Source organism: Lactuca sativa, chromosome 4 (genome assembly GCF_002870075.4).
Source record: "Lactuca sativa cultivar Salinas chromosome 4, Lsat_Salinas_v11, whole genome shotgun sequence".
In the NCBI taxonomy this organism is placed as follows: Eukaryota; Viridiplantae; Streptophyta; class Magnoliopsida; order Asterales; family Asteraceae; genus Lactuca; species Lactuca sativa.
Window position 1 is genome coordinate 57,448,138 of NC_056626.2, and position 72,089 is coordinate 57,520,226.

At 38.1% G+C, this 72,089-nt stretch overlaps 3 protein-coding genes and 2 non-coding genes across 6 annotated transcripts; 3 read left to right on the plus strand and 2 right to left on the minus strand.

Moving 5' to 3' along the window:
• Positions 1-9,592: 9,592 nt before the first annotated feature.
• LOC111878558 (uncharacterized) lies at positions 9,593-11,008 on the plus strand. The gene is made up of 3 exons (XM_023875076.2): positions 9,593-9,817; positions 10,323-10,377; positions 10,480-11,008. The coding sequence occupies exons 1-3, from the start codon at positions 9,680-9,682 to the stop codon at positions 10,857-10,859; spliced, it is 573 nt and encodes a 190-aa protein (XP_023730844.1). The 5' UTR covers positions 9,593-9,679; the 3' UTR covers positions 10,860-11,008.
• Positions 11,009-11,613: 605 nt separating this feature from the next.
• TRNAC-GCA (transfer RNA cysteine (anticodon GCA)) lies at positions 11,614-11,685 on the plus strand. The gene has a single exon. It is a non-coding gene; the product is annotated as a tRNA-Cys (tRNA).
• Positions 11,686-11,754: 69 nt separating this feature from the next.
• Positions 11,755-11,826, plus strand: TRNAC-GCA (transfer RNA cysteine (anticodon GCA)). Its single transcript has one exon. It is a non-coding gene; the product is annotated as a tRNA-Cys (tRNA).
• A 2,081-nt stretch (positions 11,827-13,907) lies between these two features.
• Positions 13,908-18,200, minus strand: LOC111878527 (serine/threonine-protein kinase BSK7). Its single transcript, XM_023875042.3, has 11 exons — positions 17,685-18,200; positions 16,994-17,093; positions 16,684-16,898; positions 16,466-16,601; positions 16,089-16,222; positions 15,916-16,021; positions 15,663-15,748; positions 15,305-15,493; positions 15,057-15,209; positions 14,681-14,794; positions 13,908-14,390 (listed from the first exon to the last, which is right to left on the minus strand). The coding sequence occupies exons 2-11, from the start codon at positions 17,070-17,072 to the stop codon at positions 14,121-14,123; spliced, it is 1,482 nt and encodes a 493-aa protein (XP_023730810.1). The 5' UTR covers positions 17,073-17,093; positions 17,685-18,200; the 3' UTR covers positions 13,908-14,120.
• A 2,627-nt stretch (positions 18,201-20,827) lies between these two features.
• On the minus strand, positions 20,828-25,085 carry LOC111878538 (protein pleiotropic regulatory locus 1). 2 transcript variants are annotated; one of them, XM_052770266.1, is made up of 17 exons: positions 24,816-25,085; positions 24,707-24,731; positions 24,211-24,316; positions 23,705-23,774; positions 23,556-23,618; positions 23,316-23,403; positions 23,139-23,231; positions 22,993-23,056; positions 22,795-22,880; positions 22,595-22,696; positions 22,241-22,324; positions 22,108-22,168; positions 21,944-22,010; positions 21,781-21,858; positions 21,627-21,691; positions 21,443-21,520; positions 20,828-21,333 (listed from the first exon to the last, which is right to left on the minus strand). In XM_052770266.1, exons 1-17 carry the CDS (start codon positions 24,950-24,952, stop codon positions 21,161-21,163), a joined length of 1,440 nt encoding a protein of 479 aa, XP_052626226.1. In that variant the 5' UTR covers positions 24,953-25,085; the 3' UTR covers positions 20,828-21,160. The 2 variants fall into 2 exon arrangements, with proteins under 2 accessions (XP_052626226.1, XP_052626227.1); XM_052770267.1 differs by having other exon boundaries at positions 23,316-23,400; positions 24,816-25,080.
• Between the last annotated feature and the right edge of the window lie 47,004 nt (positions 25,086-72,089).

Below are 72,089 nucleotides of genomic sequence, written 5' to 3' on the forward strand. Positions count from 1 at the left end.
AGATTAGAAAAACTTAATGCAAGAAGGATGTTCAAAGGAATGTACTTTGAATTTGAGACTTTGTTTCCATGGAATTTCTCTCCATTAGAATACTTTGTAATGTCTATTGCCGAGTCTTTGTGACTTTTGTGCATAGTAATTATAAGAGGATCAATGCATACAAGTTTAGAATCTAACAAATTTTGGTAAATGGCAAAGAATATTGTATTCTTACATTTACGATAAGGATTTGGATTGTGAAATGAGCATCATTGGAATCATGTTCAATTGGTCTATTTCACAAAGTAAGGATCATAGAAAAACATAGTGTGTATACTTGGAATATGGCATAACTATGGTTTGGACAAACATCGTGTGTATGCTTAGAGCATGGAATGACTATTGTTTTGATTCAAGTATAAACTTGATTATTCAAAACATTATACAATGAATAATGAGTGATCAATATGGTGTTAAAATAAAAGGTGTTTTATTTACTCTCAATGGTGCTTGGGGCCATATAGGATTAGTATTATTCTTGTGTTTCACTTTGCATGTGTTGACGTCCCGAATAACTAGGTTATTCAAATTCTCCACAGTTAGTCATATGTTGGAAGTGGATATGAATCAAGACTGTCATTAAGTTGGTTTGTAGATGTCTAAGGTGATGAACATAGCAAGAGTTGCTACAACATTCATGAGTGCTCCTGGAATGAGATTCGAGTATTGGATTAAACCCACGCTCATTTGAATCACTTCATGGATTTTATCACGAGTGGTCATGAGACGATAATATCTTATATTCTTCAAACCAAGATATATGAGTTGTTGCCTATGAGTTGGTTGTGCATTGATTGTGCGAAAACGCATCAATAACTCGATGTTATAAAACGTACCTTTATGTATGATTCAACAAGTAGTAGGGCAAGCATATGAGTCGAAGTTTATCCATTCCTTTTACCCTTGGAGGGATAAAACGATATCTTTGGGCCCTCGGTGATTTAGTGATGACAAACGTAAGTGCTTGGCCGGGCCTGGACTGATTTGATTTGTTCAATTAGTCGGTCGTCAAAAATCGGAAATCGGGAAACAACAAATGGACAGAGAGAATGATTATAATCCATGTCTCAGTCCATATGATATCTAGAATGGAGGAATATATGATCCCTTACCTAATGGACGCGTCATTGATTTGTTCAGAGTTCGACAACGAATTTTAAAAGCTACGATTGCTAGTCGAGATCTTGGAGTCATACACAATAATAGTTTTAGACTTATCCAAGTGGGAGACTGTTGGATTAGTGTCTAAGTCAATAACTATAATTGGTATGTACTTGACCTGATTGGCATGGTCCATTTGGGTTGCATGGCATCGGAACAATTTGGATAGACTTTTGTGAGAAAATGATATTTATGATTTGTTAGTATATTATAAGTTCTAATATATTAGTATGAAATCATATTATTTAATTACTATTGATCAAGAATTAATTTGGAATTAATTTTGTGATCAAAAGACACTAATTAAATATATGGGGATTGATTGTGTAAATCATTCATTCTTATGTATGTGGGCTTATGATCCATAGTTCCTCATGTTAGGCTAAACCCATGGATACTCTATGGAGGTTTTAACCCATGGAGCATGAAGTATATGGAAAGACATGAGTTACATGGAGTAACCCTAATAGCCACAATATATAAAGACCCCATACCTCAAGAAATCGGTCTGAAGGATTCATATGAAAGGGCTAGCAGATTTTGAGCATAAGAACTTTTCTCTCAAGTTATTCCAAGTTATTGGTGTTGTTGTGTAAACCATTTGAGGTGTTACACTTGGGGCACTAGGCTCTTAAGCTCCATGGAATCAATCTACAACAAAGAGGTATGTTATCCTAACTAGTATCTTGTATTGTTTATGTCAATTGCATGCTAGTTATAGGTTTAATGCCTTGGAAACCATTTGCATGTACAATTAGTGAAAACATAGATCCAAGGTATTCAGGGTTGTATGTGCACCATAGGATGTGGTAGTATACTAAAACCCATCAGATGGATGCTTTTTCACCTACTCTTTCCCAGCTGACCAGAAGGTCAGATGCACTATGAACCTCTTGAGGTCTGGAGCGAAGGATCAGTGGAGACTTGTTACGGGATTGTATTTTGCTGAGCAGAGGGCTACAGTATCTTGGGATCAGTTCATGGAGATGTTCCGTACTCGATATGTGTCGTGGGTAGATCGCGAGAGGTTGGTCCAAGAGTTTTTGGATCTGAGGTAAGGTACTGAGTCGGTGACGAAGATCACCAGGATGTTTACCGAGAGGGTCGTGTTTTTCCCTGAGTTTGCTTTGGAGTAGGCTCAGATGACCCGTTACTTGATCATGCTCAAGACGGATATCAGGCAGTTTGTTTCCACCCAGCGGTATGATTCTTTGGTGAAATTGCAGGAGGTCGCCAGGCGGCATGAGCTTGAGATAGATCTTCAGTTGAGGTAGTAGAGATCGGCCCCGACACTATCGCAGCCGGCACCGAAGCGGTTCAAGACCGTTGAGTCTATATCTGGGGGACAGCGAGGCCACACTTGTGGGAAGTGCGGTAGGGTTCATGAGGGGCGTGTCGATCTGGTAGTTTGTGCCACAAATGTGGAAAGGAGGGGCACTATGCGAAGGATTGCCACCAGTTAGCCCTTATTCAGAGTACTAAGATATGTTATCACTGTGATCAGGTTGACCATGTGAAGTTCAACTGTTTGGTGCTCGCCGCCAAGCTAGCGTAGGCTCCCGCGCCAGCTACTTTGAGGATCACAGATGGAGGCCAGGGGAAGGCGGAGCTCCCGAGGGCTCGGCGTCACGCTTTTCAGATCACTGCCGATGAGACTAGAGCAGCTCCAAATATTGTAATTGGTATGTTTCTATCTGTTATCTTGTTGATTATGTTTTTTGTTATGCTTATATATGTTTATACCTCTGTTAGGTACGTTTCTAGTGACTCTCTGCCTGATTTAGTGTTGTTTGACTCGGGTGCGATTCGTTATTTTGTTTATCGGTTGTTCATGTAAGGGGTTTGGGCCTAATTTGGAAAATTGGGTGATATTTGGGCCTTGGTTGATTGTTTAGTTTTTGGGCCATTCAGATTGTGAGTTTGGGTCTTAGTTTTGGACCAAGCTAGGTTAAGGGTATAATGTTCTTTTTAACCCGAATGGATTTATGGTTATGGATTGGAACTCAATTGTTACTGAGTGTTGTTTTGATATTGACAGTTTGGGGATCTTTCAGCCAGCAGCCAGAGATCGTCTGTGTAATTCGGTAGTACGAGGTGAGTCTCCTCACTATGTTTAGCGGGTCGAAGGCACCAATTTCGGCCCATGGTTTATTATGCTTAATATGCTTGTTGTTTGTGTGACTCTTACATGTGTTATGTGTTTTACATTTACCGAGCGGGGATCGATTCTGGGCGGGGCCTGATGAGTATATTTTATTCTAGTTATTGGTATATGCTTTATGATTACCGGGTACGACCCGATGTCGGGCGGGGCCCGAAAGCTAGTATGTATGTTATTTATCTTTGTGATTATGGTATGTGTTGTGTGTTTATGTGTTTTTATGTTATTATGTTTATATTTTTACATGTTTACATTCTTATACCTTGCTGGGCCTGATGTTAGGCGGGGACTGGTGATTGACATATCTGTCTACCGAGCAGGGCTCAATGCTAGGCGGGGCCCAATTTCGGACGAGGTATGTTGTAGGGAGGGGCCCATTATGTGATTTTATGTATGTGTGGTATGTGGTATCTTAGGGAACTCACTAATATTTGTGCTTACAGTTTTCAGTTTATGTTTCCGGTACTTGGTTTTCAAGTGGAAGAGCTTGAGATGATTGCAGATCACACCCTACATGTTTCTGCATTCCATGATTTACTCTGATTTGATGATGTTTTGCTAAATCCAAATTACCTTGGTTTTATGAAAATAATATGTACTAATGATTTTTTAATCTATAAACGAAAATTTTATGTCATTGTTTTTGGGACGTTACAAGTTGGTATCAGAGCCTTGGTTTAAGGGATTCAGACATACCCTCGTGTGTGTCTAAACTCAAGCTAAGGATTTGGTGATGTTTACAAAATAAAAGAAACGTGATTTATAAAGGGAAAAATGAGTTTTCTAATACAAGAAAGGGTGTGGTGCATGCAATCGACCGAGCTCAATTAAGTTTCTCCCAAAATACCCATACATGTTATCTAATATGCTTTGATTTATGCATCTGTGAATCGCATGCTAGTTAGAGCTAAGGAGCTACTCAATTTTTGCAGGATAGAATGCTAGGAGAAATGCCTTTGTATGCCTATTGTATGAGCTTGTAGACTTGCATGTTAGTTTTGATTATCCAGTGATAGGTTGGCCGTATATGTTATGCCTGGTAGTCTAGGAAGCATGGGATGTTGGATTGGGTATGATTTGTATGCGTTAGGCAATCGGTAGCAGGAGTAGGAGCTCCTAGTATGGGTTGTAGTATGTGGGATTGGATGCTTGTGATTATTCTATGGTTTGGAGTGTTACTGCACAAATGTTGATTTCTTTGTGCTTTGTAGGACTCATAAGTGATGTGAGTTAGCTATTGAGTGAATATGTCTAGTAACATGTAGCAAGGTTGGATAATCGCAGAGTGATGGATTTGACCTTATTGCACAGCTCCCGTTTCAGTCTAACCGTTGTAAGGATGAGTCTGTTACTCAAAGGATTATCTAAGCTTTGTTGCATGTGATTGTGTTCATGAGATATCTAACTAACATTATGATGAGTTCTTCAACAACTGATGGCAGGGTGAGGTCGGGAACCTAGGAAAGCATATGGATTGCTTTGATGGATTTTGTTGTGTTGGGTAGCGAGTGTTTAATGTATGGATTTGAGAAGGTGACTTAGAGGATTCAGGAGGATTATTGATGAAAGTATGGATAGGTGTGTAAGGTAGTATAGGGATCGTACTACTGAAAGCACAAGATCCATACTTGAATCGGGGAGTGTCTTGGAGAATCTAAGAAGTCTGTGGGTTGAGGATTCTTGGGTATATTCGGATTTTTTTGCAAGATGTTTCGGTATGGTGTTGAGCACTCAGGAATGGGATGTGGAGACTGGTTCTGGCTTAGGAGCAGGTACTGAGTCAATCGATGCGCGGTCACAGGAGTTCTTCTTATCGGATATTACTAACGATGTTTTGGAATGGACCTCGATGGTCTTTGGTTCGGTCAAGGAAGGGATTTGGAGCCCTTGGATGGTCATCTTGGGGCCTTTCGGTCCGAGGTTGTAGCAGGACAGTTGGTGGCTTATCTAGAGCCCAAAGCTTGTAAATCCTTAGAATCCTTCAGGAAAAAGGATCCTATTGTTAGTTATTGTCATTTGGGATTGGAGGTGAGTTTTGCACCATGACCTCAGGATGGTCGAGGTAACTCAGGATTCCTTCAAATGCTTTTGCGGGTATACCATCTTCTATTTTCTTCGGGTTGATATCAGGAACTTTTATTGCGTTGGATTTCTGCTTGGGTTGAGTAAGTTATATCCCGGGTTTGTCCTCTGCTATTGTTTGGGTTATCATAGATTGTTATATGCCATTCTGTATGTCGTGAGTCTTCCATGAATCTTTAGTAGGTCATATCTTGTTGAGCGGGAGTCAACGTGTTCAGCTATTGTTCTGGTTCTTTGTCGGGATCAATTCAGGTGTATTGTTTGGAGGATCTTTGGTTAGGGTTAGCGGGTTAGTTCTCCAATGAAGTCAGGGTTCAGTGGTTTTATCATTTGTTCTTGTATGATCGGCGGTTGCCTAGAGAAGAACTTTGGGTTCAAATGAAGGGATTTGAGCATTCTAACACTCCTATGGTGTACATGAAACCCTAGAAACCTTGGATCTATGTTTTACTAAGATACATGCAAATTTGCTTTTCCAAGTTTCTTAACCTAACTAGAATAGCATGGGGAACTTTGAAACTTAATAAGCTAGTAGAGTTACATACCTTTTAGTAGTGGTTGATTGCTTGGAGTTTTAGAGCCCAACACCAATAATGTGGATGTCTCAAATGGAAGTCACAAATAACCACAAACCTTAGAAACCTTTAGAGAGAGAATGAACACTTGTAGAAATCGGCCACCTTTACTCACACACAACTAGTCCATTTCAAGTGCCAAGGACTCACTTATATAGTGTGGTGGATTAGGGTTACATCCATGTAAACCCTAATACCCATGACCTTTCATTTCCATGAGATCCATGGGTTAAAGCTCCATGGACTTACCATGCAAGCCTAGCCCATTCTAAATAAGCATTAGCCTACACTATATAAATACAAGATTCCATATTTAATTAGTCACACCTTTGATCACTAAATTAATTCTAACTTAATTTTAGATCAAGACCAATTAAATAATATGATTTCATATTAATATATTAGAACTTATAATATATTAATAAATCATAACTTATACTATTCTCAAAAGATTATCCATATAAATTGTTCGGGTGAAGTGCAACCCAAATGGACCATGTCGGGTCGGGTCAAGTACATCTCAAATATATTTATGGACTTAGACAACTTATCCAACAGTCTCCCACTTGGATAAGTCTAATAACTATAGTTGCAAGCATGACTTCAGGAACCGACCGACAATCGTAGCTCTTAAAACCATGATGAACTTGTTAGATTAATGTCTAAGTCCATAACTATATTTGGTATGTACTTGACCCGACCCGGCATGGTCCATTTGGGTTGCACTTCACCGACACAATTTATATGGATAATCTTTTGAGAATAGTATGTTTATGATTAATATTAATATATTATAAGTTCTAATATATTAATATGGAATCATATTATTTAATTAGTATTGATCAAGAATTAATTTATAATTAATTAAGTGATCAAAAGGAACTAATTAAATATGGACTCTTATATATATGGAATGGGCCAAGTTCATTTAGGTTAGGCTAAGCTTTCATGGATAGTCCATGGAATGTTTAACCCATGGATCCTAGGAAATGAAAGGTCATGGGTATTAGGGTTTAACCCTAATCCTCCATACTATATAAAGATGTCTTTGGTTGGTGAAATTGGCACTAGTGTGGATACACTAAAGAAGGGCTAGCCAATTTCACTAGAGAGAACCAAGTAATCATATTCTCTAAAGTATTCCAAGGTGTCTTGGTGATTTGTGATTCCACTTGAGGCTTCCACACTATTGGGGCTAAGCTCTTAAAGCTTGAAGACATCAAGCTACATCAAGAGGTATGTATTCTATCTTGTTACATTCATAGTTTTTGTATGCTAGATTAGGATAATACCTTGGATGTTCTTATTTGCATGTATAATAGAGAAAACATAGATCCAAGGTATTTAGGGTTGCATGTACACTTAGGAAGTGTTAGAATGCTCAAAACCCAACAGTGGTATCAGAGCCACGGGTTGTTTTCTGTTATATTGATGCAAATATTTTATTTTCAAAGTTGAAAAGAAAAAAAAAACATGAATTTTGTCAAATTTTAAGATAATTACTTGTTCTTGTGGAAAACTAATTATTTGTAAAATTTGAATAATTTGCTTTATGAGTTGAATTAGGTCAAATTTAATAAAAGATAAAATAATATGATTATTTTATTAGTTTTAAAAGTTTGATCTAAAGAGTTTTAATTTTTGAAACCTCCATAAGTTATGGATATGAAAAGGTTTTAAACGACTACTAAAGTTTAGTATTTCATAGATAAAAAACTTTTGAAAGAAAAATACATATTAAGTTTTTTTATTAGGTGAAACTTTTTTAATCTATTTGAAAATAAATAATTATTAATATATATTTAAAAAAAATGGTTATTCAGTTTTTTTGAAGTATTTGTTTTTTAATAAATCAAAACCAATCTGAAATTCAAAGTAATAATTCGGTTTTGTTGAAACCAATCCAAAAATTCGAATATTTGAACAAAATAATCTAATTGGACAATTCGGATTTATTCAAATAATAAACCATACTGGTTAGATGAAAAAATGGATAATCTTATAAAAACCCAACATATTTTCTTCAAAGTCTTAAAAAAACCACTATATTAATTTTTTTGTACGTTAAAACTCTTATATTTTTCAAAATGTATCTTTTAAGACATTGAGTTCGGTAAATCCTAGATAGCCAAAACTGTTAGGTACTCGATTCTTGACGTTTCTATTGTTACAATTCATTAGATTAAAAATATTTTAAAAAATACGAGGGTTTAAATACACTAAAAAAAATATATAATGGTTTTTTTAATCCTTTCATGAAAATAGAGTAGGTTTTTCTAAGTTTAGAAAACCTTAAATAAGAATTTTAGAAAATATAAGGGTTTTAGTATACTAAAAAATAATATAGTAGTTTTTTTAAGCATTTGGTGAAAATATGTTGGGTTTTTCTAAGGTTTTCCCATGAAAAAAAAAAATAAAAACAAAAACAAAACAAGTGTTAGATACGAGAAAAAAAAAGGGAAAATGACTTGATATGGTAAGATATTTTTTGAAATGTACACATTTAGTCCTTATTTTTTTTCTTGTAAAATAAACTCTTATACTTTATTTTTTATAACAATGCAATCCTTGTGATCGGCTATACCCGGTATACCAGTCATATACGAATTTTCTTTTAGTGAAAATGACTTGATAGGGTAAGATACTTTTTGAATTGTACACATTTAATCCTTATTCTTTTTATTGTAAAATAAACCCTTATACTTTATTAATATGTACACATTAGGTCCTTTTCACCGGATTCTACAGGTTTTGCTGATGTGGAAGCACAAGTGACACTAAATAGCAATTAATTAGCTTATTCACCGGAGGTGGGTGATCCTCCAGCAACAAGAAAAGGGCGGTGACCCTTCTCTTTCTCGTCTCTCTTCCTTCCGGTCGAACAACAACAGCCAAACACCCTTTACCTGTTGTGTTTCTCCGATCTGTCTGTCTTTGCCTCCATCTTTGAGATATGTTGCTAGAAAAAGAAGAAAGAATCGACGAGGGAGCTACCAGAGCAGCTCCTCGCCGCCAACTACCGTCTCTACTTCCTCCTGCCTCCCCCTTCGACCTTGATGTTTTTGTCATCATTCATCCTTGCTACCAGTGATATGTAAGAACACACAAAGGATTCGCCGGAGATCGGGCTTCTCCCTCTATTTTATGATGAATAAAAGTTGGAAAATTTTCGTTGTGGATACGTGGATGTCACCTTGGTATTTCATGTCAACAAAATAAAAGAAAGGGAAAATGACTTGATGGGGTAAGATATTTTTTGAAATATACACATTTAGTCCTTATTCTTTTTTTTTTGTAAAATAAACTCTCAACGTCAGCAAAATCTGTAAAATCCGGTGAAAATGACATAATGTGTACATATTATTAAAGTATAAGGGTTTATTTTACAAAAAAAAAAAAATAAGGACTAAATAAAATATCTTAGTAAATATATATACATTTCAAAAAGTATTTTACCTATCAAATCATTAAAAAATAAATAAATAAATAAAAATACATAACTCTCTGAACAAAAAAAAAATTATCGACATACCCGTATATATATAGATACATTCCATTGCCTCAAATATCTCTGATTTGATTTTTACAAAAATCTAGGAAGTTGAAATCAAACTGACCAAAGTCGACAACTTTTCTTTACTTCAATCTTGCAATATACAAAATGGAAATCCCGAATCGTCCCCAAAATCTCCAAGCAAATCCCAAAAAACGTCCTTCTGATTGCAATGTCAACATCCAAGACTCAAATTACTTCAAGATTCGAGCCGTTCTTAAGGATCTTCGTCCTCATTTCCTTGAGGTAATCAAGTCTTAACAACAAATCCCAAATGATGCTCTGTTTGTACGCACTTTTCGTCTTGTTTTATAAACCCTAATTTCATCTCTTTCCAGTTAGTATACTTGTTTTCGATCTGTTCAAATAGTTGCTCCGTCATACAATTTGAATTTTTATGTTAATTCTTGTTTTGTAATCTTATTGTTTTTGCCCTGCCTATTATGATTAATTTAGGTTTAACTTCTCGAATAGATCCTAAAGTTTTAATTTCTGGATTTCTTTAGACACTAAACTTTCATAGTAAGTTACAGCTGGGAGATTTTTCAATTACTCATGATTTGGTTATGGGCTTGTGCAATGATCGTTAGTCAAATTAGGGTTTATGATTTTCAACTGGATTTCTATAAACATTCATACTAAGTCGCATAGAATTCGTTTTTACTTCAAATCTTATAAGAACAGTTATGAATTCATATTCTTTTACAATTTATTTGCATCAAATTCCTGATTAATCCCTCTCATCTTAAAGGTACTCCGAACTCCAGACTTCCAGACTTCCAAAGCTGCTCATGAAATCAGCCAACGTAAGTTTTTTTTTTTTTTTTTCTTTTTTTAAATATAACAATGGACAATCATAGTTTTATAAACTTCATTTTCATTTCCATTTTTATTTCTATATTCCACAGAAATGAAGGTCTTAATGAAGCTATACAAAGACATGACAACAGACACAATCACCATGGAAAAGTGTAAAAACGGAATCGATGGTGTTCATGATCAGAAAAAGCCACCACCACCAGAGGTCAAACCGGCTGAGCCACCACAGCCGCCGCCAGCAGAGAAGGAAAAGGTGGTCACCAGAAAAGCTTCTGAAGATCTGCCTACCGCCAATAAGCACCACCCTGAAGAAGTAACTCCAGGCAGTTACGTTGTCGGAGGGTCAGCTTTCGGTTGGAATTTTGTGACTTTTCCGGGCGGCAAACTGGCGGCTTATTATGGTAGAACCAAAGAGGATTTTCGGGCAGCTAATCCGATACCGGATCATCCCGACATTGCAGAATCTTGATTAGGATGATACTGGTTTTGTTTGAAAGATGGATAGTACATTGGTATTTTAGAATGTGTAACGGATGGATGTAACACCGATGATGAATGCCTGAATGGTATTTTTGTTTGTACTTTTGTTTTTATTCAAATCTACTACTTTGTGTTGCATTTTTTTTTTGAACTGCCTTCCACTTTGACAATTTAGCCCGAATGCTATAACAACATCCACAAATTAAAAAAATAAAAGGGAACTGTCCGTAAACCAAAAATTCACCGACTATGATAATCGGACAATGATCCGAACGAAGTCTGGGAAGAGTTGTGACAGAAGCCGAAGTTCATCCTGCCATAAAGCCGAAGTTCACTGCAATGTTAATTCTTTTTTAAGTGTTTATTTCTTTTTCTTAATTTTTGTAGGATTGACATTGCGGTTTTTCAGTTAATAGGGATTGACATTGCGGTTTTTCAGCTAAAGGGCTGCATACCCTAGTTGTTTTTTTTTTTTTTTTTGATCCGCAACTCAGTGAGTTATTTGAATTGAATATGGGTAGAAGAAGAAGATTGTGTTGCATATGTGGCTTGCCTTGTGGGTTGTACTTTCTGCATGCTTAGACGTATGTTTATTAAGGTGGTATGACGATTACTTTATGACGTGAAATGGGTTATTGTTGTTCGACAGTTCGACTGCTCTATACCTATGTTTGGATCGTTGTACCATTTAGCTGAAAATAATTATTGTATTTAAATATAATGATCCTATGAATAACAACAAAGGGTCCATAGCTCAGTGGTAGAGCAATTGACTGCAGATCAATAGGTCACCGGTTCGAACCCGGTTGGGCCCTATCTTCTTTTTTTTTTTAAACTTGCGTTTTTGACAATATTTTCATTTTCATTTACAGATTAACATCAACGGGTCCATAGCTCAGTGGTAGAGCAATTGACTGCAGATCAATAGGTCACCGGTTCGAACCCGGTTGGGCCCTAATCTACTGTATGTATTTTTAATTTTTTGATCTAAGAAGTTTAAGTTTATTTTGTATTGAACGAGGGACACTTTATGTATTTACCTAATTATCGTCAACCTCTTTTATTGAAATTTCATATCTAGCTAGCATTTACATTTTATTTTGGGACGTAGTACCAATTAGTAACAAAGAAGAGGACTTGTTTATTTTCTTTCACATCTATCTACATAGCCCTTTATATTTATTAAAAGTTACAACTCATCGAAATGTTCACATTCTTGAAATGTTCACCATATCTGATTTTCTTAAAAATATTCACAAAAAATATAAAATTATTACTAAAAATTATGATTTTTTTTCTTTATAAATAGACTACAATATCCACATATTTCCATATCCAAGTTTGGTTTTCTATTTCTAATCTCTTTCAACTTCGTATTTGAATATTTGATGTCATGGATCCTTCGTTTCGAGATGGTTTTGATTTGAATTTTGGTGGTTCTCAAGATTTTCAAAATACTCAAAACTATGAAAATACATTTTTTATCAATTCCAAATCAAGCTTTTGTCACTACAAATCTTCATACCTTGCAAAACACTAAAACACAACCACGAGGCAATAAATGGAATGTTGCAGAAGATATCATTTTAATGTCTTCATGGTGTATTGCTAGTCAAAATAGATTTCGTGGCAAAAACTAGAAAAAGGAATCATTATGGGCAAGTAAAGGCATTGTATGGTTAAGCCCATGTAGAAAACCGAGGAAAGATCGGTAACAAGAAAACCGAGGAAAGATGGGTAACAAAAAACATGGATCAAATGAGAGGTTGTTATAATCGACTTAGTGAAAATGCTCAAAAGAGAGTTGATGCCTGCCAGAAAGCATATCGTCGAAAAAAGAGTGGAATAAGCCAAAAAGATAATGAGAACCAAGCTCATAAAATTTACGAGGCAAATGGGACAAGAAGTTTAGCAACTTGGTTGTTTTTAATGAAGTTATGTGTAAAATGTTGAGCGTGCATTCTGGAAGACGTTGCATCGTATGACTTATGGATATGACGCACATTCATTGGAACACCGGGTTTATGCAATGATATTAATGTACTCCATCGATCACCTATTTTTAATGATGTCTTGGCAGACCGAGCACCAAATGTGAGTTACGTCGTGAATGGCTCAGGAAAGTAATATGTCATATTATCTCACTGATGGAATATATCTTGCATGGGTTGCCTTTGTCCAGTCAATAACTGCTCCACAAACCCGAAAACACAAGTTGTTCGATGAACGTCACGAAGCCGCTAGAAAAGATGTTGAAGGAGCATTTGTAGTTTTACAAGCTTGTTTTGCATTTTTTTCGACGTTTATGTCTAGTTTGGACAAAGATATGATGAGAAAAATTATGATGGTGTGTATAATCATTCATAATATGATCGTTAAGGATGGACGAGACACACATTCCTACAAACCAGTAATTAAACAACTCTACTCAAGATGATGAACAACATTTTAAATACTTTACTGATAGTTATATGACCAATAGGAAACAACTTCGTAATATAGATGCTCATATAGCTCTAAAAAATAATTTAATTGAGTATATATGACAAAAAATTTGACATTCATGAATAATATATACTTTGCACCTTCTATATCTGGAATTTTATATATAATGTTACATTTGTAACTTGATTTATTTAGTTTATTAATTATGTTTTATGATTCTAAAATATCTTTTATATATACATAAATATACTTTTATATTTTTTTATTTTAAATAAATAATTAAGTTGTTTTGGAATTTTTAAATAAATTTAATAATTTTTATTATAAAAGAAAAGAATAATAAATTATGATTGTTTAATAAAAAAAATTAAAAATTGATTTAGGTTGAGTTGTTAATGGGAGTGAAAATTTATGTTTAGTTGGGTTAAATAGGTGGAAAAGAAAGAAATTAGTTATTTAATAGATATTTAGGTGGGGTTCGGTTCTAAATGGGAATAGTCTAATAAATAGAGTTTACAAACCAAAAAAAATAAACAATAAATATTTTTGTACACAAACTAGTCAACTGAGTTGCTTGCTTTACATCCAAATCTCCAACAAAAGAATGCAATTTTCCTATTTCAATCTTCCCATTAACACAAGGTCCCAAATAACATATAAAAAAAATCAAAAACCCAAAATCAACATGAAAAAGCCATTGCATTTGACCATTGAGTGAAAAAGTCAAACATCTCATTCTAAGTCGACAAGAAATTTCAGAGATTTACATCAAAAGATTGACTGATATGAACAAGTGTCGAGTGGATCATTGAGCAGATCCATTGGTGGAAGGTGAGGTTCTCTTGGCTTCAAGGGTTGCAGCCTCCTTAAGGGCAGCATGGGCTTCATTTTCCATTTTAAGGGCAAAAAGTGAGGCAGCTTGTAGATATGAAGCAATGTGCCATACGGGTGACACCACTTGAGCTTGCATTGCATCACTTAATGCCTCCTGAGGCTGTGACATGTCATTCATCAGATACGATAAACTACGCCTCGCGTACACTGTTGGTGATACCATTGGTCCATGTTCAATGAACTGCATATCAATCAACTAAATAAGTAAATAACTATGTGAGGGCATTTTAGACTTTTGACTAACTGTTAACTGTTAAGTCAAGTAAGTGTTTTTTTTTTGTGGGAAAGAAGTAGTCAAGTAGGTGCGACATAACTTGTACAGAAAACGTAGGTCATGCACATTCTTTGCCAAAAGTTTCTTTGGTGGTTCCAAAGGGTATTTTAGACATTTTACTAACATTCAGCGTTGCAATTTTGACAAAAAAAAATAAAATAAATAATCATCGATCGGAAATGTGCAAAAGAAAGAACCTGTGAATAACACTCTATTGCATCCTTGAAATCCTTGTGTCGGAATGCCATATCCCCTTTTTTCTTTGAATTCAATGATTCTTGCATTTGATCGGTCCACATTTGAAACGAGAGCTGTAACAACAAATTACAAGGATCAATTTCCAAAATTCAAAAAAATCACGCTTTATTAGTTTTACCCATGTTCAATTTGATAATAGTAATAAATTACAAAAGGAATCCAGTTTGCGGGTCCTACTACTTTCCTCCTTTCATGGGTCCGACCCAGTTTATGTGAAATCAAGAAATCAAATGGGACACATGAATGAAAGAAGAAGCCTTTTTCTTAATAAAAATAATATTGCGATTTGTGAATAAATAAGTAAGAAGTAAGAACCTCGTTTGTTTGTCCTTCATCGTCTTTATATGAAATTGTTTCTAAAATCTCATGAATTGCAGTCAAATCCATTCTCAAGCAAGCTTCACCAAGTGGTGATCGAGGTGAGAATGAAGTTGTGGCCGGGATACCCATCAACAAATAAGATGGAACCTGTAAAAATAAGAAAAATTAATAATCTCACCATGTTATGTTTTTCAAAATACTTAAATGCAAGAATTTATAATTTAAAGATATAATGAACTAACATCGGTTTCCTTTTGAAGAACAATCAAGGAAGCTACTAGTGACTTTGGATTTGGGCGTTCTCGGGGTTCATATTGTAAACAACGAGAAGCCAAACGAACCAATTCGGTTCCATCATCATTTGAAAATTGCCCTTCCAAACATGAATCCGTAAGCATTTGAAGGTTCCTATCCCTTATCAAGTCAAGAGCCTGAAATTATAAACCAAATAAGAAGGGCATTCATGTCTTTTTCACACACAAGACCCATTGACATTACTCTCAGCTAAACACAGTAGTACAATTTGTTCTACATAACAAATGGGCCCACATACATACATATATCTATACATAAATGGAAAGTGTGGACATGTATTCTTACATGGCTTGGAGGAATATGTTTTCCACTAAGAAGGTCAAGCAAAAGAGTTCCGAAGCTATATATCACACTTTCGGGTGTCACTCTTCCTATAAAACGAAAACACATTTTCAAAAAAAAAAACATTAAAGCAACAAGATTTAAGAAGTCATTTCAAAATCAAAGTTAAAAAGATCGGACCCTTTGACCTCAAAAGTCAAAAAACATTTTCTTTTTTCAGAACGTAATTAAAAACTACATTGAAAAAAGAATGTACCTGTTCTTAAATACTCAGGAGGAGTAAATGCAAGATTGGTGCTATAACTTTTCCCATCACGACTGTTCTTCATTAGGCCAAAACAAGAAAGTCTTGGATTACCTTCCTGCAAGAATGTAATGCATGAATATTGGGTCTTAAAAAAAATTGAAAATTGAAATTTAAATTTCCACCTCATCAAACAAAATTCTGTATGCATTGAGATCATGATAAAGAGCACGGCCTTTACTAGTACAATATTCAAGAGCTTCTGCCAAATGGAGAACCACACGTAACCTCATTGCCCATTTCATCGGCTGTGATTCCCCTAGATCAACAAAATTTACATAAACCCCCTCGTAATATTGAATATTTTCGTTGCTAACCCCGATTCTTGTGAAAACGTCTTAAAAGACACTAGTATACTTTGCAAGAATGAACCATTTTGAACGATTATGAAAAATCAAATGCAAAAAACATCATCGGACTTAGCCTTCTTATCCAAAATCACTAATTCTTGAAGAGTATAATGTTTCGAATTTTAAAAAGTCGATCATGAACGATTCCTTACAGTGAAAAAGATGTTTGGCGAGTGTATTATTAGGCAAATATTCGGCTACAAGAAGTCGTTCATCATGTTCACAACAACAACCAAGAAGATTTGCTAGCCTCACGTTACGCAATTGACCAACCAATTTTGCTTCTTCCTGATGTTCATAAAATCAAATTCTCACATAAATTTGTTATAAAATTTCATAAAATAGGACAAAAAATTGAGTTTTTTGGTACCAAAAATTGTCGGGAATCAGGCCAAGCGGATCTGTTAAACCTTTTAACAGCTATCCTCACTTGATTTTCAAGCTTCCCTTTGTAGACGACATTTGGAGCCTTTTCACCATGTTCAGATACAATGTTTTCAGTTGCAAAACCTGATGTTGCGTTTTTAAGTTGCTCAAAACTGAATTCTTTAAATGCAGGCAAGTTTCCAGCTTCCTCTTCATTCCCTATTGATAAAAAAAAGAGAGTTTTTGTTTCAAATTATTATAATAAACTGCTAAAAATGACAGAAGGGTATATTATGGAAATATGGAATGCATACCACCATTTGGGTCCTCGAGAATTGAAGCTTTGTGTGGTGAAACCAGACATGGAATCAGCTTGGTGCAAAATGAACCCATGTTGATGAATGTAAACAAGACCTATTTGACAAATAATTGAAAGTGTTTGTGAAATTTCAAGATTTAAAGTATGAAATTAAACAATGAATAAGACTAATCAGTCCTATTAGATCAATTTTCTAACATTCATGCTTGTTGCAAATTAATCATTATGGTTGCTAAAATGCAAAAAGAAGCAAGAAAGCAACACTAAAATACCATGAAATGAGCGATTTTAGACAATTCCCAATGGATCTTTTTGCATATGGATTATGGAAGATATTAGTTTTTTCTTTTTAATTTTGGGAAACGAAAAAACTACAAGTACATTCTTTTAGATTCCAATTATGAGTTCAAATTCTCAACTGGATTCATGTTTGATCAACATTAACTCGACATCAAATGGATTGCACATACAGAAAACAAAGATTTTCACTACAGATTTTAAACGTATAAAAAGGATCTTGAATTTGTAAGTAAGAGTGTAAGACCAACGGATAACTTTAGGGTTTTTAGCTGATTACAGTATAGAACAGATATGAAGATGCAATTTAACAAACACAGATTCAATCTTTGAAGCAGAAAGAGAAAAACCCACAAAGGAGAAACCAAAATTAGCATATCATGTCCTACCTTTTCTTGAAGAAAATTTCTTGTTTGTTCTTCTGGTCAAGAAATGAAAAGAAAAAGTCAACTTTCTCGTCTTTATGATTGTGTTCACAAGAACCCTAATTGGTGGCTTTAAATCCTCTCGGAAAGTCAAAATTCAAACCCCTTTTCTAGATCAAACCCAATCAAAGAAACTAATCTAAACCCCAATTTTTGGTTCCCACAAGATCCACATTTTCGCACCAAGTACCAAGATTGCCCCCACACACAAAATGAAGACTACCCACTTAGAATTCTGAGACTACCCCTTTACAAAATCTCAGAAATTTGTGCTTTTAGGAAACAACAAATATGAAAACTGATGAAAAGGGTTTTGGGTTGCATAAATTCTTTGATTTAAGAAAATAAAAACCGAATTACAAGATCCTAGATTGATACGTATAATAGAAGTAGAACACACATTCCTGCTAAAGAGCACTCGAAATGAGAGAGATCCTTATATCTTGGGTGAGATCTTTATAATCTTCTTGGAAGTGAGTAAGAATGATGTTAAGCCCTTTTATAGTTTGTAACATGCCATATATATTTTAATAAAATAATTTATTAATTACCCATCTTAATTATTACATTTAGATGCCCCTTTCAATCTTCCATCATAAACAAATACGAACTTTTAATAAAAAAATAATTCAACTATACATTAAATGTCAACAATTATTTTTGATAAAATTTAAATAAAAACTATATATCGTAATCAATTTCATTAAATGACAGTTACAGTTTTAGGATGAGAGAGTGAATCAGATTCCTATTATTAATTTGTAGTGAGATTTCATAGATCTAAAGTACCCACCAATTTATTTTTTATGTCTTAATTCATCAATAATATTTTTTTTATTTGCTGATTAATTTAACCGACTCGATTTTGACATTAATTCGTCAAGTTAAACAAAGATCATAGAAAACAAATTTTGATTTATGTAGTTGTTAGATTATAGCCATTTGTTAAAAATATTTATTTATTTATATACTACTATAATTTACCTATTTTTATGGCTATTTGGATGGCGTTTTAAGTTGGTCAATATGTATCCCATTTTTTTATGTATCCAGTAACAAACATCTGATATTTTAAAATATTAGATGTCAAAAATATTTAAGCAATTATCCTTAACTTGTTTATAGTTTCCCTTTTCATATGAATTTAACATAACAAACTTGTTTATCGTTGAGTTATAAATCATAAATCAAATTAAACATAATATAAAATTGGATTTCAGTTTTATTTTCTGCTAACCAAAATGTTTCGGATTTTAATTTCAATTTCTTCATAAACATTCGACGAATCAAATGTCACTTAAGAAAAATCATAAATATATATATATATATATATATATATATATATATATATATATATATATATATATATATATATATATATATATATATAAAGCATAAAAAATAGACATCATTGAAAAAGATCAGCAATTGATATCTATACATTGCAAATTTATGAATCCTCTATGTTTTTAATTAAAATAACTTATCACAATAATATTTTAACATTGGAGCAACCATAAAATAAGATCAATTAATAAATGTTACTTTTTTTTAATTAAAAACCCTTGTAACTTTTGATAGATGTCCATGTCGCCAGACTTGCAAATTTTGAATATTTATAAGCATTATACTTATTTTTAAGTTGTAAAATAATCATTATATTTAAAAATTCCAGACAGTAAGGTCCAAGATTTCTTAAATACAGTATCATTTAAGATATTATAACAACTACTATTTAAAAAAATTAAAATCAATTATAATTATTACAAGAGATCAATCACTTATTAAAAAAATACTGGAAGAAGGGAAGGTCAAATTGCATTGTGTGATAAGAGAGTCTATGATTCCAAAAGTCCCCACATCCAACACACAACTTCTGTCTTAATCATTACATCTTTTTTTTATACTTATTCATATTTAAAAAAATAAATCATACCATTGCTCCCTAAAAAATGTACAAAACTAAATCGAATATTATTTAATAATATTATTAATTATTAACCATATTTTAGATATACTGTAAACAAGTATACAGTGGATAATGATTATTTATAATAAATTATAAAAAGTAAATCATGAACATCATAATTTTCAGGATGATTCTGAAAAACATAAAATAAATTTATAAATAAAAGAGCAATAATAATTTACATGTCGACGAGACCCACATGCAACGTTGGCGAGACCCTATAAGACTTAAAAAGATCATATTTTTGGATTACTTAATTTACACTATTTTTTGGACAACAATTGCTTAAATTATACCTAAAAACTCATTTTAGTTTTTAAAGAAATTATAACATTTGATTTGTTATGTATACTATTTAGAACATGTCACAATAAATACCACAAAACATATGTAGTGTATTTTCGTATTTCATATTAATATATTCAAAGTAGTTGGAGATTTATGATGGTTGTAGTTAATACTTTCATACGAAAATAGTCAAATACAAAAATTGGTTAGTCCATTATCAATAAATGTGTTTGTGTATTTAATTTCATATTTTTGAGTTTTGATGAAACATTTTCAATGGAGAATAATATAGGTGTTAATTTTTTATTTTTATTTTTATTGTATAGTGATGTGTTTACTATTTACTATTGAGTATTGAATGTATACATTTATTTTTATTATTAAGGAATATAATTAGTTTCTATCTAATATTTCATTGTCATGTAAATAAAAATACAACAGATAAAAAAAGAAAGAAAAAAAAAAAAGCATAAACTAGTCCCAACTCCGAAGTAATGCTACACAGAGAATACTTATATTGATTATTTAAGGCACTTTAATATTGAGTTCATAATGAACTAATAATTTAATTTTCTCAATATTTTTTAATAATATAATTCTTTAATTTTAATAATTATGGACACATACAAATTAACTCTTTTATCCATGTTTTTTTTTAGTCATTTTACATATATAAGCATAACTTGTCAAAATCTAATAACATACCAACTCATTGTATTTTGTTACAACATAAACTAATCCCAAACTCTCGTTTTAAAAAAAAAACATTAGCCAAACTCCCTCTTGGTAGCCTATTTAGTAACCAAAAAAAAAGTCGATTGCCAAAAATAACAAAAAAATAAAACAATGATTAGTTTAAATGGATTGTGATCTTTTAGGTGGACACTCTGGTCCCTCAAAAAGTTAAGGTTTGACCAAGTCAAACAACATGAGTAAATAAATAAAGAAAATTGCATGCTACTTAAGCTTTGAGGAAGCATATTTTCATGACAAACCTGCAAAGGCCCTTCTTTCCTAGACATGCTAAATAAACACTGGTCCCATTTTTGTCACCACACTCATTATATCACACAACTATTTAATTTTCTCTTTTTTTTTATCAAATATCCCAAAACTAAACTTTTTTAACATTACAACACAATTAACAATAAAAACAAAAACTTCCAAAAATGCCCCTCCATGTTTAAAACCTACGGATATCTTTCGGGGGTTTGAAGTTGACCGGGTGAGTTTCTGGAGTGGCATTTTCGTCTTCTTTCCACATTTTAATTGTTTTGTCAGCTTCACATGTAACCAGCCTTGATCCGGTCATATCATAAGATAATGCATAAATTCCAGCCTCACTATCCAATGACCCTAATAAAATTTTATAAAAAAAATAAATAAATATTTATAGTGTAAATTAATAAAAATTATAAAGTTAGAAGTAGATTGCTATTTGAAGCATTAAAAGACAGACACGTACCTGGTTGAACAATTGTTTGAGATTGTTGAAAACTATGACCACTTTTCCAATCCCAAAACCATAAACTCCCATTGTCACCTTTCATCAAAAAGATTATTATAGTCAGTCAATATTAAGTGAAAAAAAAATACTTTTTATATTTTAAGAATTATTTTTATAAAAATGATTATGAAGAAACTCTTACCTCCTGTAGCTAAGACACCCTCTTCATTGACTGTCATTGCATTAATTATTGTCTTCTGTTGGGAACTACAGATAAAAAAAAACAGGTGAAATTAGATACTTTTTTAATTTAATTTTTATAAATCAAATTAAATGGTATTAAAAAATAGACTCACAGCATGTTGTGCAAAAATTCTCCTCTTGGAAGGCTAAATTTTTTTATGTTGTCAGCTGATGCAGAAGCAAAACTATCCCTGTAAATAAAAAAAATGAATTAGTCAATTAAAATATGAAATAAACCGATAAAAATTAAAAAGTTAAAAAGCTGAAAATACATACTCAATAGGATGTTGAGCCAATGCACGCACAGATTTCTTGTGATGAGTAAGAGTTGCCATTGTTTTACCTAAAAAATAAACAACTCCAGATAAATACTAACTTCCAATAAAAAAAAAAGCCTACAATATATTTACTTTTATTTTTTGAATAAAAAAGTATATTACCATATCTAAGATCCCAAAACTTTATAGTCGAATCATGTGAGCCAGTAACAACTTGAGGATCCTGGAATAAGATGTAAAAATTTAATCTTTTGAATTACTAAAAATAATATTTATTAAAAGTAAATTTACTTACTGTAGGTCGAGTAAAAACTGAACAAACAGTATTATCATGGCCAGAAAGAGCATGGATTTGCATCTTGCTACGAATATCCCACACCTGAAATTATTCATATGTTGAACTTTAAACTATAATACAAAATTACAAATAGTCAAAAACGGTCCCTGTCTTTGAAATATTTTTCGCTTTTGTTACTTTTTTCATGGTTTAGTATCGATTTTGGTCCCTGTGACTTTCTGTCTTTGGTCCTTATTTCAAGGTTGCAGGGACCAAAATTGAAAACAAAAACAAATTTGGACTAAACACGGTGAAAATCAGAAAATAGAGGGACCATTTTTGTAATTTACTATAAACTAAAAAATTTCATACCCGGCAAACAGAATCACGGCCTCCAGTAAGTAGAACATCAATAGTGGGATGAAGGGCAAGGCAATATACACCACTTAAATGCCCATGATATGAACGAATAACCTTTCAAAAATAAAATATTTAAGAAAATTATATAAAATAGAAAAAAGAAAAAAAAAAAAAAAAAAAGATTTTATGTTTCTTGTTTAAGTGATATGAACCTTGTTCTGTTCTAGGTCCCAGCATTTAACTTGTTTGTCATCACCAGCTGAAAACATGTAAGTGTGCCTACTGCTAACAGCAAGCCCTGCAATAATTAATAAACATTAAAATTTGTAATATATATATATATATATATATATATATATATATATATATATATATTGTTAGTCAAGTTTAAAAAAAAATAAAAACCAAACCTCGAACTTGTTCTATGTGTCCTGTTAGTGTGAGCCTTAACCTTCCAGATCCCACATCCCATATCTGTACACAACATTTTATCATGTTTAAAAACAATAATTATATAAAAATATGGATTTGATAATTAAAACATTATAATTATTACCTTAATTGTTCGATCTGCGGATCCAGTACAGAACCACTGATTACTTGGATCAAATGCAATAGATCTCACCCATCCCAAATGGCCACTAATCACCTGTAAATATATTACCACATTTAATTAAACATATAAAATATTTTTTTAAAAAAAAACATTTGTCATAAAAATAAGTGTGCTTACTCTGTAGTTCTTCCATGGAGCATGCCATACAGGACGTGGCCACCTGCTAGGGATTCTTTCCATAAGGGCTGCAGTTGAAAGATTCCTACTGGAAATAACTCAAAACTATTAATAAACTATCAAATAGGAAAGATTTGTTAAATAAAACAACACAAGTTTTTATATATATATATATATATATATATATATATATATATATATATATATATGTGTGAAATATATAATAAAAAAATTTCAAACCTTTCTGAAGTCCCATGAGCAGGAATGATGGAAGTACTTCTCCCACTCATATTGCCATCACCTCTGTCAAACAAATACATACATAATCAATTAATTCAGTTTATCAATTAAAAAGTATATCTTTTAAAAAATATTAAAATCATGCTTACGGGTTCTTTGATTGAACAGGAGTAATGGCTAAATCACTCTGAGCACCACTCTTCTTAGAACTTTCAGTGCCTACAAAAAATTTTATATAAGTCAAAAGATGATACTTACTATTCTATCCATGATGTTATTTGGTCTGAGTAATTTAACTTTCATTTCATAAAAAAAGCTAAAAGGGTAAACTGTTGTTGTTGCATAGATTGTATAATATCAAAGTTGATGACATCAGTTAAATAAACATTTTTGATTCTAGTGTAAAATGTGAAGTCATTGTGAGTGGTATAATTGCATTGTACTTTTAGGCTTTCATGATTCCAAGTAACAACAACTTGAAGGTGAAAGCAGCATAATTCAGTGTGACAATAGCTCAACAATCTTACTTTCAAACTATCATGTGTCATTGCAATTGCTATTTAAGGGAGTCTAAATTACAGTAAATAAGAATCAACATGCAAACAAGATTAAGATTAATGCTGATAAGAATGATGGAAATCATCAGTGTGTGTACCTGGTAGAACAAGAGCATTTGAGTTTGAAGGTGTAGCTTGATTTTGTGAGGAACTCTTGATAGGCTGATTAGGCACACTTTTTATCCCCCCATACTCAACGTGTAGCTGCATTAAAAAGTAATGCACACATATAAACCACATAATATACATTCAAAAGTAATGATCACAAACGCAAGAAACAATAGTGTAAGTTCTTTCCATTCAAGAAAAAGATAAGAGGATCCAGAGACTTCTAAATATCAAACATAGTAGTATTACACAATTCCAAATTCAAAATCAAACATTGAATGAAACGTGGTTCTATTTGTATCATTGTGATACAGTTTAACGTGATTCTCAAACTTTTTCTCTAAATTAGAACAATTCATATCATGTCTTGATCAAAAAACTAGTTTGTTTGGTCTAAGAAAAACGATGAAACTAACATACTTAGGGAAGAAAATAAAAACAGTACATGAAGCCATATACTGAGTGAAAATACAGCGACGTACTAACCTTATGGCTCATCCGTATCTTCTTGCTGCACAGAATTACATAAAGAACAATCAGATCAAACATTGCAATACTTACATTGATAAATCGAATTTAGGGTTTAAAAAGAAACCTTTCGGGGTCAGGAGGAGGAAACTGATTGTGGAGAGGAGAAAAAAGATCGAGAGCCCGTTTTAGGGTTTTAAAGCTAAGCTTCTTCAATGATTGTGGTTCCACTGGTAGTTCTGCCTCCATTGTTGGCCCTGGCATCTCTGCTTGTGGTGTTTGGAGAGAAACTTGGAGAAGCTCGAAGACGTCGAAAGGGGAGGCGCTTGATGGTGATTTTGGTTTCGATTTTTCTCAATCTACGGAAACGGGGACTGATTTTTCCACGGCATATTTTTATGCCCTTATTGTATTTTAGATATTGAAAGAGAGATAATGATAGTTTGGTTGCGGAAAAATACGTATTTTTTGGAAAAAAAATCTAAGAAAAATAAAAAATTTGAAAGCGCGAGTAAATCTTCTATTTTTCTAATTTTTTTCGTTTTTTAAAATGACAAAATTGCAAAAATGGTCTAAGTATTTTTTTGAGATTTTTTTGGATTGATGTCTTTTTGAACTAGTTTCATTGCGTTTTTTGTCCCTCTGAATAGTAAAGTGACTGTAATACTCTTGGTTTATTTATTTTTCATTTCTTTCATTTTTTAAATCTAAATACTTATTTATTTATTTATTTAACTAATTAAAAAAATAAAAGTCTCTCTCTCTCTTTCTCTCTCCACCGTATACCCCACCTCCTCTTTTTTCGTTTTACCCAAGATGAACACTTCATCTTCTTCGTCTCTTCCTTCCTAATCAAAATTCCACATCTACCCACCAAATTATCATCTACAACAACCGTTATAGCCCAAAAATCATTTACATTTGATGCTAGTAATACCAACAAACCTGGATTTCATGAACTCAATATGGGTTCCCCTATTTCCCCCTTACGACCTGGACCAGTGGTAATCGACCCAACATCTTCTCCATACAACCATTGTCACCATCTTCATAGCAGCGAGAAACCAACCCCCACTCTCGTTTTCTTTCACATACAGATCTACAAATCTCGATTTCATTTTCAATGGACCTTGGTCATGGATTTTAAAGATTGTTCTCTGGAGGTGACAATAAAGATGAATTAAGATCGATAAAGTAAGGCACCGGTGTTGAGTGATATGTTAGATGAACCCTTCAACTGGGTTTTTGACATCGTAGCTTTCCGGTTGATTCGATATAAGGGGTTGTAGGTTTCCAGCAAGAGATTGAATAGGAGTTGTAGGTTTTGATAATTTTTTTTTTGTTTTCAGTAAGAGATTACCGGTAATTTAAACGATCATCTTTCTTCGTGAGATATTGAATAAATAAATTCATATCGGATAGAGGGAACTGGATTTTGATTTGTGTATGTTTATCATTTATGGAATTTGATTTGTGTGTGAGTATTTATCCCCAAAAAATTGATTTGTTTGTGGTAATCAGATCAGATTCCAAATTCAGATGAAGGAATTATCAAAGCACCTCTAGTGTTCACTGGTTTGTAAAGGGAATAGGGACGAAAGCAGCAAGGTGTTGGTGGAAATCTCGATGGCAACAGGTGGTGGTGGCTGGTTATTACGTTGGCAGGGGTGGCGAGGCTGCTTCCAGCCGCTTTGTTGCCTCTGTTACTTTTCTGTTCGGCGACAAATGATGAGGGAAGAGGGAGGGAATCAATTAGCAGTGATCGGAGAAGGTGTGGGTGGGGCTAATTGCAGAACACAGTAGGGAAGATTGGGTAATGGCAGCGGTGGTTTATGGTGGTTAAATCCCATCGTGTGTGGATTTTTCTTCAAGAGAGAGAGAGAGGTTGGCCTTTTTATTTTTTTATTTTTTAAATAAATTAATAATTATTAGATTTAAGAAAAATGAAAGTAAAATAGAAAATAAATACCCATAGGGTATTAAAGTCATTTCAGTTTACTGAGTGATCAAATCCGCAACTAAATTAGCTTAAAAGGACCACTAATCCAAAAAAGTCAAGGTTTGGATTAAAACCCCAAAAAAATACATACCACAGGGACAATTTTTGCAGTTTTGTCTTCTAAAATTACAAAGACGTTAGACATTTTTGGAAAACCAATAATCATTGTTTTTCATATTTTTCTAATTCCAATTTTTTCCGAACATTTAAGGCTAACTCTTATGGTCTTCAAAAAATTATCAAAATGCAGTTATATAAGTCTAAAATATAAATACACATCCACCCTCACCTCTACCTACCCCCAACCCACCACACCCCTACCTACCCACACCACCTACTCCCAAACACACACATACACACCCACAAACTCACACTCACCCACCCACCCCCACAAGCACACACCTACCCCAACCCACACTCACACCCCCAAACGGGTAAAACAGTGGAAACGTCTGGGGGCGGATGACGTCATGTACAATATCATAACCATTGAATAATAGAAATCAAAGCATTGCAACATTGTATGGATAATTTAATATTTACATTGAATTCGAATCATTGTTTGTTTGACTCCAAAACATATGACAAAAATATAAGACGTAAACTGCTATGCTTCGTCTTCACAAAACTTGCGTGAGTATCTGTCTACTGATTCCCTGATAATACAAGTGGTTTTGAAAAAAAATGTCAACATTGAAGTTGGTGAGTTCATAAGCATTTTGTATGAGAAAGATATGTCTTTGTTCCTTGAAAATGATAGTGTGTTGTTCCAAAAAATCAAATATTTTCTTTTAAATGTAATGTGGTCTTAAACACCCTAAGACTAAAAATGTATAAGTATGTTATACTCTGAAGTAGTGTAATGTAGTTTTATACCTTTATAAAACCATTTGAATGCATGTTTCCAGAAATGTAAACTGTATTGTACTGGAAAATAATGTAATGTAGTTTTATCTAAATAGAATCATTTGAAGATATGTATGTATTCATAAACCAAACGTGAGTTATTATAACCATGCTAATAACCTAGATGGCATGTACAACGTTCTTCAGGCGTCGAAATTGTAACACCCATAATCAGAAAGACCAAGAAAGGAAAGAAAAGCCCTAAGTCAAAGGAGTCAACTCTTCGAGTTCAAGGAAGAACTCAACGAGTCGGAGCGGGCTCCGTGTGGAAGAGTAAGTGACCGACTTGACGAGTTGGCGAGTGGATTCGGCGAGTTTGGTCTGGGTTGGGAAAACCTAATTTCGGGACTTGGTACCCTATTTAAGCATCTTATTCTCTTCCCTAAGGCTTATTTGCGGCCCCTATAGCCCAGAACTCGAAACCCTAACCACCCAACTCCATTGTTGAGCCAGTTTATTGCCTTGAGAGTGAATTGAAGCTTGAAGAAAGAAGAAAGACCTTGGTGGTGCAAGAAGGAAATATAGATCTAGAGTTGGGGTAGCATTTCATACCATTTTGAGGTAAAAAGCTTATACCTTGACTGTTAATCATCTAGATCCCCTTTATAGCTTAGATTTTGTCTGTTGGGCCATTTCCAAGGCCAATCCGAACATTTAGCCTTTAAGGACGATAAAGGACTTGAGATTTAAGCATTTCTGAGCCTTAGGGGCTCTGAGGGAGTAGCTTTACCTGACCATGGCTTCATTTCACGACCTTGAACTTCATATTAGCTTGGATTTGGTGTTCTAGCCTCATAACACCTTGCATGCACGTAAAGTTAGCAACTTTACGTGCAATGCTAGCATTAGGAGTCCAAATCTATGAGTTGGAAGGGTTGGAATAGACTGAAATCGACAGAATAGAGATGTCACAAGAAGGACTCGGCGAGTCAGTTCATGGACTCGGCGAGTCGGGTCACAAACCCAAAACTTTATGTTTATGAGTCGGACCAGTGAGTGGGGTTAGTGAGGATTCAGTCAGTCAGGACCCATAATGGTCATGAAGATTATAACACTTAACGAGTTCAATGAGGAACTCGACGAGTCCAAGACAATCTTCTTAGTTATGAAGATGAACTCAACGAGTTGTTCATACAACTTGACGAGTTAAAGCCTAGACTTTCATGCGATGATGATGAACTCAACGAGTTCATGGATGAACTCGGCGAGTCGGTTGAAGATGGTCCCAAAGTGTTAGTTGAAGGAGAACCCGAGTTATTGCCAGACTCAACGAGTGGAGTCGGGGTTGTTTTGGAGATAGAGGGGCATAGACTCGACGAGTTGGTATGACAACTCAACGAGTCGGGTCAACTGGAAAGTTGACCTTGACCATGACCTTTACCAGAGTTGACTTAGTTGACCTCCGGAGGACAGTTTAGGCTAAGTATTATTATTTGTATTGGTAGCGCAGGGAGCTAGAGGAGCAACGTTTCGGAGAGTTGTCAGATAGCGGCCAAAGGGTTATCGGCAGAGTTCATCATTTGCAAGTGAGTTTTCCTTCCAGTAGGAATGGGTCTACGACCATAATGTCGGCCCGTTTAGTTAGCAGTAGTTATGGACTACGGTCCGATGCAATATTTTAGTATGCTTGGTGTCTTTGTGATATAGGCATGGTATGTGTTATGTGTTCCGGATTATGGTCCGATGCAATATGCAGTATATGTGTTCATATTATATGCTATGATTATGTGATGCTATGTTCAGTCAGTTCCGGACTTCGGTCCGATGCAGTTTCGTACTTCGGTCTGATGCAGTGGGCAAGGCCCTAGTCAGTTCCGGACTTCGGTCCGATGCAGTGGGCAAGGCCCTAGTTAGTTCCGAACTTCGGTCCGATGCAGTGGGCAAGGCCCTAGTTAGTTCCGGACTTCAGTATGATGCAGTGGTTAAGGCCCAATATGTGCTTTATATGTTATTGTATGGTATGTGGTAGTTTGGGGGAGCACACTAAGCTTCATGCTTACAGTTTCAGTTTTGGTCTCAGGTACTTCAGCTAGCAAAGGGAAGGGCTCGAGATGATGGCATGGCACACACCAAAGTTAAGTCAGCCTGGGATGTTTTACTCTGATAAATAAATATGTTTTGAAAAGATACTCGAATATAGTATAATGGTCTTTGTATGACTTAAGATTATGTTTGGTTTTATGGTTTTGAAAAATGAAATTTTTAGTCATGAATTTTGGGATGTTACAAGTTGGTATCGGAGCCTTAGTTTGAGGGATTCGAACATACTTTCGAGTGTGTCTGAACTCAAACTGGGGGATTGGTATATAAATTTTCAAAAGGAAGTCAATTTTGTAAAATGGACTTTTAGAAAAGAAAAGAGTTTTAGAAAAAGCGAAAAGAATTTTAGAAAGAAAAGAACTTTAAAAAGAGAAAAGGGTGTGGTGCATGCAATCAGTCGAGCTCAAGTAAGTACTCCCAAATTACCTATACAAGTTTATGCTATGATTGTCAGTTTTAGTAGAACAACATGCTAGATTAGGACTAAAGATCTAGGAAGGATGCCTTATATGCCTGTTATATGTGTTTCAGCTTTATGAAAACTGCATGCTAGTACAGAATTGTTAGTATGATAACCAGAGTAGTATATCCTTGATTATGTGTACTCGATACTTGAATGCTGCTTGCTTTGTGCTTTTAGGGGTCTTAGTTATCTTTCACTAACTAGTAAATGAATATGTTACGTTACATATTGTGAGCATTAAATAATTTCAGAAGGTTAGGTCTAGCTCTATTGCGCAACTCTCGTCTGAGTCCAACCGTTGTAGGGTAGGATCTCTCATTCGAAGAATTATCTAGTCTTAGTGATATGTAATTGTAACGACCCAATTTCACGACCAAAAATTTTGTTTTAAAACATTACTTTAGAAAATATTAATAACTAAAAACATTGTTTGATCAAACCATAACACAAAGTGAACCATGTCTAAAAGCCAATTCATACACCCAATCCAAAATATCAGAGTACAAATCCCAGTGAAGCTCGTAAATGCGGAAACCGGAGAGTGTGTGTGTGACATGCTGCTACCGTGCCGGCTCCTTTCCCCTAGCTGAGGAGATACCTGAAACCAAAACTGAAAACCGTAAGCACAAAGCTCAGTGAGTTCCCCCATCGTACCACATACCATACAAAAACATAACATACATACTGTCAGGCTATTCTGGGGTGCCTGACTACCCGGTACGGCCGTTCTGGGGTGTCGTCCTACCCGTGTCAAGCCATTCTGGGGTGCTGACTACCCATGTCAAGCCATTATGGGGTGCTGACTACCCGTGTCAAGCCATTCTGGGGTGCTGACTACCCATCGGTCCTAACAACCGATCCTCGGGGACTAGTCCCCTCTTACTACCTTTATCTCATATAACATAACAAGCCAGCATGCAATCATATCATCACGTACTGTCAGACATATATGGGGTGTCCGACCTACCCTTCGGTCCTAACAACCGAACTCTACAACTATCACATATACATATCATGCCAGCATACAACATATCAGGTAGTAGCAAACCTAGATTATATCACAAAGACAATCATCTAACATACAACTCCTACTGGTGGGCCGACATTGTGGCCGTAGACCCACTGCTACTAGAAGGTAACTCACCTCGAAGTAGTTGCTGATCTGATCAGGAACTGACTGCCTACTGCTGCTCCGGAAATCCTCCGGCTGCAATTCCCACAACATACTCAATCAAACACTGCTCACTGACCTTTGGGTAAAATGACCATTTTACCCCTGACCATGCCCTAAGTCAAAGTCATAGTCAACTTTCAGTTGACCCGGCTCGCCGAGTTGGCTTTCCAACTCGCCGAGTCACCACCCAAACGATTGTCCTGGATCCCGTTCCTACTCGTCGAGTTAGGCGACGACTCGACGAGTTCTCCTTCTAAACTGATATTCAAGTCCTTCATCCTACTCGCCGAGTTGTATGAACAACTCGTCGAGTTCATCTTCAACCGATGAACACCTATGCTAAGAATCGCCGAGTTGTATGAACAACTCGTCGAGTCCATCTTCATCCGAAGAACACTTATGCTGCGACTCGCCGAGTCTGTTCTTGATCTAAGGAGATTGCCTTGAACTCGCCGAGTCAGGGCATTGACTCGCCGAGTACCTCCATAGATGAGTTCAGCTTCCGACTCACTGAGTCACACCCCGTGACTCACTGCTCACTCGACACTATGAAAAGGGGACAAACTCGGAGACTCGCGAACAGACTCGCCGAGTCACATGAACGACTCGCCGAGTCGTTGCCATGCACCCACTAAATACACATATTTGCTCGATTCCAGTCCATGCCATTCACAGATCTGGACTTCTAGGACACGAATCACACGTAAAGTTGGAAAAGTTTCCAACTTTACGTGTGGATATTCACCAATATGGATTTTAGGGCTCAAAATGCCTCAAAAGGGTAGATCTAGGGTGAACAAGCAACATGGGGCCATAAAGCTAACAGATCTGAGCTCCTGGAGCTCAATCTTGCCTAGATCTAGAGGCCAATCGACTTATTACAAACCCTCAAGCATACACAATCTTGGAGATGGCTCAAAAAGGACTTTTATGGAGCTATAAGCTTAAAAACAGAGGGTTTCATCAGCTATACCTTAGGGGAAACGTTGGAATGACACAGAGATGCTTGGCCTCCTTCTCCTCTTCTTGATTCCCTCTTATTTTCCCTCAAAGAAACTTCAATACACCACAAAACACTTCAAACTCACAAGAAAGCAAGACTAGAGAGAGATACAGGGCTCTGAGGGTGAATGGGGGCTGGCTTGGGGCAGTTAAGTCGTTTAAATAGGGTGCAAACCCCTGAAACTTAGGGTTTCATCCAACAGCTGTGACTCGCCGAGTCGCCAACTTAAACTTGTCCCGGGTCCCGCATCCACTCGGCGAGTCGGACCTATGACTCGTCGAGTCCAAGGCTAAAAGAAGGGAAGTACTCAAATAAGATTTACGTACCATGAACCAGGTGCTACAAATCTCCCCCACTTATTTTAGACTTCGTCCTCGAAGTCTGCTGCTCGATCCTGAAACAGCTCGGGGTAATGCTCCATCATCTCGTCCACCGGCTCCCAAGTCCATTCCGAACCCTTGCGGTGCTGCCATTGCACCTTCACTAGCTCCACCCTCTTGTTCCTCAAATCCTTCGACTTCCTGTCGAGGATTGCGACTGGGCGCTCAATGTAATTCAGGCTGTCATCAACCTGAATATCCTCCAAAGGCACTACTGCTGAATCGTCCACTAAGCACTTCCGCAACTGAGAAACATGGAAAGTGCTGTGGATCTGGCTGAGCTCGGCTGGCAGATCCAACCTATACGCTACCTTGCCCACCCGGGCTACGACCCTGAACGGTCCGATGAATCGCGGGCCCAACTTTTCCCGCTTCCTGAATCGAATGACGCCTTTCCAAGGCGACACCTTCAGGAGAACCATATCCCCGACTAGGAACTCCAAGTCGGATCGACGCTTGTCGGCATAACTTTTCTGCCGACTCTGAGCAGTCTGAAGCCTGCTCCGGACCTGCTGGATCCTCTCGGTCGTCTTAAGCACCACTTCGGTGCTCCCCATGACCCTCTGGCCAACTTCATCCCAGCATATCGGGGTCCTGCACCTCCGTCCGTACAACATCTCGAAGGGAGGGCGGTCGATACTCGCGTGATAGCTATTGTTGTAGGAGAACTCGGCCAGGGGAAGATAGGTATCCCAGCTACCACCAAAGTCTAGCATGCACGCCCGCAGCATATCCTCCAGAGTCTGGATGGTCCGCTCGCTCTGACCATCCGTCTGCGGGTGAAAGGCAGTGCTAAAATGCAGACGAGTGCCCAACTCGTCATGGAATCTCTTCCAAAATCTGGAAGTAAAACACACATCCCTGTTCGAGATCACCGATACTGGCACCCCATGCCGTGCCACAATCTCCCTGATATAGATGTCGGCCAATTTCTCGGCCGATATGCTCTCCTGAATCGGAATAAAGTGAGCACTCTTGGTCAATCTATCCACGATGACCCAAATCGAATCCACTCCACGTGCGGTCCTGGGAAGCTTCGTGATAAAATCCATCGTGATATCTTCCCATTTCCACAGTGGAATATCCAATGGCTGCATCTTGCCATGCGGTCTCTGATGTTCGGCCTTGACCTTCCTGCAGGTCAAACATCGCTCGACGTACCATGCCACATCCCGCTTCATCCAGGGCCACCAATAGTCTAGACGAAGATCCCTATACATCTTCGTCGCCCCGGGATGAATAGAGAATCGGGACTTGTGCGCCTCCTCCATCAAAATCTGGCACACGCCTCCGTGATACGGCACCCACACCCTACGGTGTAGTGTCAATAGTCCTCGGCTATCATAATCAAAGGAGGAAACCTGACCCACCACACGCTCGCTATTCCGATGCTCCTCCTTGATAGCCTCCTGTTGAGCCTCCCGAATCTGCTCCATCAGGGGAGTCACCACGGTCATCCTCATGCAAACGTCCCTGATCGGCGCCGCCTTGCGGCTAAGCGCATCGGCCACCACATTGGCCTTCCCCGGGTGGTAAAGGATCTCACAATCATAATCCTTCACCACGTCCAACCATCGACGCTGCCTCATGTTCAGATTCGGCTGATCCATGAGGTGCCTCAAACTCTTGTGGTCCGTGTAGATGGTACATCGAACCCCGTAGAGGTAATGCCGCCAAATCTTGAGGGCAAAAACCACCGCCCCCAACTCCAAATCGTGCGTCGGGTAGTTCGCCTCGTGAGGCTTGAGCTGCCTCGAAGCGTAGGCAACCACATGCCCCCTCTGCATCAGTACCGCGCCCAACCCAGAAAATGGACGCATCACAATAAACCACAAAATCCTCTACGCCCTCTGGCAGGGCTAAGATCGGCGCCACGCACAATTTCTGTCTCAGCGTCTCAAATGCAGCCTGTTGCTCGGGTCCCCACCGAATGACCATGGCTTTCTTCGTCAGCCGCGTCAGGGGCACGACTATCTTGGAGAAATCCTGGATAAATCTCCAATAGTAGCCTGCCAATCCTAGGAAACTCCGAATCTCAGATGGAGACTTCGGAACCTCCCATCTCATCACGGCCTCGACCTTGGCCGGATCGACCAGAATCCCGTTCTGGTTGACGAGGTGTCCAAGAAATTGCACATCGCGCAACCAAAACTCACACTTGGAGAACTTGGCATACAAGCTCTCCCTCCTCAGGGTCTCCAACACCTCCCTCAGATGCTCCTCATGTTCCTCCCGAGTCTTGGAATAAACCAAGATGTCATCGATAAAGACTATCACAGATCGATCCAGCATCGGTCTGCACACGCGGTTCATGAGGTCCATGAACGCGGCAGGAGCATTGGTGAGCCCAAACGGCATCACCACGAACTCATAATGGCCATAGCGCGTCCGAAACGCGGTCTTCTGCATATCCTCCTCCCTGACCCTCATCTGATGATTACCCGAACGCAAATCAATCTTGGAGAACCAAGATGCTCCCTGAAGCTGGTCAAAGAGGTCATCAATCCTCGGAAGCGGGTAACGGTTCTTCACTGTTACCTTGTTCAGCTCCCGATAATCTATACACATCCGATGCGACCCGTCCTTCTTCTTCATAAACAGAATCGGGGCTCCCCAGGGCGAACTGCTCGGACGAATAAATCCCTTGTCTAGCAGCTCCTGCAGCTGCGTAGACAACTCCTGCATCTCGGGAGGAGCCAACCGATACGGTGCCTTGGCTATCGGATCCGCACCAGGAACAAGGTCAATCCTAAACTCAACTTGTCTCTCCGGAGGTATCCCAGGAAGCTCCTCCGGAAAAACATCTGCGAAATCTCGGACCACCGGAACCCCGCTCACTGTCGCCTTACCCGCCTCCCGGGTATCCATCACATACGCGACATATCCTGCGCATCTCTGCTGAAGGTAGCGCCTAGCCCTCGCTGCTGAACATACAGCGGGTCCATTCTGAGGCCGCTCACCATGAATCACTAACTCTCCCCCGCTTGGGGTCCTGACCCGCACTAGCTGCTGCGCGCAATCTATCACCGCCCCATTAGGGCTCAGCCAATCCATGCCTATAATCACCTTGTTCCCACGCAACGGAATGGGAACCAAATCTACCAAATAGCGCTCCTCGAACAAACGCAGCACGCAATCTCGAAATACCATCGATGCTCGCACCGATCGATCATCAGCAATCTCCACCTCCAAAGGGCAATCTAACTCGCCTGATGACTCATGAAACTTCTTGCTAAGCGCAAGGGAAACGAATGATCGGGATGCACCCGAATCAAATAACACCTGAACTGGGAGGCCGTTCACATGGAACGATCCCGTCACCACATCGGGTGCGGCGCGTGCCTCCTCGGTAGTCAGCTGAAATGCTCGGCTCCTCACCACTGGAGCCTCTGCCTCGCCCTGTTGGCCATCCGTGATCCGCAGGGTCGCTGGAGCTGGCGCCTTCACCGGCGCTGAGACTGTCAACTGGGGGCAATTGGCCTTCTTGTGGCCCCTCTGGTTGCAGTGGAAACACAACAACTCTGATGTTTGAATGACTGCTGCCGGAGCAGTGCAATCCCTGCTGATGTGCCCAGTCTTGCCGCACTTATAGCAGCCTGATGATCCCATCTTGCACGCCCCCTCGTGCGGCCTGCCGCATTTCCTGCAGCGGCTCGGTCCTGACTGGCCTTTTGGCCTACCATCTGATCCATTGGGCTTCTTCCCCGAAGCCCCTCCTACCTGACCCTCCTCTAATTTCTGTTTCCGGATGTGCTCCAAATCTATCTCCCTCTCCCTTTCCCTGGAAATCATAGAGTCCAAGGTAGGGCAAGCCGAAAAGCTAACATGCTCCCGGATGTCAGCTCGTAGCATATCATGATAACGAGTCCTCCTCATGTCCTCGTCACCAGCATACTGGGGCACCAACAAAGCCCTCTCCCGGAACTTGGCGGTGATCTCCGCCATAGTCTCCGTCGTCTGCCTCATGTCTAAAAACTCCCTGGCCAGCTGTTGAAGCTCGACAGCCGGCGCAAACTCTGCCCTGAACCTGGTCACAAAGTCCGACCAGGTCATAGCCTCGATAGCTGAGGCTCCCAACGAGTCGCTCACTGACTCCCACCAATCCCGGGCTCGGTCCCGTAAACACCCTGCTGCATACCTCACCTTCGACCCCTCGGGGCAGAAGCTAGTCAACTGGGCAGACTCGATGTCTGCAATCCATCGCCTGGCAGCAATAGGGTCTTTCACCCCATGGAAATCCGGCGCACCACTGCCCTTGAAGTCCTTGAAGGACAGTGTGCGAGATCCTGACTGGCTAGATGCCATATCACTCCTGAATGCCCGAAGGCGATCCTCCATCAACTCCATGATCCCTTCCTTGATCGACCCAAAGAGAATGGGGGTCGACTCAAGGATGCCTCTGGTGATCTCTGACGCGATGAACTCGCGTAGTCCCTCATCAACCGGCTCGGAACCTGATCCCGAACCTGACCCCTCTCCTGAACCGCCATCTATCGGCCTCGATCGAAGCACCACCATTCTGTAATACATCACAACACTCATTAGTGATACTGATACTTCCATCGGTCCTAACAACCGATCCTCGGGGACTAGTCCCCTCTTACTACCTTTATCTCATATAACATAACAAGCCAGCATGCAATCATATCATCACGTACTGTCAGACATATATGGGGTGTCTGACCTACCCTTCGGTCCTAACAACCGAACTCTACAACTATCACATATACATATCATGCCAGCATACAACATATCAGGTAGTAGCAAACCTAGATGATATCACAAAGACAATCATCTAACATACAACTCCTACTGGTGGGCCGACATTGTGGCCGTAGACCCACCGCTACTGGAAGGTAACTCACCTCGAAGTAGCTGCTGATCTGATCAGGAACTGACTGCCTACTGCTGCTCCGGAAATCCTCCGGCTGCAATTCCCACAACATACTCAATCAAACACTGCTCACTGACCTTTGGGTAAAATGACCATTTTACCCCTGACCATGCCCTAAGTCAAAGTCATAGTCAACTTTCAGTTGACCCGGCTCGTCGAGTTGGCTTTCCAACTCGCCGAGTCACCACCCAAACGATTGTCCTGGATCCCGTTCCTACTCGTCGAGTTAGGCGACGACTCGACGAGTTCTCCTTCTAAACTGATATTCAAGTCCTTCATCCTACTCGCCGAGTTGTATGAACAACTCGTCGAGTTCATCTTCATCCAATGTGAGAAAACCCTAATCCATCCCTTGTTTGTTTTAAGTGCTTTTGTGTGGATTTTGAAGGCTTGAAGAAGAAGAAGAAGAAAGGAGCAAGGAGAAGAGGTGTTGAGCAAAGATCCAAGAGCAAAATCAGAGTTCATTGAGGTATTTCTCGGATTCCTTCTGTTTTATGCTTTAGATTTCCATTTGAACTCTTCTAGGGCTAGTTTGATGCATTCTCCAAGCCTTATAGTTGTTTGGATGCCTTAATAGGTCGAGATATCCCTAGATCTGTTCATTTAGGAGTTGTAGAGCTCGGATCTATTGCCTTTTTGAAGATGCTTTGCATAAGAACCCTAGATCTACTCTTCTAAGTGCCTTTTTAGCCTTTATCTCCTTTTTCATGTGTATGTACACGTAAAGTTGGAAACTTTACGTGGTGAATTAGCTTTTTGGACTCAGATCTATCATTTGTATGCGAGGGATTCAAGCAGAATCGAGTTTAGAGTAGTTGCATGGATGTGACTCGGCGAGTCGGAGGAACGACTCGGCGAGTCAGGTCGCGAGTCCCTTTTTCCCCTTTTTGAGTGATGTCGAGTGGAAGTCTGTGAGTAGTAGAGTGGACTCAGTGAGTTGGAGAGCAGACTCAGTAATGGAGGGACTCGACGAGTTGTTCATACAACTCGGCGAGTCCAAGGCAATCTTCTTAAGCTCAAGAACAACTCGTCGAGTTGTTCATATGACTCGGCGAGTCGGATGCAGATTGTCTGAGTTCTTGGATCGAGAGAGTACTCGTTGAGTCGATGCCATACTCGACGAGTAGCCACGAGTGGGGTTGTGAAATGAGACTAGAGACTCGGCGAGTTGGCGGCCCAACTCGGCGAGTCAGGTCAACTGTGGGTTGACTTTGACCGGGAGAGTTGACTTTGACCAAGGGTAAAAGAGTCATTTTACCCCAGTGCAGTGTTTAGTATTTGATTGAGTGTGTTTATGGACTTGTAGCCAGGGAGATACCGGAGCAGCAGCAGTTAGCTTCCAGAGCCATTCACACATCAGCCAGTTCACGAGGTGAGTTTCCTTCCATTAGGAACGGGTCTAAGGCCACAATGTCGGCCCGTTTAGCTAGCAGTCAGCTTCGGACCTCGATCCGATGTAGTAGTTAGTATGTTTGATGCCTTCGTGGTTCGGACAGAATTTATGTGTTTATGCCAGTTGACATGTTTATGCTATGTTCAGTCAGCTTCGGACTTCGGTCCGATGTAGGGGACAGAGGTCCAGTCAGCTTCGGACTCCGGTCCGATGTAGGGGACGTAGGTCCCAGCCAGCTTCGGACTTCGGTCCAATGTCTCAGTCAGCTTCGGACTTCGGTCCAATGTCTCAGTCAGCTTCGGACTTCAGTCCGATGTCCTAGTCAGCTTCGGACTCGGTTCGATGTAGGGGACGAAGGTCCCAGTCAGCTTCGGACTTCGGTCCGATGTTCCAGTCAGCTTCGGACTTCGGTCCGATGTAGGGGGCAAGGCCCCGGTTAGCCGGACTTCGGTCCAATGCAGTGGGCAAGGCCCAGTATGTGCTTTATATGTTATTGTGTGGTATGTGGTAGTTTGGGGGAGCTCACTAAGCTTCGTGCTTACAGTTTCAGTTTTGGTTTCAGGTACTTCCGCAAGCAAAGGGAAGAGCTCGGGATGATGGCATCGCACACACCACAGCTACAGTTTTATCCTGGGAGTTGATTAGCTATCTTAGATATGTTTTGATACAGTCGTGACACCGTGTTCTCATTTGTATTTTTAGTAAGGTTTTGAGATTTGCAACGCATGGTTTTATTATGATATACTCCGTTTTATGATTTTGGTTATATTAAAAATGAAATTTTCGGGTCGTATTTTTGGGTCATTTCAAGTTGGTATCAGAGCCCTGGTTTGAGGGATTCGGATACACCTCTGGGTGCATCTGAACTCAAACTAAGGGAAAGATAAAAAGATTTTCAAAAATAAAAATGTTTTCGAATGAGATTTTGAAAAGCACTTAGAAAGAAAAGAATTTTTAAACAAGATAAGGGTGTGGTGCATGCGATCAGCCGAGGTCAAGTAAGTACTCCCAAATTACCAATACAAGTTTTATTATTATGATTAATTGTTCCAGTTTCAGTAGAACAGCATGCTAGTATAGGACTAAGGATCTAGGAGGATGCCTTATGTGCCTGCTATATGTGTTACAGCTTTATGAGAATTGCATGCTAGTATTGAGTAGACAGCAGTAGGATAGCCTGTTTAGGTTATGCCTGGTAGCGCGAGCTTAGCATTGTATGCTAGAGTAGCTTCTCGTTATGAGAATAGTTTTGCCTGAGTATGTTTCCCTTATCCGAATGCTGCTTGCTTTGTGCTTTGAGGGACTCCGAGTGGTGGGAGTTAGCCATTAGGTGAATACGTCACATCACATGTGATCAGGGTTGAATAATCTCAGAGTGCCAGATTTGGCCCTATTGCGCAGCTCTTGTTTGAGTCCAACCGTTGTAGGGACGTGTCTTTTACTCGAAGGATTATTCGAGCCTCATTGCATGTGATGGTATTCAGGTGGTGGCTAATCAGCATTACAAGGAGGCCTTCGGCAGCTGAGGACTGGTATGAGTGGAGTCAGAGATTTCCCTAGGGCAAGCCTAGGATGAGAGTAGCAGAGATCAGTAGTAGTAGAAGTGACTTGGTGGAGTCAAGGCGGTTCTTGAGGAAAGTACGGATAGATGTGGAAGGTAGTATGGGCCCGTACTACTGAAAGCAGAGGATCCGTACTCGAACCAAGGAAGGCCGAGACAAGACCAGGAAGCTAGTAGTAGTATCAATGATCCCTTGAGATATTTCAGTTTTCTGATATTGCTATGATGTGTTTCAGAATGGTGGTTTTGCGTCCGAGGACAGCAGCCGGCAGTGGAGGTGCCGGGGAGGGATCAGGATCAGGCTCGGGGAACGAGCACATGGATGAGCAGACTAGAGAGTTTCTTTCTTCAGAGATTACTCGTATCATTTTAGAGCAGACTCCTGTGATCTTCGGTTCGATCAAGGAGGGTATCCTAGAGCTGATGGATGAGAGATTGGGCACCTTCTGTGCCGAGGTGGCGGCCATGATAGGGTCGCGCACACTTACATTCAGGGAGTTCAGGGCATGTGGAGCTCCAGACTATCATGGGGCGCGGGACCCCATAGCGAGTACTAGATGGTTGGCGGATGTGGCCAACGCGTTCCGCACTAGCAGGTGTCCCGAGGGGGACAAGGTCAGATTGGCGTCCTGTCTTCTGAAGGACAGGGCACGGGATTGGTGGGAGGAGGTCGGACATACCATTGGAGATGATGCAGCATTGGATGCAATGACCCGGGCTGATTTGTCTACCAGGTTCAGGGCGGAGTTTGCACCAGTTATTGAGGTACAGCAGTTAGCCAGAGAGTTTCAGGACCTCACCCAGACTACAGAGACTGTGGCGGAGATCACCGCCAAGTTCAGGGAGAGGGCTCTTCTTGTTCCTCAGTATGCAGCCGATGAGGAGATGAAAAAGGCCCGATATCATGAGATGTTGCGAAGTAATATTCGCCAGTTTGTGAGCCGGTCCAGCTGTAAGACGTTGGACGACATGATTGCTAGGGCTCGAGAGAGGGAGATTGATCTCGAGATGGAGAAGAAGAGGAAACCGGAGGCGGTTTCGGGTTCAGGAGGTTCGGGCAAAAAGCCCAAGGTTTCAGATCACAGGTCCAGGTTTCAGCCGAGCCACAGGTGATGTGGCAGGTGTGGGAAGATGCACGATGGGGTGTGCAAGGCTGGGAGTTCCGGTTGCTTCAAGTGTGGTCGGACTGGGCATTTGAGCAGGGATTGTACAGCCCCTGCTACTACCGTTGCAGCATCAGATCTGATTTGCTTTCAGTGCAATCAGAGGGGACATAAAAAGTCCTAGTGTCCGAGTTTAGCTACAGTAGGGAAGGTGGCTGCACCTGCCCCTGCTACTTTGAGGATTACAGATGGCCGGCAAGGCCGAGCCGAGGCGCCAGTGGCGAAGAGTAGGGCGTTTCAAATGACAGCAGAGGAGGCGCGAGCGACTCCTGATGTGGTGACGTGTATGTATCTTCCCTTCATCTCTTTATTTTATTGATTGATTATTGCTTATGATTGTATGTTTTGTATAGGGTCGTTCTCTGTGAACGACATTTCTGCTATGGTATTATTCGATTCGGGGGCTACCCGATCATTCGTATCGCTTGCGCTTAGCAAGAGATTTAGCAGAGCTCCAGGGGAGCTGGAATCTCCACTAGAGGTTGAGATCGCCAGAGTGCATAGAGGGTGTTCTCTTCAGTTGTTTGACGAGCAGTTTTCGGTGGACCTGGTTCCTTTTCCCCTGCGAGGGAATAAAGTTATTGTGGGCATGGATTGGCTAAGCCCCAATGGGGCGGTGATTGATTGTGAGCTTCAGCTAGTGAGGGTTCGCACTCCCAGTGGGGGAGAGTTAGTGATTCAGGGCGAGAGGCCACAGCGCGGACCGACCTTTTCTTCCGCCGCAAGGGCGAGACGCTATTTTCAGCAGGGTTGCGCTGGCTATGTAGCTTATGTCTTGGATGCCCGGGAGAAGGGCAAGACGACAGTGGGTGATGTTCCGATAGTGCGAGACTTCCCGGATGTATTTCCCGAGGATTTACCGGGGATACCTCCTGAGAGGCAAGTTGAGTTTAGGATCGACCTGATTCCTGGTGCGGCTCCGATAGCCAAGGCACCATATCGCATAGCTCCCCCTGAGATGCAGGAGTTGTCTACGCAGCTGCAGGAGCTGCTAGACAAGGGTTTCATTCGGCCGAGCAGTTCGCCTTGGGGAGCGCCGATCCTGATTGTGAGGAAGAAGGATGGGTCGCATCGTATGTGTATAGATTACCGGGAGTTGAATAAGGTAACGGTGAAGAACCGTTACCCACTTCCGAGGATAGATGATCTGTTTGACCAGCTTCAGGGAGCGTCTTGGTTCTCCAAGATCGATCTACGCTCCGGGTATCATCAGATGCGGGTTAGGGATGAGGATGTGCAGAAGACTGCTTTCAGGACCAGGTATGGTCATTATGAGTTTGTGGTGATGCCATTTGGGCTCACCAATGCCCCAGTCGCGTTCATGGATCTCATGAATCGCGTGTGCAGGCCGATGCTGGATCGGTCAGTGATAGTATTCATAGATGATATCTTGGTATATTCCAAGACGCAGGAGCAGCACGAGGAACACCTGAGGGAGGTGCTGGAAGTTTTGAGGAGGGAGAGACTTTTCGCAAAGTTCTCCAAGTGTGAGTTCTGGTTGCGCGAGGTGCAGTTCCTTGGTCACCTCGTCAACCAGAAGGGTATTTTGGTGGATCTGGCCAAGATAGAGGCCGTGATGCAGTGGGAGGTCCCGAAGTCTCTATACACAAATATCACGCTCTCTTACGGGAGATTCTGGTTATAATACAAAACTTTTGTTGGTACTTAGATAAGTACTTGAAGACGTGTCTCACAAAGCCATATTGATTGTTTACATGTAGTATGATGAAAACTCATTTTCTTGTAAATGTATGTATCATCCTTTTATAGTATTTACATGGTATAAAATAATTATGCCTTTAAATAATTATTTTTGGTATTGTATCTTGAAATGGTAAAATAGTGTGTGTGTCTCATAAACTGTACCTATTATAGTTTATAAAAATGTTTCACTGAAATGATGAATCCTTTGTATATACAAGATCATTTTTCTACTATGATAATAAAATGATTTGAAATAATTATATATTTATTTTTATATAATTATACCATTTTGCTCAACATGTTACAAAAGGGTTATAGTTTTATATTTGTAACCATATTTCGTACGCTATATATATATATATATATTGTAAAAACAACATTTGTAACGGTTTGTATAATAACACAAATTTTCTTGCGTTTAACTTGTATCCCCCCCCCAGAACATGGAAAAATCGTGAAAATTATAGGGGTATGAACTCACCTCGAGTGTGTTCTTGGTTAGATAACAATGTGAGTGGAGATGTTCTTCAAGTTAGAACACGTGAAAATAGTTGTATCCTAATAGTTTTAAACACATAATAGTGTGTGTAAATTTGATGAACTAATCATGAAATTGTTATAAAAACACTAGATTAAACAAGAGAGATTACAATGATTCCTAAGAAATAAATCTTGAAGGAATAGTTTCTTGGGAAAGGTTTGAATGTGCTTCTTGGTTATCTGTTGAAGACTTGAAGATGTTCTTCGGAAAGTATGAAGATATGATGGTGTTCTTATGAGTTTTGAGAGAAAAATGTGAAGGATTTTGAGACGTAAGTGAGAATTGTGAATGGCGTTTTCGGCCTAATCTTTATATATGGTGGTAAAATTGATGTGATGTTTACATTGGGAAGTGTATTTTATCGCCTAGGAAAAAGTGCCACGGATAACATTTTGCGAATTCATCCTATCTTCACCGAGAACCCTCTTGATTTCTACCGAAATCACATGTGATTTCGGTCCAAGGGAGTTCTCGCCCTCGCATGATCTCGATCAAAGAGGTGATTTCGGTCTATGGTGTTCTCGGATAAGGGGTTCTCGATCAAGGAGTTGACTTCGACCCAAGGTGTTTTCGATCTAGGTGATGATTTTGATTCTCAGAACCAAAAACCTCAAAAGTAAAGTGCATCTTCATTATTTAATTTTAACTATTTAATTGTAACTTCTGTGTTTATGGGTTTGTCATTAATGTTGATGTAATAGTCTAGGTTAACCTTTGTAACCCGTTTTTTAGATAATAGAAGTGTATTATGTGTTTTGTGCTTAATTATGTGTCTTAATGTAATTAAGAATAAAAATAAGCGTCAAAATAAAATGTTAGATAAAGCTGATATCTATGTATAATGTTGTAGTAGTTGAAACGAGGTTTCCGAATATATAAAGAATGCCAAAATCCGAGTTATAATGAAGAAGTTATGACCTGTCGAAGTTTCGCGACAGAACCGGCAACGCTGAATGACATAAAAAGTGAAATTTACATTAGAGCAATATTTATCCTTAGTGATCTAAACTAAAGTCGTAGAGTTCGTTAAACCGAGAGCGTGCATAAAAAGAACGCCCAAATCTGACTTCGTATGAGAAAGTTATGATTTTTCTAAGTTTCGACTTAGCAGTATGCAGTCTGAATACTCGATTTGAGACAGAGCGGGTTTTAGCCGAAACAATCTAAACGAGAATCGAAGATCTCGTTAATAGTAGTAAAACGATAAAAAGATAGGCGAAAAAGGACGTCGGATGAAGAAGTTATGAATTTATAACGGAACTTTCCTGTCACGGCCTACTAAAAATAAATAATAAAAATAAAGTCAAAATTAGCCAACGGAGTCTAAACGAAAGCTGTAGAGCGTATACTCACCTACGCGGGGATATAAATAACGTCGAAAACAGAGTTTGTATGAGGAAGATATGAATTTTTGAAGTTTATTAAATATTTTCGATATTTAATTTAAATATAAAATAACCGATATTATCCAGGGGGGGTCAGCGATCCTATCCTCATTACGCCCAGCGTAATTTCATATTACGCCCAGCGTAAATCGAAGTTCCAGCCCCCTATAAAAGGATGTCGAGGGCAGCCGAGTTCTTTGCTCATTTTTCCCTTTCTCTCGCGTTTTTGCATCGTTTTTTCGTGCAAGAATTATCCCGAAGCCCCGGTATCATTCCCGAGCCCTGAAGCAAGTCCTGAAGCCCCTAAGATCCCGATAAGTAAGATTCCCGAGCCGAAGCTCTGCCTGCGAGGAGCCCGGTTTTTGTGAGATCTTCCAGATCTACCGAAGAATACTACTTCTACAAGTCGTAGTGATGTCCGATCATCTTCTGATCAAGTGAGTGTGTAGTTACTTTCTTGTAACGCATAATTATGAAGTATTTCATATAAAATACGTGTTATGTGTATATTTTGTTGTTATAAGTGTGAATGTATATTCACTTTCTTCTATCTCATAGATCTGATTTATTCTCTATGAAATACGTGTTATGTGTGTGTGCCTCATCTGTTATATGGAATATGTATTGATTAAACATGCTATACTGGTTTTAAACTATATATAAAAATATATATTTTTATCTACTAATATGTTGGGTAGAACATGCGTAGATAGTTGATGTGTGATAAACAGATGAGAGGCCTCGATGTTGTTGTTGTTGATCTAGTTATTCAGCGGAGTATGGATAACGACCACAGACTCTTTCTAGACAGTTATGTGGAACGCTAGTAGGTTCATAACTGATAGGTGTTGTGAACGATGTGTTCACCGGTGTACTCTATCCCCATCATGGTTGCCTTTAGGATATCTATTGTTGAGGAAACCCCTTAGCAGTAATGTCTGTCCCAATGAAAATCCTAGATTAGGTCCCTTGAGATAGATGTTGTTTTAGAGACATAAAGTGAGGATAACGGGAATGGGTGATCGGGTTATTGTTGGTTGGTGAAATTAAATATAATTATTTATTGTGGGTTGAAAACCCTATATGCTCACCAGGCTCCTAAGCCTGACCCACTCGGTTTTATTTGTATTACAGGAAGTGGCGTAAGGGCATAAGATGGATGAATCATCGAGTTGTTTTGTTTACAAGTCTGTATATGTATATATTTGTTGAATGACTTGAAATGTTATCATTTATGCTTTATAGTCTGTATCGGAACATGACATCCCGAGTTTTGATTATATAATGAAAATGCATCTCTTAATGAAACGTTTTGATAAATATTATTTTATCATATTTTGTTTTGGGAACAAATTCCGCAACTCTTTTAAATCAAAAGGATTTACCCTGAAATTATTTTAAAAAGCATAAATGAAATTGGTCTTTTCTGGCCGTGATTTTGGGGATGTCACAGTTGGTATCAGAGCATTAGTTTAAGTGAACTAGGAATTTGTAGGATTTATAGACTTAAACTTAGAATGCTAGGTGGAGATTGTGAGATGTGTGTATGTTATAATATAGACACGAGCACTAGTTTATTTTAGGAAATTTGCCTAAAATGCTTTTATGTGCTAAATGTTATATGTTGCCATATATGATAATATTTGTTCGGATCTATGGTCTGTTGCCGATCGGATCTGGAAACCTTATGTGTGTAAGATTCTAAGCGTATGTCTACGGTATTAGAACTAGCATGTAAACGTTTCGGAGTGATTAGGATGATTTGAATATCTATCATGGATGAGGATCTAATTTCACCTTATTCGGTGTGTAGATCAAAAATGGTAAGAACCAGAAGTGGCGTTGGAAACGCGGATGAAAACAGAAATCAATCACCAGTGATTGAGCAAGCACCTGTTGTAGCAGCAACACTAGAACCAATAACAATGGCTGGGGTGCAAGCCATGATTCGGGCTATGTTATCCGAACAAAGGGATGAGATGCGACAGATGTTGCATGATAATAGGGACGAACCTATCATGCCCATCGAGGAACCTGAATTGATTCCCGAGCAATCGGAGGAAGGAAACTATAGTCGCATTATGAGTCAAGTTGGGACTCAATGAGAACAAAGGAACGACTCAGAAATGAGAAACAACAAGGATGGGCGAATGTACAAGAGCTTCTTGGGCGCCAAGCCGCCAAGTCTTTCTGGAAGCCCAAATCCTGTTGAGATTATGGATTGGATCTCCGAAATGGAGATGGTATTTGAAAGTTGTGACTGTAGCAACAAACAGAAGACTGTCTTTGTAGTTAGACAACTGAAGACTGGAGTCTTGAGTTGGTGGAAGTTGTTGGCAGATACTATGCCATGAGGAGAAGCCCTGAAAATGTCATGGGAGGAGTTCTTGGAACAGTTAGCGGTGCAATATTGTTCAGAGATAGATCTGATTGATCTGAACAATGAGTTCCAAAACTTGAAAAAGGGGAGGATGAGCATAGATGACTATGCTACTGCATTCACTGAGAAAATGAAGTTATTTCCGTACCTAGTGCCAACGAAACTCTCCAAGATTAAGAGGTTCGCTAACGGACTGTCTGCCGACTTTGGCCCGACAGTCAAGATGGCAACCACTCTGAAAACAATTGTTCGAGCAGCTAAGAATGTGGAGGCCCAACAGAAGGAAAAGGGTCTGAAAAGGATAGATGTTGGTGAGAAAAGGAAGTTCGATGGACCTTCAGGGTCCAACAAGAAAAACAAGTTCTCGAAGTCTAGTTCGAGAGGAGGAGGAGGCGAAGCGAAATGGTGCGAAAAATGTAAGAATAAGCATCATGGAAGATGTGAGGTAGTTGCCACATGTTTTAAATATGGAAAGCCAGGGCACTATGCCAATGAATGCACCCTCACTAAGAAAGTTTGTTATGGTTGTGATGAGGAGGGACACATGTCGAGGACTGCCCGAAGAAGAAGGAGGCAGCTAGACCCAACATTTTGCCAAAGTCGAAGGCGAGAGCATTTCAGATGACACTGGAAGCTGCTAAAGGTGAAGCTGATGTCGCTTCAGGTACCTTTCTCGTAAACACATTGCCTGCCTAAATTTTATTTGATTCTGGAGCCAAGTACTCCTTTATTTCGCATGAATTTGATAGGAAACTAGCTTTGCATGTTGATAGATTAGATAATGCCTTATTAGTCGAAGTTGCTAGTGGCAAGTTTGTACCTGTTAGCCATCGTATGAAAAACACCTTAATTGACTTGAATGAGAATAAGTTCCGCGAGGAATTATTGCCAATAGAACTTAATGGTTTCGACATCGTGTTGGGAATGGATTGGCTTAACGCCAATGACGCCGAGATATTGTGCAAGAAGAAGATTGTAAATGTAAACCCGCCAGGGAAAGAGTCGTTTATGGTGTATGGAGATAAATACAGAGTAAATTCTGAAATCATTTCATTGATGAAAGCCAGAAAGTGTTTGGCCAAAGGATGTACATCGTATCTAGCATTTGTGATAGATGCTAAGAATGAGAAAAAGGTGATGTAGAGCATTCCTGTCGTATGTGATTATCTGGAAGTATTTCCCGAAGATCTTCCCGGATTACCGCTTGATAGACAAGTGGAGTTTAGAATAGACTTGTTACCAGGGACGACGCCAATAGTAAAAGCACCTTACCGATTAGCACCGACAAAGATGAAGGAGCTGATGATGCAACTTCAGGAGTTATTGGACAAAGGTTTCATTAGACCTAGTTCATCTCCCTGGGGAGCTCCGGTGTTATTCGTAAAGAAGAAAGACGGGAGCATGAGGATGTGCATTGATTACAGAGAGCTGAATAAATCAACGATAAAGAATAGATACCCGTTGCCAAGGATTGATGACCTGTTTGATCAATTGCAAGGTTCGAGCTGTTTCTCAAAGATCGATCTTAGGTCAGGATATCATCAGCTGAAAGTAAGAGAGCAAGCTATAGAGAAGACTGCATTCAGAACACGATATGGACACTACGAGTTTTGGGTTATGTCGTTTGGACTAACCATTGCTCCAGCAGCATTCATGGATTTAACGAACAGGGTTTGTAACCCATTCCTTGATAAATCTGTGATATTGTTCATAGATGACATTCTGATTTATTCGAAAAGCCAGGAGGAGCATGGTAGACACTACGAGAAGTGTTAGAAGTCTTGAAGAAAGAGAAGTTGTATGCAAAGTTCTCCAAATGTGATTTTTGGATTCGAGAAGTCCAGTTCTTGGGTCACGTGGTCAACCAATAAGGGATAATGGTTGATCCACCGAATATCAAAGCTGTGATGAAGTGGGAACAACCGAAAAGTCCCACGGAGATCCGAAGCTTTTTAGGATTAGCTGGATATTACCGAAGGTTTATCCAAGGATTTTCTTCGATCGCTAGTCCATTGACAGCTTTGACCCACAAAGGAGCTACTTATGCTTAGAGTGATAAGCATAAAGAAGCATTCGAGAAGCTAAAGAAGAAACTATGTGAGGCACCGATACTTTCTCTACCCGATGGAGTTGAAGACTTCGCTGTTTATAGCGATGCGTCTGGGGTTGGATTGGGTTGTGTTTTAACCCAAAGAGATAAGGTGATCGCATATGCGTCTCGACAATTGAAAGAGCATGAAAAGAACTACCCGACTCATGATTTGGAGTTGGCAGCGGTAGTTTTCGCTCTGAAGATATGGAGGCATTACCTCTATGGTACGAAGTGCAAACTTTTCACTGGTCATAAGAGTCTCCAATATCTCTTTAATCAGAAAGAATTGAATATGAGGCAACGATGCTGGCTAGAGTTACTTAAGGACTACGACTGTGAGATATTTTACCACCCCAGTAAAGCAAATGTTGTTGCTGATGCTCTCAGTCGGAAAGTCAATCTTGAAAGGAAAAGGCCAAGAGCGTTGAGAATTGAAGTTGTCTCGACCATTGTGGAAAGTATAAAGAAAGCTCAAGAGGAAGCTTCAGAGAAGAATGACCGAAAGAGGAACGTTTGGGCAAAACGTTGGTGTTCGGTATAAACAGTCATGGACTGAAGGTGTTCCAAGATCAAATTTGGATACCTAATACAGGAGGAGTCAGAAATCTTCTGATGGAAGAAGCTCACAAGACCATGTACTCGATTCATCCTGGTAGCACTAAAATGTATAAGGACCTAAAACCCTACTACTGGTGGCCGACGATGAAGCTTGATGTTGCAAGGTATGTGGCCGAGTGTGTGACTTATGCGAGAGTCAAGACACAACATCAGAAACCATATGGGAGTTTAGAACCTTTACCTATGCCTATGGGTAAATGGGAAGACATCGCTATGGATTTTGTCACTAAACTACCCAGAACAAAGAATGGTCACGGAATGACTTGGGTGGTCGTTGATCGATTCATTAAGAGTGCGCATTTCATAGCAGCCAAGGAGAAATGGTCTACGGAAAAGCTTGTGAATTCTTACGTTAAGGAAATAGTGAGGCTTCATGGTGTTCCGTTAACGATTGTGTCAGATCGTGACCGCCGTTTCACCTCGCGATTTTGGAAAAGTTTACAAGAGGAATTGGGTACCAAGTTGTGTTTAAGTACAACCTACCATCCACAGACTGATGGTCAGAGCGAACGAACGATACAAACACTTGAAGATATGATGAGAGCATGTACCATGGAATTCCAAGGTAATTGGGATGAACATTTACCTTTGGTAGAATTTTCCATTTTTCCTACAATAATAGTTTCCACTCGAGCATTAAGATGGCACCTTATCAAGCTTTGTATGGACAGAAGTGTCGTACGCTGTCTTGTTGGCTTGAGGCTGGGGAAAAGCAGTTTATGGGACCGGAGATAGTCCATCAAACTGCTGAAAAGTTGAAAATAATTAGGGAGAGAATGTTAACTGCTCAGGATCGTCAAAAGAGCTATGCTGACAACAAGCGAAGACCGATGACTTTTGAAGTTGGAGATTCGGTTTTGCTTAAAGTCTCGCCGTGGAAGGGACTTATAAGATTTGGAAAAAGGGGAAAATTAAGTCCAAGGTTTATTGGACCGTTTAAAGTTCTTCGGAGGATTAGGAACCAAGCTTACAAGCTCGAACTACCAGAAGAACTGAATGGAATTCATAACACTTTCCATGTGTGTTATTTGAGGAAGTTCACGGGAGAAGTTCCCGATATGATTCCATTTTCGGAGTTGAGAATCGATGAGAACAAAAGGTTGATTGAAAAATCAGAGGCAATTGTTGACCAAAAGACTAAGAAGTTATGACGCAAGATGGTCGAGTTGGTGCTTGTCCGATGGAAACACACGAATGGGACGAATCTCACATGGGAGACGGAGAGTGACATGATGGATCGCTATCCGCATTTGTTTGTTGATGTGTGATTCCGGGGACGGAATCATTCTAAGGTGGAGAGAATTGTAACGCATGTGTTTATGGGTTTGTCATTAATGTTGATGTAATAGTCTAGGTTAACCTTTGTAACCCGTTTTTTAGATAATAGAAGTGTATTATGTGTTTTGTGCTTAATTATGTGTCTTAATGTAATTAAGAATAAAAATAAGCGTCAAAATAAAATGTTAGATAAAGCTGATATCTATGTATAATGTTGTAGTAGTTGAAACGAGGTTTCCGAATATATAAAGAATGCCAAAATCCGAGTTATAATGAAGAAGTTATGACCTGTCGAAGTTTCGCGACAGAACCGGCAACGCTGAATGACATAAAAAGTGAAATTTACATTAGAGCAATATTTATCCTTAGTGATCTAAACTAAAGTCGTAGAGTTCGTTAAACCGAGAGCGTGCATAAAAAGAACGCCCAAATCTGACTTCGTATGAGAAAGTTATGATTTTTCTAAGTTTCGACTTAGCAGTATGCAGTCTGAATACTCGATTTGAGACAGAGCGGGTTTTAGCCGAAACAATCTAAACGAGAATCGAAGATCTCGTTAATAGTAGTAAAACGATAAAAAGATAGGCGAAAAAGGACGTCGGATGAAGAAGTTATGAATTTATAACGGAACTTTCCTGTCACGGCCTACTAAAAATAAATAATAAAAATAAAGTCAAAATTAGCCAACGGAGTCTAAACGAAAGCTGTAGAGCGTATACTCACCTACGCGGGGATATAAATAACGTCGAAAACAGAGTTTGTATGAGGAAGATATGAATTTTTGAAGTTTATTAAATATTTTCGATATTTAATTTAAATATAAAATAACCGATATTATCCAGGGGGAGTCAGCGATCCTATCCTCATTACGCCCAGCGTAATTTCATATTACGCCCAGCGTAAATCGAAGTTCCAGCCCCCTATAAAAGGATGTCGAGGGCAGCCGAGTTCTTTGCTCATTTTCCCCTTTCTCTCGCGTTTTTGCATCGTTTTTTCGTGCAAGAATTATCCCGAAGCCCCGGTATCATTCCCGAGCCCTGAAGCAAGTCCCGAAGCCCCTAAGATCCCGATAAGTAAGATTCCCGAGCCGAAGCTCTGCCCGCGAGGAGCCCGGTTTTTGTGAGATCTTCCAGATCTACCGAAGAATACTACTTCTACAAGTCGTAGTGATGTCCGATCATATTCTGATCAAGTGAGTGTGTAGTTACTTTCTTGTAACGCATAATTATGAAGTATTTTATATAAAATACGTGTTATGTGTATATTTTGTTGTTATAAGTGTGAATGTATATTCACTTTCTTCTATCTCATAGATCTGATTTATTCTCTATGAAATACGTGTTATGTGTGTGTGCCTCATCTGTTATATGGAATATGTATTGATTGAACATGCTATACTGGTTTTAAACTATATATAAAAATATATATTTTTATCTACTAATATGTTGGGTAGAACATGGGTAGATAGTTGATGTGTGATAAACAGATGAGAGGCCTCGATGTTGTTGTTGATGATCTAGTTATTCAGCGGAGTATGGATAACGACCACAAACTTTTTCTAGATAGTTATGTGGAACGCTAGCAGGTTCATAACTGATAGGTGTTGTGAACGATGTGTTCACCGGTGTACTCTATCCCCCTCATGGTTGCCTTTAGGATATCTATTGTTGAGGAAACCCCTTAGCAGTAATGTATGTCCCGATAAAAATCCTAGATTAGGTCCCTTGAGATAGATGTTGTTGTTGGATTAGTGTCTAAGTCCATAACTATTTTGGTATGTACTTGACCCGATGGTGCATGGTCCTTTTGGGTTGCCTTCACCAAAGCAACTTGATAGGATGAATAATGGAGAGAAAGGATTAAATATGATTTATTAATATATTATGAGAATAATATATTAAAGGAGAAATCATATTGTTTAATTAATATTAGTCAAGAATTAATAAGAATTAAGTTTGTGACTAAAAGAGATTAATTAAACTTAAGGGACTAGAATTGTAATTATAAGATAATTGCAATTGGGCCATGGACTGCCTTATATTATAAGGTTTGACGAATTCTATGGGGAAACCCATTAGAAATAATCCAAGGCCTTTAAGGAAAGGAGTCCATGGGTTGCTTAGGGCTTAAGCATCCAAATTAGGGTTTCCTTGTTAGATAACCCTAATAGCCTCACTATTTAAGGAACCCTTATGCCCAAAAACGTGGACAAGACTTCTTCTAGGGTTTCCACATGTTTTGGGCAGCCTCCTTCTCTTCTCCTCTTCATCCTCTTGCTCTTGGTGTTTGTGAACCATTAGAGGAGTGACATTTGTGACTCTAAGCTTTCTAAAGTCGTTACAAGGAGGAATTGTGATTGTTATTGCTACATAACAATCAAGGTAATATCTTAAACCCATTCTTATGTTAATATGATTACTTGTATGCTAGAATTAGGGTTTATAGTCTTGGATAACTTGCATGTACAATAGAGAAACCTAGATCCAAGCATTAGGGTTTGTATGAGCACATAGGATGTTCTTATGTCTAAAACCCATCAGTTGTTTTAGGGATATAAAGTGAGGATAACGGGAATGGGTAATCGGGTTATTATTGGTTGGTGAAATTAAATATAATTATTTATTGTGGGTTGAAAATCCTATATGCTCACCAGGCTCCCAAGCCTGACCCACTCAGTTTTATTTGTATTACAGGAAGTGGCGCAAGGGAATAAGATGGATGAATCATCGAGTTGTTTTGTTTACAAGTCTGTATATGTATATATTTGTTGAATGACTTGTAATGTTATCGTTTATGCTTTATAGTCTGTATCGGAACATGACATCCCGAGTTTTGATTATATAATGAAAATGAATCTCTTGATGAAATGCTTTGATAAATATTATTTTATCATATTTTGTTTTGGGAACAAATTCCGCAACTCTTTTAAATCAAAAGGATTTACTCTGAAATTATTTTAAAAAACATAAATGAAATCGGTCTTTTCTGGCCGTGATTTTGGGGATGTAACATTAATTATTTGACTTATGTTTGACTTGTTTGAATTTGGTTTGACTTGTTTGACTTTCATTGACCCGAAATAATCGGTTGTTACACACACCCCCACAAACATACACACACATAACCACAAACACACACCCACCTCCATCCCACAAACACACATACATACACACCCCCACCCATACCCCCACAAACACACACACACACACAAATAGACACCCACACCCCCACAAACAAACACACACACACACATACCCCCTCCCCCACACCCACACCCACACCACAACACCACTACCACAATCACCAACCTACCATCACCATCACCACCACCACCACCTCTGCCATAATTGTCGCTGCCACCACCACTGTCTGTCATCATCATCATCACCACCACCACAGTCGCCATCATCGACACCACCACTGCCCCCCACCGCTACCCCCACTCCCACCCTACTACCGCTACCGTTTTCTAAAAATGAAAACCGATAGAAATATACACATTTAAACGCCTTTTCTAATTTCTAAAACTGAAAATGAAAAAAGAATAAGTTTTAAGTAAACGCATTTTCTAAATTTTCCAATGAAAACTGAAAACAAAAAACGAAAACTGAAAAGGGAAAACAAAAAATGGAAAATGAAAATTGTTTTCCGTAACTAAATGCAACCTAAATATCCTAGGATTTGTTTCCACATGACCCTCCTTCTCCTCATTCTTCTCATTCAACTTTGTAATCATCTACTGAAAATTTGTTGCTTCCTCAGCCCATTCACATATGTAAGTGGTCTCTGATTCTCTCGTTCTAACTAAAACCCATAGTGTCACAACTAGCATTTTTGGCTAGGAAATTTTATCTATGTATGATCAACTCTTGATGTATCTTGTAACTTTAAGATTGATGTTATACATGTTATTCATTTCAAAAACAACTATTTAAATCAAAACTCAACCGTGAAGCCCTAAACCTAATTCAATGCACTACACTCACTCGACTTTGGGCTTGTAACCCTAATTTCCCAATTCAAACCCTTATTGGGCCAAAAATCATTTATTGGGTCTAATGGGCCAATAAACCCACAACTTGATTATTTTGGGTTAAGATACCTCATTTGGGCCCTAATTGGATTCACATTCGGTAAGTAATCGATTTTGGGCCATAAGACTCATCATGGGCCTTATTGGGCCGAAAACCACTCATTTAATTACAATGGACCGAAAACCCATATCTTTGCTCTTTTTGGGCCGTGAACTCTCATGTGGGCCCACATAAATCGGAAATCCCTAATGGCCTCATGCAATTTGATCCCAACATCTAATTCCTTTCTCCATTTCCTCTAATTCTCGGTTATAGAAAAAAAAGGGAAAACCTAGCTAACTTAAACACTTGACACCTCTTTAATATTTTCCATACAACCATGCACAATACACATAATACAACAAGGCAATCTCATACTTCTATGCAAGCCTTTTCTCACTCCCTCTCTTCTCTCCATATTCTCAGCCATAAGCCCTCCCCACCACCATCCTCACTTCATCCACATTTCAAACACTAAATTCTCTCAAAAACTCTCAATAAACTCTCTCTCCTCCTTTATCTAAAATTAATGTGGGTTCTTGTTCTTCAAGGAGTTTTCTTTCAAGCTTCATAAAACTAGGTAAGTCTTGGTTAAACCCCATTGTTTTGTTTTAAGTCTATAGCAAGATCCTTGTTTTTACAACCTTATTTTCGTATATAAGGCCCTAGAACCACCCACATCTTTAAAATATCTTCAAGATAACAAGTTAAGGTCGATAATCCCCTATCATTTCATCATCAAAACCGATCCATCACTCAATGTGAGTTCATACCCCCTTGTTTTTGGTTTTTACAATGTTTTGGGGGAGGATGCAAGTTGCTTTGTGTTAGATCTATGTATTTATACATGTATATGTGTGTTTTCATGTTTTAAGTTGTGATTACGTTATGAAAACATGTTAAATTGTAACGACCGAAAAATTCCAACCAATTTAAATTTTTCAAAAACAACCCGATTTCATTAAATTATTACAAAAAGGTTTTCAATACAATTCATTTAGAGTATTCCCAGAATCACATCACAACATAAACATGAGGAGCGGTAGATCATGCCTTCGCCTTGCCACGGTCTCCTGAAGAACCTGAAAAACATTAAACCACAACTGTAAGCCCGAAAGCTTAGTGAGATATCCCCAAAATACCAACCACACATACGCCCTTCCAGGCTATGACCTTCCGGTCCAAATCATAATGCCTTCCGGCCCATAACATAGTGCCTTCCGGCCCATATCATACATAACATACATAACATAACAGAACACATAACAGCCATGCACTTCGGGTCTACTATGAGACTGGTCCGCCGCACCGGCCAACAGTCCACCTGGTCCACCCTCCGAGTCTAGCCATATACATCGAGTCTACAGTGTGATTGGTCCACCCGCATCGGGCCTACAACCCACATGGTCCACTCTCTGAGTCTACAGTATGACTGGTCCCCCCGCACCGGGCCTTCAGTCGGCCTGGTCCACTCTCCGAGCCTCGGCACGTCTGGTCTGCCCTCTTGGGGCCTACAGCCTATCCGGACCGCTCGCTGGGCCTTCGGGACAACCGGTACGCCCTGGGTATCTTGGCCTACAGCACAAAGCAGGACCCGCCTCAACCCAACTCCAGTCCAAACAACCATGTGCACATAAACATACAATCATATACAAATTCACAGTCAACAAGCCGATCAAACAGATCGCATAACATATCATCATCCTAACCAGGATACCGACCTAACCGGTCACTAGCATAGCATCACCCTACATATCAGGGAACCGACCTTAACTAGGTCTCTAACATATACCATCCTAGCTACCAGGATGCAAACATATCAAAGCAATAACATAACAACAAATACCCGGATCTCAATCCGATAAAGGGCCAACCTTGGTGCCTTAGACCCTGTTGATATAGTGAGGATAACTCACCTCACACTGCTGAAACTCTGAACTGAGGAAGCAGATTCTCGAATCACCGACTCACCGAAAATCCCGAACTAGCCAACATAGCACAAATAAACATTAGGCCAAGCACAATACTCTTCTAAGGGTAAATTGACCATTTTACCCCTAACTCAATCCGACCAAACACTAGGTAAGCTCCCAAGCCCACCAATGGCCCAAAGTCCAAAAGTCCAAAACAAAGCCCATTATTGGCCCAGTTTACTAAATTTGGCCCACCTCACCAAATGGGCCTAAACTCATGATCCATAACAACCAATGGGCCCAAAAGACTCTATCCATAAAGTCCAGCCACGACCCAAAATCCAGCAACTCGAATAACATCCCAAACCCTAAGGCCCAAAATGAGAACCCAACAGAGGGAGTACGTTGGGCGTACCCTCCTTGGTACGCTGGGCGTACACGCTGATTCGCAACAAGGGATCGGGGCACTGACTCGCTATGCGAGGCGTACTCACAAGTTACGCGGGGCGTAACTTCGCTACTCATTAAGTCCTTATAACTTCTTAATGGCTTAAGCTCTTAAGCCCAAACTTCAGATCCCTAGGCCAAACATGCCTAAGATTCATAAAGTCTCAAACTTTATCACTTGGGACATCCAAAAGCTCTTAATCCAAGGTCTTAATCCATTAAGACCTATATATCTCACACATGGAACAACTACAGCCCTTGGGACCTCATTTTTCTCACTCAAGACCTCTCCAAAGGTCTGAAAGGACAGATAATCTCGGCCAACACCAAGCATGAATCAAGATGAGAACTTTGGGACAAGAAAGATGCTAAAACTTCACAACACTTAGATCTATGCAGAATAAATGGCAAGCAAGAAGCTTTATACCTCAAATAAGCTCCAAAGGATGATATCTCTTCAGATCTACAAGCTCCAATCGATCCTTCCCTTCTTTGACAACTTCTCCTTTCTTCTTCTAGCTTTTCTTTTGCCAAAATGAGCTTCCAAGGCCAAACACAACCAACAATGGAGGGAATATGGGTTTCTGAGGTTAAGGGTGAGCTTAAGGAGGCTAGGGTATGCACCAACATGTTCCTTATATAGTGGCTGACCCTAATTTTAGGGTTTTAGAACTCTGAGAGTACGCTGGGCGTACCTCTAGTACGCTGGGCGTACTCATCCTTGCACCCGCGTCCATATACGCCTTACGTTGGGCGTAATCCCAGCTTACGCTGGGCGTACTCGACGAGTTCCCAAACTTCATACTTGGCCCTTATTATTCCACTTTTCCCACACGAAGATCAAAATACCACTTCTCTTAAATTCCGAGGACTCACAATTAGGTACTCTTAGGAACGGGGCGTTACATAAATTTTCACAAAATGGGCTTCTATTTGGGCCTTCACGGTTTTAATAGGCTAAATTTGTCGATTTTCACAAAAATGGGTCTTATTTAGAAACTCACGGTTTCATGAGCCTAAAAAGGTAATATTTGACTTTTTATGGATTAAATTTTTATTTTAAATAAACATGGGACAAAAATGTAAATTTTCGGTTAAATGGGCTGAAAATGTCATTTTTCCATAAAATGTTGGGCAAAATGTTATTTTTATCAAAAGTGGGTTGAAAATGTCATTTTATACAAAATAAGCCCTTAAAAGTAAGCTTTCGGTCTTAATGGGACTAAAATGTCATTTTTACCAAAAATGTGCCTTAATTGTAAATTTTCGGCTTAATAGGCCAAGATTGTCATTTTTACAAAAAATGGGCCCTATTGTGTCATTTTGGTAAATAATTGAGCTAAAACAAGCAATATAATAACAAACGGGCTAATCACGTCATTCTCACTTTTATTGGGTCTTGTTTATCCATTTTCATGTTATTGGGCCTTTGGGGACCATTTACAAGCTTATTGGGCCTGATACATTCATTACATGTTTATTAGGCCTTAGTGACCCATTTACATGTTGATTGGGCCTAATACTTTCATTACATGTTATTGTCCTTAGTGACCCATTTACATGCTTGATAAATGATAGGTCATGTATACTCCTTATATGTTTATTGGGCCTTGTTAACCCATCTACATGCTCGACAGACCTTGTATACTCATTTCATGCTTATAGGGCCTCATTCATTCATGTACATACACATTGGGCCTTGTACCTAAATACATACACATAAACGTTATTTAAAACATTAAATAGTGTGTTACAATATTCGCGTAAACATAGTTAAGGTTCTTGTGAGACGTTTTTTCATTCGTACCTACCTAGTGTACAACCTTTGGTCCTATAGTTATAATCAAAGTCTCCTAGAGGGAGAGCGAGAGTTTGTGTATAGATCTATACAGGGTTGACAGCTCTGCACCTGAGCTGTTCGCTACTACTAGACTAGGCCAGTCTAGGGTGACAAATGTCTTACCTTAAACAAGCGACGCCTGAAAAATGTCATGACAGGCAGATCAATCATATCAAACATGGTTATAACGACTCACATAGAAATTAACTCCACTGTAAAATTTACGGAATACATATACATTTCTGCAGTTACAATACTATACAAACACCATTTTACGGTCTTAAGGTTTTAAGACTATAACACTTTTACAAGCAGAAAATATCGGATTTTTTGGGAAACTTACATTATAGGATGTTCCTTGAATGCTCTCTTTACACATTTTCAAAACAGAAACACGCATGCTTTAATACAAGATTTGATACAAAACGTTCAAACCATTTTTACAGAAAATATCGGATTTTCTGGTGTGTTACAAAGTGATACAAACTTTTTATACAAACATGCTTATGAACCCACCAACATTATATATGTTGACGTTTTTAAAATAACTTGTATTCTCAGGGACTCATTAAGCAGGTTGGTCACCAAGAACACATGGATTTTGTCGTATTTTTGTTATCATCATACACTTATTATGTTGGAATGTAATTTGTAATCCAATACACTGATGTAAACAATGACGATTGTATTATTGTATGTGTGATGATGATTTTGTCTTGATTTAATTATTTACACTGTGATGATATTACAAGACGAAGTCACCCAACCCCCGGACGTTTCCGCGGTTCCGGTTCGGGGTGTGACAATATGTGATATTTGATTCTTTGTATATGCCCATATGGGATTGATAACAATTATTATTATTATTAATCTAAGTATAAATGTTTCAAGAATCACGTTAATTTAGAAATTTGAAACTCAATAAATTAATTCAATTATTATTGTCATTGTCTTGTTGTTCCATCTTTTTTATTTATGAAGTAGTCACAAAGCATAACTCTAACTTGAATTTAATTATGTAATCGGCTACATAAGTATAATCAGTTGTTATTTCAAGATTTTAAGAATTGATCACTCACTAAGTGTTTCTGGAGTAGGGTGCTGCCACAATGGTGCTGAAGTACTTAAAGATCTTACTTGGTGTCTAAACTATGGTTAACATGCTTTCTTGATATTGGCTAAGAAAAAATATGCCCATTCAAAGTTGGTTGCTTTATTAAAGTTGGCTGAACTCACCTTAGTTTTTAGTGTTTCATCTTGTTCCTAAAATTGTAATATCTCTCGGTCTAATTTTACTTTTTTATACTCTTTTTGTATTTGGTTAAGCTGTTGGAGCTTGTTTTCAAATAAAGAGTCATGCAATTAAAAAAAAAAAGAGAAATTCCAAGTTCTAAGTGAAGTATTCCTCCATTTGGTTGTTTTGATTGTTACACCATTTGATTGTTTTGATTGTTACACCATTTGATTGTTTTGATTGTTACACTTCTTTAAATTTCATATATATTTTTTTCTATAGCCAGGGCACTTATTAAGTTATTGGTGAACATGTCAAGACTTCATTGTTTCAAACTTTTTGTTGTGATTGATGGGCCTAAAATAATTATGCACTAGTTTATCCTACTAATGAAACTAATTATTACCTAAGGCAGTGTACCTTGTTGAAAATATTATAGCTCAATATACATGTATCGAACACACAAGGAACATATTTAATTAACTAATTTAACTACTAAAAATTAATCTAAAATTAAGCAAAAGTTTAATTGGTTTTTATCTGATTTTGCAAGTTCAGACAAACTTAATTATTTAACTAACGAATTTAATCAATATATTAAAAACACTTCCATTTGGTTCGAATCTACTTCTCCTCTATGGTTAGCTACTAATTATGGATTTTTAAAGTTGGTTACCAAATTTTATATTATTAGCGATTCAAGTCCAAATTTACTAATATTTTCTCTAATTCATGTAAAATTATGTATGGTCATACACAAGCAAACACAAAATCAGATATAAGATGTAGGCAAGCTATGTAAGATTAATCCAAATAAACACAATTGTGATCACAATTTATGTTATCTAACACAACTATATTATTTACCCAATATTGGATCGATCCTAGCTCTAGCAATTGAATGGTCACTAAATTACTAGGTAACAAGTTCATGTAATTTAATGTTCACTAAGCTACATAAAACCTGAATTCAAGCAATTGAAGTATCAACTATTAACATGCTAGGTAGATATAATCAAACACAAGCTCATAACCAATAATTAAAATCCATAAATCAATAATCAAACCATAAAGTTAAAGCTTCATCTACCTAAACAAAAGCTACTAGATTCAATTACTCATGGCTGAAATCAAGAACACAAATCCAAAAAAAATCGACATAATCATATTGTACCAAACAAAGATGATGAAAGTATTCTTCAATCTGTTGATCTTCAATTGACCCTCCTTCAATGAATGCTTTTTCGCACTTATCTCCCGGTAATTTTTCTCCATAAGTCTCTCTGAAAAACCTCCCAACCTTCTTAATTCATGAAAGTGAATGCATATATATATATATATATATATATATATATATATATATATATATATATATATATATATATATATATAGTTTTTGGAATATTCTCGCTCCACAACGTGGACGTGGATTTCACGTCGTGACTTGAGATGAATCCTTATCGGGCAAGGATTCTGACTTCATGTGCACTTATCTTCTAGAACACTCACTCCACGTTGTGTAAGTCTTCACCACGTCGTGATTTGGGCTTTTCACATGGATTTTTTTCTTCTAAATTCTTCAAGTCTCCAAAGTTCATCCTCTTGTCAATTATAGTCCTTATTCTTCAAGATTATTCTTTTTGGCTGCAAAATTCAATTTGATTTCATAAGTATCATATATCTTTGCAAATAACCAAAATATTAATAAAAAATGCATTAAAATAATGCCTAAAATATGTATAAATATAGCAATATCAAAATACCACACACTTATCTTTTGCTTGCCCTAAAAAAACTAATTTATTATAAGTCAAACTCTCATCACTAACATCACACAAGACAATTCATTTTGAACTCAACCATTATATCAAAACCTCAATGCGTATATATGTGTCTAAAATCCTAATAACTTCCCAATCCTAAATACTCACGATCCTTATGAACTGTCGCCCCTTAGCTTATACAACACTCATTTTTGCAACCCTCCGAATCAATCCTCATAAATCTTTCTTAACCTCAAGGTATTTTTAGTTAAGCTACCCAAACATACATAATCTAGAAAAATTACAACTTTAGATACCACAATAGAGCTCTTTTGGAATTCTTCACTTCTTTGAATAATTAATCTTTGATTTCTTTGAATTCACCACCTTTTTGTTTGATTTTTGGTATCTTCACTTTTGATTCTTCATAATTTTGATCTTCTGATCTGCATACTTTGACAGCTCCAAAATTCTTACAACTTTTTTGGTAATTCCTCTATTTTTTTAAATAACTCTATTTTTTTCGCTTAATTCCTACATGCTTAAGCAAGGGAGCTTAACCTCAACCTTTATTGGTTAGAGGTATTAGTTTAAGTGCAATGACTACATAAGCTCTACTGGATAGATTTCAGGTACAAGATGCAAAAACTTTTTATGCCATAAACACTACCAGGTTACCTTTCATATCTCATGGCTTTTCACTACGACTTGGGAAACAACAAATATACTATAACATATGTTGGCTCAATTAAACATTTGAGCTTTCATCAGATCATCACACACACAAACTAGCAACTTAAGTTAAATCTATTACTAGATTTAATTTTTAGATTATTATTTCAAATCTATTTCTAAATTTTAAATTTTAAAATTTTCTAGCAATTTACTTTTTGACACCTACCCCACACTTATTGCATACAATGCCCTCATTATATGCATAAAATAATTTAAAAACAATAAAAGTGATCAAAAAGAACAGACTCCCCTTGGGTAGTAGTGGCGAGATATATTCTGAAAGCGTGGATAACTTGAACATCTTGAATATGTAACTGGAACTTGGATCTTCTAAGATATGTGAATATGCGAGTCAGAAACTTGAATCTTCAACAAACATGGTGCATAAAGTCTCCAACAAGCATGGATAACTTGAACATCAAGGAGGAGGATCGGAAGAGTGAACGGGAGGTTGGTCAGGTTTCAGCCTTTGATATTGATAGCCGGGGATTATTGACACTACATCGTCAGGCTCGAGTGCCCTATGCAGCTATGCTGGTGGGGATTGGCAGGTGTTGATGGATGAGGCCCACAAGTAGAGATTATCCATTCATTAAGGGGCTACAAAGATGTATCATGACCTGAGACATGGCTATTGGTGGTCGTGTATGAATAGGGATGTGGCGTGGTTCGTGGAGCGGTGCTTGACCTTCCGGAAGGTTAAGGCCGAACATTAGCGTCCTCATGGAAAGTTCCATCCCTTAGAGATCCCATTGTGGAAGTGGGAGCAAATTAGGATGGATTTCATTATGAAATTGACGAAGACTGCGAAGGGTTTTGATGTTATCTAGGTGATAGTCGATCGTTTGATGAAAAGTGCTTACTTTCTAGCTATATATGATAGCCCTTCGGCCAAGAAATTGGCCGATATTTACGTTTGAGAGGTAGTGGCTCATCATGGGGTGTCGACTTCCATTGTGTCAGACTGGGATGTTCATTTCATTTCCAGATTTTGGAAGAGCTTTCATGAGGATTTGGGTACTCAATTGCATTTCAGTACCGCTTAGCATCCGCAGATAGACGAGAAAAGCGAGCAGACTATTCACATGCTCGAGGATATGTTGAGAGCATGCATCATTGACTTTGGTAGGAGTTAGGACTCCTGCCTTCCGTTGGCTAAGTTTTCTTACAAAAACTACCATCATGATAGTATTGACATGCCTCCTTTTCGAGCTCCTATATGGGAGGAAGTGTCAGATTCCTATCTGTTGGGGAGAGGTCGGACAAAGAGTCATGGGGAGCATTGAGATAGTGCTCAAGACGATAGAGTTTATCCAACAGGTCAGACAGAGATTGATGACAACCCAAAGCCGCCAAAAGAGTTATGCGGATCGAAGACACTTTGAATTGGAATTTCAAGTTGGGGATTTGGTGCTCCTGAAGGTATCACCTAGGAAAGGCGTTATCCGATTCAGGAAGTGGGGCAAATTGGTCCCCAAGTTTATTGGCTCTTTTAGAGTGGTAGCCCGAGTGGGCAAGGTGGCATACCGGTTAGAGCTGTGTGAGGAGTTGAGTCAGATTCATGATGCCTTCTATGTTTCCTAGTTGAGGAAGTGTGTGGCCGATGATACAACTGTGGTTCCTTTGGAGGACATTCAGGTCGATGGTCTCCTGAATTACATTGAAAGGCCGATGGTGATTCTGTATAGGAAGGTGAATACCTTGAGGAACAAGGTAGCAAACTTGGTCAAAATTCAGTGGCAACATCGGAAAGGATCTGAGTGGACTTGGGAGCCCAAGGATGATATGCGTGAGCATTACCCTGATCTTTTCATAGCGGATAACATTGAAGGCGAAGTTTGATTCTAGTGGGGGAGAATTGTAATACCCATTGCCAGGTATTTCCATTTTTGACCTTTAAAATGTTAATTGTTTGTAAAGTAAGCCCTTACGTTAGGCGTACAAGGATTGTACGTTGGGCGTAAGTCAACATTTGGATCGCGACTTAGGTTGAGTACGTTGGACGTACACGTTGAGTACGTTAGGCGTACTCGAGCTATTCCTAAGCCCTAAATTTTTAGGGTTGTGTCCCCTATTTAAGCATCTTATTCATCCTTGGACCTTCTTATGACCAACCTCCATCCATCTTAACCAAAATTTTAGGGTTATGTCCCCTATTTAAGCATCTTATTCCTCCTTGGATCATCTTATGACCAACCTCCATCCCTCTCAACCATAATATCAAAACCCTAGCCCTTGTGAGTGAGTTTTGAAGCCTTTGAATGATTTTTGAGTGTTCTTGGTGGTGAAGGAAGATCATTGAAGAAGTGGTGGTGCACTCACGCTCTTGGATCCATAATCTACACCTCATTATTCATCTCCATAAGGTTAAGAGTTTATACCTAGAGGCTTGTTTTGCTAGATCTTGTACAAGCTTAAATTTATGTTCATTTGGTCCTAAAACATTAGTCTTTATGTGTATGTACTACTCCATACCATTTGAGTTGTCCTTTCAGACATTTTAGAGTGCACAATGTCATAAAAATGCAAGTTTGGTCCTTCCCTTTCATCCATGCATAATTTATGGAGTTGTTGGTCATGTTAGAAGTTAGGGTTTTGGGATTTAGCTCTCTTTAGGCATGAAAAGGCATAAAGTTAGAGACTTTATGGATTAGAATGTCTTTTAGGGTCAGATCTAGGGTTGGGGTAAAGTGTCTTGATGATTAAGAGCTTAAAAGATGGGATATGATTTTAGGCCTTGTACGTTGAGCGTAAATTTGACCATGCCCAACATAGTCAGCTCTACGCCCAACGTAGAGTTGAGTACGTCGAGCGTAAGGTTAAAGTGTTGACCTTGAACTTTCTTTGACTTTTTGACAAAGTGTGCATTTTTGGTCAATTTGTGAGGGTTTTGGTATTTGAAGGGGCAGAATAGTATTTTGCCCTAATTATGGACCAGACTTGGCTTGGGACTAGTTAAGTATGGAAAATTACGTTAATTGTTAATTAGGGTTATTGAGTGTAACTAATATGTGAAGTTTAGTTCCGGCAGTTCGGCTGTGAGTTCTATCAGTCACCTATATGAGGTGAGTTTCCTCACTATTCTTACTTGTATGGTAGAATATATGTGTTAAACAGTTGGGTCTATTTGTTGTTACTATGATATGTGTTATTGTGTGTACTGATACTTCGGGTAGTCTCTAGGATTGCTGATAATCCACAGGGCGTGCTATTTGTCCACCGAGACTTTGGGTAGTCCCCAAGGTTGTTGATAACCCATAACTGCTTATTTGTGACGTGTTGTATGTGATACTTTGGGAAACTCACTAATATTCATGCTTACAATTGTTGATTAAATTTGTTTTAGGTACTTCTGATGATCGCAGGAAGGCAAAGGGTTGATTATACACATTCGCCTGTAGTTTGTTATTCTATATATTTTGGGACACTATGATATTATTATGATGCTTTGTATTTGATACTTGAGATTTTATTGAGATGGGATTTTATGACCAATGTTGTTGGTTAATTAAAACGAAAATTTTGGTTTGAAAATTTGGATGTTACATATCCTCCGGGTTAGAGTAGGCAAGGAAAAGAAACACATCCATGATACCCTCGTGGTACTATGGACAAATAGGAAAGTAGTTGGTACCAACAGTATGTGTTAGGAACTTATGTTTTATGTGATGTATGAATCGTGAAAGTATGTTATATATGAAGGTATATGATTGATATAATGGGTAAGTCATGTTTGTGGTCACTAAGATTTATGATTACTCGTTGTTTATTAACATTTTTCAGGAAAACAAGAGATTCAACATGATTGTATCGCACTCGATAATAATGTTCATGACCTTTAAGTATTCTGCCTTTATATTTTTATTTATGTTTTATACAAATTAATGTTTATGATAATTTTAAAGAAAAGTAATTTTCATATTTAGTATTTTAAATTAAGTTCAAAACTTTCATTACATTATTTATTTCATATTGTCTTTTTGACTTTAAATATAATAAGAGTTTTTATTCGGTTTGTTTTGAGAAAACATTTAATATATTCATTTTTTAAAGAAATTAGGGTGTTACACACATTGCTTATGGAGTGGCAGTTGTGAGCAGATTCATGTCAAATCCAAAAAAAGAGCATTAAGAAGGATTAAAGAGGTTGTTACACCACTTTAAAGAAACGTTTTGAGATTTCCATATGTTTCAAAAGAAAGGGGTAGTCTTATAAGGTTTCGTTTATGCAAATTTGGGAGGATGTGCTGATTCAAGTAAAAGCACAACATGTTATGTGTTCACGATCATAGGTACAACAATCAATTGTATGTTAGGTTGCAAAAGAGTGTTGTTCTCTTAACCACATAAGCAGAATATATGGATCGTGTAGAAGCAACCAAAAATCTTATATGGTTGAAGAACTTCATATTGTAGCTTGGAATGCATAAGAAGGATTATGTATTGCATTGTGACAACCATAATGTAGTTCACCCGACAAAGAATTCAATCTCATTTCGATGAGGTACCATTTAATTCGATAGTTAATCAATTATGGAACTCTGAATATGGAGAAAATAATTGGAACAAATAATCCATTTGATATGTTTACCAAGGTGGTTACCAATGAGAGATTAAAGTTTTGCATGACTTCAACTGGCCAACCATAAGTTTGGGAAAAAGGATGGAAGGAGAGATAGAGAGTGGGAGATATTAAGAAATGTTGAGGAGTTGTATAACAAAAAAAAGACTAAGGTGCTGTTTATTTTTCTGAAGCTAAAATGTTTGCAGTTTGCGGACCACACCAGCTAGCCTCTGCAGCATAATAGGTGGACCAAACGTCTGTAGTCTGCAATAAGAAGACTGTTTGTTTTTTAACGTCTGTATGCTGCTGAAATAAACTGAATTTTAGATAAAATGATTTTACAAACTTAAAATGATTTTTCAACACCAAAATTTTAATAATAATAGTCATACAACATTGAAAATAAAATTCATGCAACTAACTTAGTCACATAATAAAAAAATTTGGTTTTACAATAACAATTTCATTTAAACCAATTCAATATATATTGTGCATCAACTGCTCAACAATTTCATCCCGTAACTGAGTTATATATTCACAATATGCTACAGTACCATGTGTTGGAATCCCGTCTTCATCATCATCGACGACCACATTGTTATTTCGAAACGAGACATTGGGTTCATCGTACCGTGCAAAATACTCATCACTTAATCATTCTCTCCTTATAAAATTATGAAGCGCGAAACATGTCATGACAATGTTTCTTTGTGTAACAAACGGGAATGGTGCCATCTTCTTCAATATAAAGAAGCGTGCTATCAAAACACCAAAAGAACACTTAATGACATTCCGAAGTTTTGCATGTCCATGGTTCAGTTTTTCTTTATTGGTCAATGCACGTCGTTGATGAAAATCTCCAAGCCAATACCTCACATTACGATAAGGGGCCATAAATCCTCGAATGTGTGCACACACGACATCACAAAGATAATATTTGTTTGTAAAAAATGCAAAGCAGTAATCGATTTTTAAACTAAGAGAAAAATATTTAATAAAACAAAAACTTACGTGATGGTGGAAATGGGAATGATGCTTGTAGATCGGCTACTGCTTCTGATAATATTCTAGAGTCGTGCGCTACCCCTTCCCACTTGGCCACAACAAATGTAAAAATCATATTGAAGTCACAAATTGCCATTATGTTTTGGTAGCAATCTCCCTTTCCCCTACTTCTATATAAGTCTTGTTTCTTAGTAGGGACAACAACATGTATCAAAGTGCCATCAAATGCACCAACCACCCCTTTGAAAACCCGTTGTACCCTCTTATTATGTCCAGGAATATTTGATTTCGGATTAAAAGAAGTTGGTAATATAACGTCTTGTGCGAAAAACATCATTTTTTCCAACACTTCATAAAAAATTATGAATTGTTTGCTTCGAGTGTTGAAATCTCCGCTTGATAATCACGTAACGTTGATTATGGCCGCTCATCATAAAAAAACATAGTCATCTTTTCCTCAACCGATACATGCTTGTTGTCCTTTAATGAGTAATTTGCTCTAAAATGAGCACATAGTCATACAAAAGAGTCACGGGACATGCGCAATACTTCAACACATTGTAAATGATTACAATGCAATAACTATAATGTGTATTCATGTCCCGTAATTTCCGAATCATTATCCCGTAATTGTTTCACACCCCTCTTCCCAAAATAACAGATGTATAGGTATATAAGAATTACGAGAAGTATCTTTTGATCATGATCCATTATGAACCTAAAACAACAAAGTAAAACTTTAGAAAACATTACAATAATCATATTTCAAGTAGCAAAAAAAACATTATATAAACCATATTTAAAGTAACAAAATAACACTACATTAATCATATTTCAAGTATAAAAAACACATTACATAAACCATATTTCAAGTAGCAAAATAACACTACATTGACCATATTCCAAGTAGGAAAATAACAAAAAATAGTTCCAACAAAGGCAAAAACACCTAACAAAATAGTTCCAATAAAGGCAAAAAGACCTAACAAAATAGTTACAACAAAGGCAAAAGGACCTAACAAATAGTTTCAACACAAAAAAAATCATCGGACAATCTTTCCTTCCTTCAAAACTCCTAAACTTGTACCTGTCAACTCAAGCCATCCTCGTAATCTCTCGGGAACATCAGGCAAATGCATCCACATCTCTTTCATGTTCATGGTCCCTCCAAAAATATGATATGTAACAAAGCGTAAGGGATATATAGGGTCTAACTGAAGTACCTCTAACTTCTCTAAACATTGAGGATTGTATACCCTTTAGTCAAACTTTGTAGAACTTTTTTCATTTCAAATTCTAAATCGTCAGCAGTAATAGAAGTTCCATCAGGTGAAGAAGCAGACAGTGAGGCATTAGGAGCTATAGGAGTTGAGGGTTTAGCCTTTTGTTGGGGTTACTGGATGGTGAAACAACATATGTTGAAGCAGCAGAAGGTGGTGGCTCATGATGGGAAGTGTCATCACCATCATCATCTATTGCAATAAAAAGGGTGGCGGTAATCTGAATGGGTGGAACACGACAAGAGGATGCTCCAACTATTGATGATGATTGGGTTGAGTAACTCCTAAAATTATCAGTGACACTATTTCCATCAAAAAGACGTGCACAAAGATCTGGAAAAGGCAATGGAATTGTTCTCAATGAATCAACCTTCGGATGCCCCTGAACCCAAATGTAACAAAAAATAGTATAAGAATATTTGGCAACTTCAAACGTAAATGTTTAATATATATATATATATATATATATATATATATATATATTAATGTATATGTATCTTCTTAAAATCACCCCACTCTTCGGCCATTAAGTTAAAAGTGTTTGTTTGAGAATTGTATATGTTACCGGTTTTGTTTTTTAACTATACCCATCATGTGTATTTGGCTTTCAAATTGTCATATGCATTTTTCATTTGTTTTTTACTCAAATCAACGTCAAATTCTCCTTATGAACACTTCCAAGCCTTATCCATGGATCTTTCTGAAAACTCAATCCTTTTCAACCAACACTTTATACTTTTTCAATACAAGTAACCAATAAGCATTTCAAATGCTTATTGGTCCATTGTTGTTTTTCTTCCATTTCTAATAACCAATATATCATAGACAAATAAGATTTCATAAGGTATTGTAGCATTCACAAATTGACAAATATGATTTCATAAGGTATTGCATATCATATACATTCCAACAAAAAAAATAGTCAACAACTAACATCATTATTTCATATTTCCAAAACTAAATAATGACTTTCAGCACATTCAACAACAATTTTAAGCACATTCAACAACAATTTGAGACAACAAAGAGTATTTTCAGCAAAAATCACAACATTTACATCATTATTTCATAATTCTAAAACCAAATAATGATTTTGAGTACATTCAACAACAATTTGAAGCAATAAAGAGTAGTTTCAGCAAGAATCACTACGTTCACAACATTATTTCATATTTGCAGCACAAAAATTCATATTTTAATCAAGAAAAAAACTTGAATCATAACCATTTCAGAAAAAAAAAAACAACAAATTTAACTAGATTATAGACTTTTTCAGCATTGTTATGGAGAGAAATTGACTTTCACCAACATTTAACAAGAATTTGAAGCAAGAAAATCTATTTTTTTCAATATTTTCGGATTTCCAATATAAAAAACTAGTATTTCAGTGCATTAAAGAGTTTTCCAGCAAGATTAATCCTTAATTTTCATGTTGGAACTGAAAAAAAAAACGATGAGAAAAGGAAAAAACCTGTTCGCTGCAATCGGAGAGGAGATGTCGTATGTTCGCCTGCGATCGGAGAGGAGGGCGTGATGGGCGGTGCTGATTGGAGGTGATGAACGAAGAACGGTG

Excerpts from the sequence above, each read along its gene's own strand:
- LOC111878558 (XM_023875076.2), top strand. The coding sequence starts at position 9,680 with ATGGAAATCCCGAATCGTCCCCAAAATCTCCAAGCAAATCCCAAAAAA. Across the intron at positions 9,818-10,322 it reads TTCGTCCTCATTTCCTTGAG|GTACTCCGAACTCCAGACTT; the intron begins GTAATCAAGTCT and ends CTCATCTTAAAG. Across the intron at positions 10,378-10,479 it reads TGCTCATGAAATCAGCCAAC|AAATGAAGGTCTTAATGAAG; the intron begins GTAAGTTTTTTT and ends TATATTCCACAG.
- LOC111878527 (XM_023875042.3), bottom strand. The coding sequence starts at position 17,072 with ATGGGTTCATTTTGCACCAAGCTGATTCCATGTCTGGTTTCACCACAC. Across the intron at positions 15,749-15,915 it reads TCCTGAGTATTTAAGAACAG|GAAGAGTGACACCCGAAAGT; the intron begins GTACATTCTTTT and ends TTCGTTTTATAG. Across the intron at positions 15,210-15,304 it reads TTCTTCAAAAGGAAACCGAT|GTTCCATCTTATTTGTTGAT; the intron begins GTTAGTTCATTA and ends TTATTTTTACAG.
- LOC111878538 (XM_052770266.1), bottom strand. The coding sequence starts at position 24,952 with ATGCCAGGGCCAACAATGGAGGCAGAACTACCAGTGGAACCACAATCA. Across the intron at positions 24,732-24,815 it reads CCTCCTCCTGACCCCGAAAG|CAAGAAGATACGGATGAGCC; the intron begins GTTTCTTTTTAA and ends AATTCTGTGCAG. Across the intron at positions 22,697-22,794 it reads GGGACCTAGAACAGAACAAG|GTTATTCGTTCATATCATGG; the intron begins GTTCATATCACT and ends TATTTTTGAAAG.